Raw genomic sequence first — 69,929 nt, 5'->3', positions numbered from 1 at the left:
GCCTACCGAGTGCTGTAGGTATTGCAAAGATCTACAAGAAAGAAGCCTTGCTGAAGGTTTTGAGTTGGATTCTTGGTTATCCCAAATGTTTGCAGCTCAGGAAGCAAAAAGGCTTCTAAATTTAGGTTCATTCTTCTGGTCCTTGTCGTCGTACCAAGCACCAGCACACGGAGCTGTTCTGAGTCCCAGCTCATGGACAAGCACTGCCACCACCTTGCCAGCCACCGTGGTTCCTCACCCCTGTCCAGGGGAATCTCTAGCCGGCTAAATCCTTCGAACTAACTCAGGGAAGGCGTTCTCCACGGAGGGCTGGCACCTCAAGAGTTTCTGCAAGTAAAGGTCTATAGAGCTGCCATAGTTCACTCTTAGAGAACTCCATACAAGTGCGAACAGTGCTTTCGGCTTCCCTGGGGTTCTGAGTACATCGGTGTTGGTGGCATGACTGAAGTCGCGCTGCAGTGTGGTCAAATCAGTAATGTCCCATTGTATTCGAGAGCAGTGGTGATGTTTTTTTTTTACAGACGAGTTCTCTTGCTAGAGCACCACTACTCCTCTCCCCGGTGACCTGGAATTTTTCAGAGATTGCCGCAGTGTCACAGAGTGGCTTTTGAGCCAAAGGCACAAAGTGGGGGAAAGATGAACATTTGAATAAATGACGTGTATAGCACAAGTTCAAATGGTGAAAAGAAATGGGACTTGTCTGGCTGGGAAGCCAATCTAAGCTTGCTACCTGCATTGCCTGGAGACAACTTGGCTCGCTCCCTTTCCATTGAATACTGTTATTGCAACAATATGCTCGTGCTACTTTATGCTTAGCTGAGGCCCTTCAGGTCTCCTCCTGGGCTTGAGTCCCTAGTAGCTACCGTGCCTCAGGCCAGCACTATAGAGCAGAAATGACGTGGAGTTCAAACTGGCAAGGTATTTTCTCAAGGGCTCTGAAACTGAGTTTGAGACTCCACTGTCTTGCTCTTGCCTTATGGTTGCCTTTCCTTAGTTCCACTACGTGAAGAACACAAGTAAAATCCAGCCGAGAGCTAGCACTAATTAGCAGTTGGGCCAGGTGTTATTACACGGTACCCTTTCTGGAAAAGCCTCATTAGCCTTACAATAAAGGGAGGGGGCAAATCATACTGTAAAATTCCGCGCTCATAGCGCTAACAGGCTCAGAAAAGTTCGCGGCAAGTACTCTTTACCTCCAAAGAACGATGCGCTAACTACTGAACGCTTGTCTTGGTAATAAACGTATCTTTCGTAGGAGTGATTCATCGGAGGAGTTACAGTGCTGGCAGTTCCCGCTTTTAAGGGCTCCTTTTAACAGCTGTCTATCAACAGCAATAATAAAAGGAGCAGTCAAAGTTAAAAATCAACAAACTATTATCTGTTGGGATTATTCATGAAATATGACACTGTAAACATACCAAAAGTCCCAAATGCTAAATTTAGAAGAACGACCTAAGTGGAAGAACAAAATTGTAGAGAACTGCTTCTAAAGAAAGCGCTAAAAATCTGAAATGGTGAGGATTTTTTATTTTAAGAGGCAGTCTTTGTATTGTTCAGTTCGGAGGAAACAACACGTGACTAGGAAAGTGCTGAGCTATTTATGGGGCAGAAAATTCATCTGAGGTTTTTTTTTCCAGTTATTTCTCAGTTGACTTATATGTCTTCGTATCGCTTTTGAATTTAATAATAATAATTTTTAAAAAGTGTGAAATAACAAACGGAACGTTTATCTGTTACCTTCACAGTACTGCTCAGAGATCATGAGTTCTACCTTCACATTTACTTGCCACTTGCATGGTGTGTATTTATTTGCCTTGTTACTTCTATAGGATGCATCTTGCACAGAATCCATCATCCTTCATGGCAGTTATCAGCCCTCACCTTCTTATTTTATAATAAACACCTTTTATAAGCATCTTTAGATTTAACTTCTTTTACTCTGGAGGGGAAAAAAAAAGTAAAGCAATTGCAATATACTTAGAGCACTTGGCTGTGTATTTTTATTAACAGCAAAATTAATCTATTTATTAGGAACGGCAGCACTGACCGAGTTCATTCTGTGAGTAAAACATTTCAGGCGAAGCTGCCAAGTTCCAAAGGTATGTTACATATAGCCAAAAAATGTAACTGCCAGAACTGGCCATAGGTTACAAAACCAGACTTCGCTCTTCCAAATTTTTTTAATTTTTTTTTTTTTTAATCTTTGGGAAACGGTTTGCTTTTCTACAAGCTGTTAGTCGAAAGGGCAGGTATGATTTGGCAGACTAATGTAATGTCTTACGTGCTCCTGTCAATTTCAGGGAAGATAAAATCTACAAGGATACTTAATTAAAAAAGAATGCGACGTCTGTTTTATAAATCACTGCTGCCATCTGCCCCCCAAACACGGAGCATGGAAGCGGTCTTGTGTTCAACCAGCGTGGGAAAAAGCCTGGATCTGAATTAAACCAACTTACTGAAATAACTTTTTTTTTTTTTTTCTTAAGTACAGGCTTAAGCCTAACGCGGCACCAAACACCGGCGTTTCCTACTTGGCTCTGTGCACAGAAACCCGCGTTAAGGTCACATACGGGCGGGCGGGCAGCGCTCCCACGGGTGCCGCCAGCTCCGGGCAGCGCCGGTGCCGGAGCCTGCCGGGCCGGGCAGGGGCTGCGTGCGGGTGTCACGGCCCGTGTGCGCGAGGAGCTCTCGGCGCGTCCCCCGGCTCCGCCCGCAGCGCTGCCCCGGGCTGACCCGCGGGCACGCCGGCGTGGGGACGGATTTACGGGATCGGTGCGCCCGCGGCCGGGGTCTTGGGAACCGCCGGGCGGTCCCTCCGCCGGCGCGGCCGGAGCGCGGCTCTGCCTGGGGATGACCCGGATCCCCGCCGGTTTTGTCGCAGCCCGGCGGTGGCGGGACGCGAGTGGCGGGTGGGTGTTGGGAAGGCGCGCGGGGGGGATGCGGGACCGTGTGTCCGCGCGCGGCCACGTGCTCGCCGCCACCTGCCGTGGGCTCGGCCCTCCATTCCCCCCCCCCCACCCCCCCGCACCTCCGCGCGCGCACGTGCACGGCCCGCCGCCTGACTCTGCGGGGCGCCGCGTCCACGCGAGACCGCGCGGAGCGGCCCGGCCGCGGAGGGCGGAGGGGGAGAGCGCGTTTTCCACGCGGGGGGTGCCGCCGGCAGCGAGCGCGCCCCGGCCCCGCCGGTTCCCGGTCCCGGCCCCGTCACGCGGGGCCGTGTCCCCGAGCGGCGGCGGCCCCACGTGCGGGCGCGGGGTCCCGGGAAAGGCGTGTCGGGGGGCGGGCGCGCGGCCCCCCCCGGGCGACGGGGCCTCTGCCCGCGCGGCACCGAGTGGGCGGCGGGGCGCGCGCGGGGTCTCCAGTGGGAACCGCGCGCGTTCTCAGTGGCAGCGCCGGGGAGGGCGGGGGGTGGGGAGCCAGGGGACGGGGGAGGAGCGGGCCGCTCTCCCCCCCACCCCCACTCCCTCCCTCCCCTGCCCCTGCCCCGGGGCGGCGGGTGGCGCTGGCCGCTGCGGGTCGGGGCTCGGTGTCCTTGTGCGGAAATGACACACGGTCCCGTCACGTCACGCGAGAGCGCAGCGCGCGGACCCTCGCACACAAAGAGCGGGGGGGAAGCGCGGGCTCCAGCGGCGGCCGCTCCAGCCGCCCCCGCCGCCCCGGGGCTCCCGTGGCCCCGCGCGGAGCAGAGGTAAGTCTCGCCGCCGCCGGCGGGGACGGGCGCCGTTCCACGCACCCCACGGCGAGCGGGGAGCGCCGCCCCGGCGGGTGGGGGAGGAACGGGGGGGGTGGGGGGGGGAGGTGGCCGAGCGGGGGAGGCGCGGGGCCGGCCCCTCCTCCGGCCGCCCGGGTACCGGGGCCGCGCGGGCGGGGGTCTCTTTGTTCGCCGCTTCGAACGGCGCTGCGGCGGCGCGGGTCGCGCGCGCCCGGCCCGGGTGCCTCCATCCGCGGCGCTGGGGGAGGGGGAACAACAGGGAGCGGGGGAACGGTGGAACGGTCACGCCGCCGTCACCTCCAGCCTCACCTTAACCCCTTCCCCCACCCCCCCGCTTCCCCGGCGCGCGCCGGCCACATAGATCCGCCCGGGCAGGGTTCGGACCGGAAGCACCAACCGCCGCCTCCGCCTCGGGCTCGTGGGTCTGACCGCGGAAGCGGCCGCGGCCGCGCCGCGTGCGGGGCGCGCGGGGCGTCCCCCGCCGCAGCGCCCGCCCCCGGGCGGGGCCTCGCGCCGCCGCCGCCGCGCGCGCCGCTCCCACGTGGCGGCCGCTCCGCCGCCCCTCGGTGGGCGCGGGGGGAGCCCCGGGCGGGCGCGCGCCGCCGGGGCTTGGGGGGACCACGCGTCCGCCGGGGCCGGGGTCTCGCCTGCCCCATCAAACGCGGCGGGAGGAGCGGCGGGCGGGTGGTTGGGCTGGAATTCGCGTCGGTCCTTGCTGGGTCGCGCTCTAAGGGGCCGGATGAAGGGCAGGCCGGGGGAACGGGGCGCCCCTGTCCCGAACCTCTGCCCGCAGCTCACCCGCGGCTTCCCCTGCCCCGATCGTCGCCCGCTGCCTCTACCCTAGTTTTCCCTGCGGTGCGTCCGCGCAGCCCTTTGTAAATAGCAGGGAACAAACTCTGAACCAGCAGAATGCGAGCCGGCGGCAGGCCAGCAGCCATGTGACGGCTCCCACATAGCGTTGACGCAGTCCCAGAGTTTTTTTGGGTTGAACTGTGAGTAGGGTTTGTCGCTGCCACCTACAAACGCAGTGTATGCCTGACCTATGGGGCAGAGACATCTAAGCAGGGAAAGAGGAACCTTTTCCCTGTTTCCAACATGAATGATTTACATCTCATGAAACAAATAATTACCCGTATAAGCTGGTACAATTTCTTTTTCTCCCCTGTTAAACTTGGCATTTGACCAACTGATTTTTTATCTTTGCTAAGTATTTTCAGTTTAGGTAAGTTCAGTGGATGAAAAAACGGAAGTTGAATGCAGTTTGGAGGGGAATTTAAACTGTCTGCACAAATTCCAGATGGAACAGTATTTTAAAATAAAAGCAGAGTTAGAGGGGAGAGGAAAGCAAAATGTTTTTAACTGACCGGTGGAAAACACGTGATTGAAGAAAAGACGAAATTCATGTATTACTGCTGGAAATAAACCAGGTTATTGTTGTGCTGACCCCTGCAAGATTAAATTGCTGCTTGGTGAAAGTACAGAGGACTAATTGAGAAAACTTCAGTTTTAGGCAAATTGTGAGAAAACTGAGAAGAGTGATTTTAGGTTTTTCAAAAATTTATTTGATCTGCATATTGAACTTAATTAAAACAAAATATGAAAGGCACAATTAAGAACATGCCCTCTAAGTCCTACTGGAAAAAATGTCTTTGTTGCAGTCTGGCTTCAGTGGACACTTGAGGCTTCATGTCCTGCTCCACAGCAAAAGAGGTTTTCAAACTATGTTAAGTATAGGGATTTTTACTGTCCATAAGGGTAGTGCTTCCAACAACATCTGCTGGTTCCTTAAAATATTTCTCTTTGTAGTTTTAGAATTGACTGTTCATGTATTTGTAGTCAGAATGCTTGTCATGTTGAAATACTATTTTCTACAGTACCTAATATTACTAGTGTGAGTACTGGATATCAAGAACAAATTTTATTGAGAAATAACGCTAGCACCCTACTACTTCAAAAAGGATAGAATGGAAAGTGTTTGCTTTTAGTATTTGGTGTACTGTTTACTTGCATTTTGCTCTTTGCTCAGTTAAATGAGGCAACATTCACATGTCAGTTTCTTTAAGATGGGTGGTCAGTTTCAAATAAGTTACCTGCTTTTTGCTTGACAGGGGTTTTTTATTAATGTGGTTTCAGGTATTAGACTTCTTCCACCCTCTGCTTCTTCAAAATTTATTATAAGGCCTTGTCAAAATAATGTAAAATTCGAAGTCAAATCACTGGCCCATAGATTTGAACAAAAGGCAAACATTGCCTCTAAGAAATACATTTTCCGGCTCAGTCTTGGAGTGGTATTTTTGTCTAATTTAGTTGAATTGAATTTGAGTTGCATTGTTTTTTACAAATTGGAGGAATCAAATCTACCCTGAGGATAATTGCAATATGGAAATCATTGAACCCAGTGCTTCAGCTAGGAAATAAAAGATGCAGATTACTTGGCTCCCAAAGCAGAACGCAGAACTCACAGTTCTCTAGGTTTGCTTCTCAGCGCAGCAGGAGAGCTTTCCAAGAGACAGCCTGGAAAACAGCACACACCAGGAACAGGAGGCAGCTCCTGGGCAGCCTGAGCAGAGGGGACACGCCTCCGGTCCTTTATGACTCTGGGACTGTAGGGTTGGGTGTTGAGAATTGTTGTTTCCTCTCATAATTTCCAACTAATTCTGTAAGAATCAGTCTTCTAAAACGTCAGGAGGGACAGAGTTCCACACTGTTGCCAGGCGATGAGAGCAGCCCTCTGTTCACCTGCTGCGTGGAGTGGGGCTGCTTCCACCTGCCCACACCAGCTTTCAAGGCTCTGGACTTCCCATGGGAACCATTGGTTGCTTTCTGTGGTTTACCCAGTGCATGTTATGAAACACAGGCAGAGAGACTCAGAGACAGGGAGCAGGATCTCAGACACTTGAGTGTTCACTGAGATGAATTGATTAATTATTGTCACTTGCTGAGAATGAATATATGTGCAGTGGTTTTGATTGGCTCTGGGTAAATCGTACTCTAATTACGTAGTGTAATACCATTGCAATTTTGTGATAAAGTCCTGTTACAGGATAGTATGTGTAAGAGGAGGTGCTAATTTTGGCTGCTAAAAAGTAGTTCGGTGCACACATCTTGTAAAATTTAGCTAGTGTCATCTTAAAAGATCAGCTTTTTTTTGGGGTGTTCCTCTCATTTATTTAACTTTATTAGGATAGCTATGCTGTAAGAGGGGTGTTGTGTCTTTCACCACATGCTGAAAGCTAAGGAAACTGTGCAGTTTATGCCACATATGTTATCAAACACATATTTAATGTTACTAGCAAACATGGATGTCTTAACATTTGCCCAAAATGTAAAAGAACAGTTGACCTCTTCAGAAACAGCATTCAAGAACACTTTTCATTATTACCTGAGTTTTATATATGAAGCAGTGTACCACCGTGAGGCTTTAAAGGGAATAAACTTAATACACAATGTCTCAATCCCTATGTTTTTAATAACATTCTTGAGTCAATAATGAAGAATTCGGGACATTTCTGCCAACCTACATGAAGAAGCTAAAATACTTACTGCAATGTGCATCCAGGAAGCAACTTAGACACATTTACACGTCTACACTTGCTGTAGTGAACTCCAGAGTACAATGTTATGCAGGAGTTAAATCCTAAACAGCAAGCGTCTATAAAACTGTATCTTGTTTTAGGTTATTAATTTTCATTTATGATTACCATTAACAAGTGGGATGAATTCCGAATTGCTTTCCACATGCAGCATGTGTGCAGTTTTTTACTTGCCTCTGTGGTTTTCACACTATTTTTTTTTCATTTGTCAGAACTTAGTATGTTAGATATGGGAGTTCAGAGAGTAAAGAGTTACTTCTTTAGTTACAAACAGCAGAACCACAGCATTTTTTTTCTGGTGGAATTCTTTCATTCCATTTTTAAGCCGGGATGTGAAAGTAATCAGTCAGGCTTTCTTTAAGAATGATTGGAAAGGCAGAGAACTGCCTTCATCTTGCATTATGAGCAGGATCTTTTTTCCCTGTGTTGTGTTTTTATAATGGTCAAAATGATAAGTGGGGTTGGGAAAGCATCCTCCAAGGCAAACACATGAGTAGTTGTTAGGTGGTAAACAGAAGGAGGAGGATGCACATTATGGGAAGATTTAACCTACGCATCAGTTAGGATTCAGTTTTGTTTTGTGTATCACTGATTAGGTACACCTTTATGATACTTTTAAGTAGCAATATGCATTATACTAGATGATGTGAGACTGAAATACATTCCAAGAATGAATTGCAATTTCCTCCCTTACTCATCTGTTGTACCTCAGTGCTTTAAATCCGTAAGGCTTCAGTGCGTGTTTTGGGTAGGTGCATTTTTTGGTGAATGGATTGCATGTTTTGTGTTAAAAAAGCAGCATCAGGGTGGTTGTTACCACTAAATGCACAGAGAAACGTTTGCCTATGCATTGAGCTTCTCTGTTAACCACGCGTAATACCATTCCAATGTGAGATGTCCTTACCAAAATGATACAACAGTGCAGTTAAGTGTGACAACCTGGTACATTTTTGGAATAGAGGCAAGAACAATCGAAGTAGGGAGTGTTAAGTCCCTTCACTGAACTGCCTTGTTCATTGCCTGCTCTGATGAGAAGGGAGAGCAGGATCTGTGGGAAGGGATTTCATCCAGTAGTGACAGACAAGGTGTGCCAGGACCCCCCTGCTTTCCCTACTCCCTTGGATCTGGCTGTTGACGTAGCTGCTGCTGTAGGTGTTTGATTTGTTTTGGAATCTTTCTTGCAGAGGATTCACCAGAAAACAGGATGTAGTGCAGCATCTGTCTGTATCCCTGCAAGATAAAGCTGCCAAAGCTGGTTGCTCTGCCAGTTCACAGGCAGGCGTGGGCTCCCAACTTCGGCACAGAGTGTTCACTCTTTCCTAGAACTTGCTAGCTGCTCTCCTCTAGATAGCATTGAGTAATTACTAGGCTGAGCATGATAAGTATATTTATCTTACGTTTTGAAAAAAATACATATAAGATTGAAGTATGTTTTGTATACTCAGCATGGCAAGAAACAACTGTTGGATGTTTACTTTACTGTATGTATTTCTTACTCAATTGCTTTTTGTAGTATTTTGTCCCAAGATCTTTTAGACTTTACTCCAGTTTTGCTTATTCTCACAGTCTGGGCCAGAATGCTACCTCAAAACAGAATGACATTGCTACCTCTTTTAAAGAGGAAATAATTATTATTCTTAAGCACTGATAGACAACAAATAGTATTTTAATGAATATAAAGTGTTTTATCTTTAGTGGACTTGAAACAATCAACAAAATTGTTGTTAATCATGCACATACAGGCATGCATGCACAGACACGCTCAGGAACAGATACAGACTTTCCCCCTTTCCATAAATCCTGAATTCCTGTGGAAGCGATGATGCAATTGCTCTTTTGGTGCCTCTTTGTTGGCTTGCTAGTTCACTGTGACCCAGATTTGAGGCAAGATGGTGAAATAAATAAGGTATCACTAAATAGTTGAACCAAGCCAGTGTCTTGCTGGTATGAGGTGAAGTTTTAATTCCTCTTTTTCAGCCCCATCCTTGTGCATACTCCTGAGCTGGGCCCTTTACCTTTGTGAATTACAAGGAAAGTAACCCAGAAAAAACAAAATGTGAGTTGTTTTCTGCCAGTTTATCAAGATGGAAGGTTAAGGTGAGCACCCATGCTTGACCAAGGGAGCAGGTGGGGCTCCAAGGCAGGAAATCAAAGGGACAATTAAATCCTGTCTCTTAGCAGAAGCTGTTACTTGTTAGATGTGCTTCTTTTTCTCATAATATCAGAGTTCTTAACAAATCTCACAGAGAAGACAGGAAACTAGATAAGGAAAGAGATTGTTACTGGGGCTCCCAAAAATGAAAAGAGTTGGAGCTCATCCTTTTTTTTGTCACCAGAGCTCAGGTATGGAACACAGTCCTCCTAGGCCTCATTGGTTCTCACACTGGCTTTGACTATTCACTTTCAATTGTATTCTGGCAGTTGTCAGATAAAAAAAACCCCAAAAGTTAACACTGTATTTCAAATTCGTGAGACAGTGTTTTGACTTGTTATTTGATCTGAATTCAGGGCAGCTTTGGTCTTCCTGGTGTTGTTTCATTCATAAAGTTAACTGTTGCTTTCCTTTAATTTTCTCTTTTTTTTCCAGTGTTAAGGAATGGCTCCTCAGGTCCTCATTTATCTTCTCCGTTCAGTTTAATTTTATTCTCTGATAGGAATTCTTCTGAAGTATTCTTTCTATTTGAATAGTAGTAATAGCAGGAATTAGAAAGAAAATATAATTTCGTATATTCCCTCCTAAATATTTTGTGTTATTCCATCCAGTGCCACCTTTTAGTCTTCTTTGCTGGCTTTGAGGTTAACGTTTTTTACTGTTTTGCTCCGATGAAGCAGTCTAGGATTATCCGAAAAATCATTTTGATTTCCATTTTAGAATATTCTGTAGCGGTATTGATAGATTTGCTTACTGTCATCTCAGCCCTCAAAAAAAGACTGTGTCACACTCCTTGAGCACTGGCACATGTTGGTCTTGTACCACAGCCCTCAGAGCCAAGCCTAGTGCAGCATGGAAAAGTGCAAGGAAGATCCAGGCAGTGACTATCAATGTATGTGGGATATCTGGGCAAAATATGAACTGTTAGTACTATGGGATTTTCTTAAGGTCCAGGAGAGCTTTTTGATGGTGCTGTGAGAAGTAGACTGCTGTAGGATTTTTCATGAAGAGCTGTAGTGTTTTTGTCTAAATCTGTAAGTACTGGAATTAACCCATAAAAGGGCTTATCAGGTGGTTTAGAAGTTGGTGCAGGCCACTTAGTTTCACGCTGTTACGTCTCTAGAGAATTTGCAAAAGTTTAAGTGACATGATTGTAGTACAGTTAATCTGGCATAATTAATAAAATGCAAGTCCTGAGGTAGGGAATTATGGTTGGTAAAAGGAGTAGGTATCTGAGGGGGTTGTAGTAGCTCTACATCCGAGACTTATTTTTATACGTGATGATGAAGACAATCTTATGTTATCCCCTTGAGGATGCCCTTTACAAGGCTGTATATAGTGGCCATGTGGAAGATCAGCATATCAAAGAGTATCTTGGCTTCAAGGGTGGCCCAGTATAAGCTGATTTTATAAATCTGTGCATCTTTTGTTTAGGTGCCATCCGTTGTAAATCATACAAATTCTAATCCAGAATGGCACCTCATAGTTACCATTACAGCTGTCAAATTGCCTACAAATTTAAATTCTTATCTACACAGCATTCAAGTGTTTACAGAGTATTTAAACAGTATTTTGAGGTGTAAAAAAAAAAAATATTATTCAGCATTATTCAGGAGAGAAGTACAGACTGTTTTCCCCTCCACAACAGATTCTCTGTCTTTCTCTTCCCATCTCTGTTATTAATTTAATTATAATTCCCACTCCTGGGCTGTATGCACACTTTTGATTGACTGGTTTTATTGACTTGCACTAATAAAGCAGTACTATTCTGGGACCAGGTAAGCAAAATGCTGTGTGTAGAGGAGCAGGAGCAGAGCAGGACGCTTTGCCAGTCACCCGCTCACCAGTTGAGAGTGTCAGTTTGCAGCTGCGTGCCCTGTAAGGGTCAGTGATATCTAATGAAGCTGTTTGCTTTGTAGGTCTCCAAAGATTTAGAATATCTTTTAGGAACATGTTCCAGAAATTGGTGTTTGCCCCCGAGTAACTTGCAAAATTAGTTTTCAAGTAAACAGAAATGCAGCTGAGTTTTTCACATAAGAAGTAGCACTAAAATCATGCTAGCATAATACATATATTTGCTTTTCCCTACAAAAAACACATTATTTTGAGGCTGACAGAGAAAAAGGACTTACTGTAGGTCTGTGTGCATTATTCTGCTTGAACCAATGGAATTTATATCAAAAGAGCAAAGATTTTTTTTAAAAAAAACTTACTCCAACATGTATGTTGCTATTTATGATGAGTTTTCTTTCTGTGATGACTTTGCGTCAACCACAAGGACAATATGAAAACATTTGACTGTAAAAATAGTGATTTTGTACAGGATTAAAGCCTTATTAAAGTTAACTTCCTTGTATATACTGCCAAGACACTTTACAGAGAAGGTTAGAATTACTTTTCTCCATACCAGAAAAAGACACAGAGTTTTAAATAGTTCCCTACCTGCCATATGTTATCAACGATGTAGTTTGGATGTTGAGAGGTCCACAGATGGCAATGAAGGCTACTGAAAAGAACTAGTTATTACAAACATACAAACTGGAAAGACTGGGAGTTATCTGTGGGCTGTTAACTCAGTACTTATAATGAAAAGTAATTGCAAGAGGAGATGTAGATATTTCCTGATTCCAGAAGATGGTGATATTTATTTTTGTATTTTTGTTTTGTTCTTTAGTGAGATAGAAGATGAATTCAGCTGAAATCACTGATGATGATGAAGGTAAAATATTATACTTGGTATCATTTTTGATCAGGCAAAAATTCTTGTTGATTTAAAGCATTTGTCACCTAATAAAGAATGCAGTTGGATCAAGACAAATTGCGCTAATGTTTTTTTAGAAGTTATCTAAAATAGGGCATTATCTTTATTAGTCCTTATTATTTCTGCTCTACATACTTCCTCCCCTCTAAAAAATATTCCTCCTGTAACATACATGTTAATACTTTAGATTCTTCTTTGGAGAAGAAACTGTCATTTACTGGAAAACTGAATGATTTGACTTGGAGGTGGCCCCAATATACACTTACCATAGAAGTCATAAAAGATAATTAGGTTCTTCAAAACACATTTTTCATAAAAAGAAACAAACCACAGAACATTATAGTAAGAATGTAATGGTTTTCTGGAGAGGGTGCTTTATCTTTCTAAACCTTCTCTTTTTTTCAGTAAAAATTCCTAAAAAAAATGTGAAAGTAGAAACAGAAAATGACGATGAAGCTCTAGACTGCTCAGTAACTTCCAGATCTGCTGAGAAACACTCACTGGATGGCGCAGTGACTTGCCTACAGGATTCCAGCAAACGGAAACAGACGTCCCTTGGCTGTGATGGGTCAGGAGGCCAGCAGGATGCCTTACCCAGCGTGAAGAAGAGACGCTTTGCGCAAGAGGTGACTTCTCTATACGTGACTGTGATTTTTGGGTTCATATTTCCTAGGCTAAATTCACTGCTGCTATAAGTAGAATGCAAGTCTTTTTAACTGAATTTGCATTGGTAATGAGTTTGTTGCCAGTGTGGCTAATCATAAGTCAGTTTGCACAGGGCTGGGTATTCTCTAAATAACATGGGAGTGATCATATTTATGAAATACAGCTATTAATTTATGTGAATTACATTTTTGTTGTTCAGCAGATAATTTGATTTCAGCAGTGATTTGGAGTAACTGGGCATGACCCTCATTACAGTCTCTCTCATGTCATGCAGTCCTTCAGCTGGATCCTGAGTGGTAGAATGAAGGCTGTAATTCTTCTGTGACAAAGACTTAACGTCAGTGAAACCAGTATAAATCAGTGTATTATTTGAAGGATAAAAAGGCAGGGATGCAGAAGATTTCAGCCATATCAAGAGTGGAATGTATTACAGTATCTGGTGTGGCATCCCACTTGGGACAATCCAGATGTTTCTCTAGCCAGTGAAGGAGATGCCCAGTCTTTTCCATTATCCTGATCTTGTGTTTCACCTCTCTAGCAATGGTGGGTTTTAGTTAATCTCTGCTGAAATTGAGCAAATTTATTTTTGTCCTTACTCTGCGATGATCATCTGTTCCTAGAAAAGTCTTCTGCATGTGGGAAAATTTGTGTGATGTTGTTCACGCTCAGTCCTTCCTTTCTGAGATTAAAATTATCTTTTTTTCCGCTCTTCTTCAGGAGTCACCTTGTATTTTTGTTAGTCCATTTGAGAGTCCAGAAAGAATAGTGTCTGGTGTTGGATAGTCACATCTCTTCTGCCACCCTCTAGAGCAGTGTAATGACCTCCTGTTTTTCACACTCAGCACTTTATTAAAATAACCTAGATTCAAATTCATCCTCTTTTGAATAACTTCAGGCTCTGCAGTTATATTTAGTTTGTGACCTATCCTAGTGCACGTATCCTTTTCTGCTCTTCTGCTACCTAGCCAGTTATTCCATGTTGTATTTGTGCATTTCATGTCTCCTTTATAGCCATAGTTCTCTGTGATTCTTTTTCTTGACTATCATCTGTCTGACTTCTTAGGGCTGTTTTTTTCCCCTGAATGCCTGTGGTAGGTAGGTTTTAATCTTATTACACGGTTTCTTTCTTTTCCTTTCTCTTTTTCTTTATACAATTGTTTTCCTTACATTCAGATTCTTAAAAGATCTTTATAATGAACTGCATTTCTGAACCGTGCTAGCTTTGCACTTTCCTGTTTGCCATTAATAAATTTTAAAATTTAATTTGAAATTAATTATAACTTTGGATTTGTAATATCAGAAGTTGACTCAGTAATAACGATGAAAATTCATTCTTGGCTGACTCCAGTGAATCAGCATGTTTAGTTAAATAACCAACCAGACGTAGTCCTCTATCTTAGCATTTTTAAAGTTAATTACTTCTCTAGTGCCAGTATTTTGTTTTCATTGATGACTTTATTAACCATTTCTATTTAAACAGTGGAAAAATGGTAATTATTTTGAAGAATGTTGTGCTTGTAGCATATTTTTTACTGCATGTCACACAAGCATCTATCTATGATATAAACAGAGCTGGGCTTCTTTTGGGCTGGTAATTATATTACTAAATTACTTTTTATCTGAAGACTTCACTTTTTTTTTAAATTTTGAATGCCACTTCATGATGAGGAATTAATTTTCTGAGACTTTCTTTAAAAAAACAATATGTAGAAGATTGTAAGTTTAAAAGTTATGTGCAGAACTTTTCCATATACTCATGTGTCTGAAAGAATCTGTTTCTTGCTCATGTATTTATTTATTCTTTGCTCCTTGAATATTATGCACTGTATTCTTACAGATATTTAGACTTTTTTTATTAAGCATAACAAAGGTCATAAATGGACTCAGTCATTGAACAGAACAATAACTAAGCAACTTTCAAAACTTGGCTGAGGCTTCCAAGAGAGAATGTGAGAGACTATTTCACAATTTCTTGTATTGGTCAATGTTTTGCAAAATATTGCACTTTGCAAATGTTCGTAAAATGTTTAGAACATAAAAACTTGCTGTGCAACTGTAGTATAAAAAGCAGCACTATCTTATATGCATTGAGTCTCCAAGAACAATATCTTTGCTTCTTTTTTGACAGTACATTAGAACTGATCATCTTAAATGGGTGCAGTATTATCTGAATATCATGAGTGTTTAAAGGTCAATGTTACAGAAAACTAATTAGTTAAATTGGAGAATATACAAAAGCCATGCATTCATGGTGTGGATACTGCTGCTCCCAGATGGAAACTATAGACAAGATAATTAAAAGCAAAAGAAAAGAAAATGAGAATGCATCTGAACTGAAATATCCTTAACTATATTTAAGGCCCAAATGTTTTGTAATCTGCTAGGAGAACACTGGCTGTGTGTTTCTGAAGTGCAAATATTCTGAAATGCAAATCCATCTGGCAGCTGGGTCCAGCCACTCGGAGCTGCATTAGTGAAGGCACAAGTCCAGCTGCATTCGTAGTGGAGATCTGCTGTAGCTCTTACCATGAGCTCCAGAACACCGTGTCCAAAACTGAGACTGCAAACTTTGATGATCTTACTGTCAAAATAATGAATTAATGTTCTTTAATACACATTCTAATACTGATTTGGCTTGACTTTGTGTGTGAGGTGCACATTAATAGAAGTTACCCTCATATTGCCAAGATTTATTATATAATTAATTAGGGAAAATAAACAGCAGGAGGTCAAATGAGAAGTGACAGATACCCGGTGGCCCAGGGCAAGCTATTTAGTAACAAGGTATTTTAGTAGTAGAGAAGGAATTGAAAGAGTCATATGCTGTTTCTGAAGGAATATTTGGTGTATTCTCAGTTAACAGGAGTGTTAATGAAAGAGCAACTTAGGTGGTAGGTCTTACTGGTTGTGTAAGAAATGCTTTGTTTTGTTCTTTAGGTCTTAAAATAGTAAAAAGCTGTGTAATTCAGTTTGGGTGCCTGACTGAGGAGTAGTGTTGTGCTTATTGTCAGTGAAGATTTTCATGGCCTGCTTTCAGGTGATGTTTATGTGGCAGAGTTCTGTTACGACCTGGAACTACCTCAGTTTCTTCACTGACAAGTACAGATTGTGTATGACAACTTCAGTGCCAGCTTAGGAGCCTGCAGTTAGGTGGGGGCAATGTGGATTTCAGTCTGTTTGCAGTTCAGTTGCTGTTCTGGCTTTATTAGGAGTGGGACTGGAGTGGGGCAATCTTCTAAATGGGACCTGGAAGTCAGGTGTCCTAGGCACCATGAGAGCCAGGGATTCTGCGCACTGAAATACATCACCTTGGTATTACATTTTCATTTGATCATCTCTCCACACACCTTTGGATGTGCAAACACAAGGTTTCATATGTAGGGTAATGTGATGTGGGTGAGAGCAGAACTTGGAAACAGCTTTGGTTTGATTGAATGCTGGTTTCTAAACTTGGAGTGGAAACCAGCTTGTTCTTTCTGAGTCTCCTTTGAGTATACATTGCATTAGAAATTAAAAAATAATTAGATTCAATTTGTCTCTGCAGTAAGCAGATGACAAGTGTGAGTACGCATAGGGACCACATTGATTTCATGAACTACAGTTCTGTTTCTTAAGAAAGAAACATTAATTCAAGTTCCTCGCTGTAGAACAAAATGGGGTCTTCACTAGAATTTCAAATTTCTTGTGGCTCTCAGCTCAGACCTGAGGTCTGTGTTTCATTTGAATTAATACTTGAATGCAAATTCTGTACTTTTTGATCTAATTAATGTTCTATAGAACAAGCCAAGAAAATGGTTTCAGTATAGAAACATTTACAAGTGGGATTGTTTTCTCATGTTTGAATTCTGTGTGTTGGATTTTGATTCTGTTGTATCTGCTTAACTTTTAAGAATTATTTGCAGTATCTATGTGTTTGCACAAAAAAGCCCAAATGACCCAAGCCCTGCATATCTGCTGTGAGTTGTCAAACCAACTTTGCTTGGTTCCAATTTCAAGCAATGAGGAATAATTACAAATAATCGAGAACATTAAGTTCTTAAGAATCATGACTGTTTTTATGTAATTTATAAATTATATAAATTTATGTAGTTTAAATAATTTAGACAGTTAGAAATCCATGAATCTGAACTTCCTTGCCTTTCAGAGATAAAGAAATCTTCTGTTAGGCTTCTTTTTGAATAAGATATAGTACCAAGGTACCTTCCACTTTTTTATTATTTACAGAGAATACCTTTTAAAACTTCAGTCATTTCTAGGATTTGTTTAGTAGTTCTGCACCCTTATAAAGGTGGGTTTTTTTTAAAAAAACGTGTATATAAACCTTTCACATAATAAAAATGAATAAGCTTATTTTTTGTGGTTTATAGCCTTTGTGACATTTTCAAAAGCTAACCTAAAAAGAGTTGCTGGAATGTTAAATGCAGTTGTTGGAGGCAATGGCAAGGTCACAGGACTAGGAGTCAGAAAATCTAGATGCTATTCTTGGCTCTGTTGCTGACTTGTTGCCACCCAAATTCTCTACAGCCCAAGATCCTCATATGCAAGGTGAAGCCTAATGATACTTAATTAGGGGGAGTAATTAGTGCTCTGTGGGTAGAGAGTACTAAGAATTATTATTACATTTCTAGTCCACGGAGAAAGCCATGAGCCAAAAAAAGGAAAATAAAAAGGAAACCTAAATAATACTTTACTGCATTTTTATTTTTCCTAGTGAATTGATCAATTTTCATTATTTAACACAACAAGTCCCCTGGAGAAAATTTGACTTTCCATATTTATGTACCAATGCCTGTTTAAGGAGCACATATTTATAGCTAATATCTTTAAGGCAGTCTTATTAATACAGTATTTATTCATTTGTAGGGCTCCCTTTCAAACATGAAGAACAGAGATGCTGGCTCTCCCACTCAGGTAAACGCAGAGCAGCCAAACAAGAACAAGAATTCTAATGTAACATGGCTCTGTGAAGAAGAATCCTTCAGTGACATAATCACTCCATCTTACAAAAAGCCTCTCTATGGCATCTCACACAAAATCACAGAGAAGAAGAACCCACCAGGAGCAGAGCAATTTGCTTCTTTTGACTTGTTTGAAAAAATCAACCCCAGCAGTCCCTCGCAAATTCGGACTTTGAATGATCAGCGCAAAAGAGACCCAGCCACAGCCATTGGAGTAGCATCAGCCACAGCAGACTCAGAGTCAAATATATATTCGTTGATACAGAAAATGTTTTACACGCTGAACACCCTTAATACCAATATGACTCAGCTTCACAGTAAAGTTGACCTGTTGTCTCTGGAGGTTAGCAGAATTAAAAAGCAGGTCAGTCCAGCAGAGCATGTTGCTGACTTCAAGCCTCCCCCAGAGTACCAGCTGACTTCTACGGAACTCAAACAAATCATGGATCAAAGCACATCAGGCGGAGACCTGGCTTGCCGCTTGCTCGTGCAGCTCTTCCCGGAGCTCTTCAGTGATGATGAGTTCAGCAGGAGCTGCAGTGCATGTGGCTTTCTCAACAAGAGGAAACTTGAATCTCTTCATCTGCAGCTTATTCGTAACTATGTGGAAGTTTGTTATCCTTCTGTGAAGAATACAGCTGTATGGCAGTTGGAGTGTTTGCCTCAAGTCAATGATTTTTTCAATAGATTTTGGGCTCAAAGGGAAATGGAAAACAGTCAGCAGAGTGTGCAGTCATCTAGTTTTTATGAGACTGAGCAGGTAGAATCCTCTCATTTCATGGAGGATAAAGAACAGGAAGAAGCTTTGTCCTTGGACAGGAGTAATGTCATTGCCTCAGATTACATGCTGGATGCTCAGGATCTCAATGAATTTTTAGATGAAGCTTCTTCACCAGGAGAGTTTTCTGTTTTTTTGTTACACAGACTGTTTCCAGAACTCTTTGACCACAGAAAATTAGCTGAAAGGTACAGCTGCTTTGGAGACTCTGGAAAACAACTGCTGGATCCTCATCGGCTTCAAATAATCCGTAGGTACACTGAAATTTACTTTCCAGATGTGCAAGAAGAAGAAGCCTGGTTGCAGCAGTGTGTTCAGCGAATAAATGATGAGCTTGAAAGTACGTATATGGATGGAAGTGAATGTGACCAGATGAGAGATGACTGTTACGATTCTTCTAGTTTACCAGATGATGTATCAATCATAAAAGTGGAAGACAGTTTTGAATATGAAAAGCCTGGCAGACGGTCAAAAAAAATTTGGCTTGTACCCATAGATTTTGACAAACTTGACTTTCCCCCTCCTGATTTTGATGTGCCTGTTCCGGATTACCTGTTGAACAAAGAACAGATTAAAAGCATATATGAAAGCAGTCTTTCCATAGGCAACTTCGCATCTCGATTGCTTGTCCTCTTATTTCCTGAGCTATTTACTCATGAAAACTTACGGAAGCAATACAACTGTAGCGGATCTTTAGGCAAGAAACAGCTCGACCCCACTAGAATTAAATTAATTCGACATTATGTGCAGATACTGTACCCCAGAGCAAAGAATGACAGAGTGTGGACATTAGAGTTTGTTGGGAAGCTTGACGAGAGGTGTCGACGAAGAGACACGGAGCAAAGGCGCTCGTACCAACAGCAACGGAAAATCCACGTGCCAGGGCCTGACAGGAGGGAATTTCTCACCTATGCAATAAACCCTGAGAGATTTCGGGAAGAATTTGAAGGGCCGCCACTGCCACCAGAAAGAAGTAGCAAGGATTTTTGCAAGATACCACTCGATGAACTTGTTGTTCCTAATCCAGACTTCCCTGTGCCTTCTCTGTATTTGCTGTCTGATAAGGAGATAAGAGAGATAGTGCAGCAGAGCCTGTCGGTTGGCAACTTTGCTGCCAGGCTTCTCGTAAGACTCTTTCCTGAACTCTTTACTCCGGAGAATCTGAGACTGCAGTACAACCATTCAGGTGCTTGTAATAAGAAACAGCTTGATCCCATCAGACTCAGACTGATCCGTCATTATGTGGAGGCAGTTTATCCTGTGGAGAAGATGGAAGAAGTGTGGCATTATGAATGTATACCGAGCATCGATGAAAGGTGCCGGCGTCCTAACAGGAAAAAGTGTGATATACTGAAAAAAGCTAAGAAAGCAAAAAAAGTGACAGGCTCTTTAAACTGCTAAGACTTTGACCACTAAATTATTGTCAAGAGTATGCTTTGCTTTAGACTGAAGGGCCTGTCAGGAGCTGAGGGTTCTCAGCACATGGGACAGAGAGGCACTAAATTTGTTGCGTTTCAGTGTGTGTGTTGCATTTCTGTTGGCAGTGCAGCAGTGGGAAGTGGCCGACTACATTTGTACATGGGTAAAGACCATCAGTGACAGCTGTCAATGACTCACTAAGAGCATGATGTTCACTGGTGCAAATACATGTATTGAAACTATTGCTCCACTCCCCATTTCTGCATCTTCCTTTTCTATCACTTTCTAATAATAAAGATTTGTTCCAATGGTTTTGCTCTTCAAGAGCAGTTTTTCATTATACCATTATAAACAGTATTTTTAATTAATTTGGATTTTAAAATGTGTGGACTAAGCTTAATTTAAATTTGGAAGTGCCATTTTCATTGGAAATCATTGAAATATTAGACTGTGCTTCTACAGTAACTGCAGCTTCACACTTGTTTTGTTCTTCATGATATTGATGTACTAAAAGTTATAAGACTGTGTCAAAGAGTGGGTCAGAATAGTGTCATTTTCATTTTTGACTGTTACGTTGGCTTTGTTTCTAAAATCAAGAATTTCCTGTTGAATTGAGACATGAGCATAGACACTGTGTGAATGTTTGTTTTTTTTTTCTGTATTGACACCACAAGCTTGATCCTGCCCCTGTGAGTTCTGTTACTGTTTTGTCCAGTGTAACTGCTGGAGTGACTGAGGATTGCTCATCTTGAGTAAGGCCAGCAGAACAGACCCAAGTGTATACCCATGGAATGTCTTCCCATCACCTGCTTGCCACCCTGTTTGTAAAACAGCAAAAGCAACAGCAAGATCAAAAAGGCCTGAAACAAGAACTTTAAAAAAATCTAGATCTTACTTTCTATCAAAATCATTATTCCAAAGGTTTCCAATGTTAATATTGAATTGCATATATAATAAATATATGCCAAGATTGGTTTTGTGGTGAAATCCAGTGTTTCAGGGTCCCAGCATATGAGCTCTGGTAATGTAAGTTATTCTTTCCATTAATGCAGCAGCATCTGGATATTTTGGGTGTAGGGATATGGAGCTCCCTCACTTCACCAAATTCTTTTAGTGTAATTAGTAGCTATTTGGAGACATAACTGTGTATATGTAACTTAGGTTCATATGGTCAAGTTTGCATCACTAATATGTTAAAGTGTCACAAAGACCACCAAGAACCCAATATGAATTTCCTGTATGACTTGTCACTGGAGAGTGCTGCTTTGAAATTAGTTTTCTCTTTCTTCTTTTAAAAAATTATAATACTGATAGAAATGGTGAGAGAGAGTCAAATATTAATTCTTAATACAGTAAAGACAGTGGTTGCTTACAGAGCATCACTGGGACACCTTGGAGCAGTTGTTGATGATCTCTGTGGTCCTTTTCTGTTGTTTACTTAGATGGGTCATAGCAAATTTTAAGTCAGTTCCAGTGTAATTTTCTATTTTAGCATTTGTAAGGAAGTACAAAATATCTGATATTTTTACTTCAGATTTTTAGAATTTATTGTTCTTAGACTCATACTGATCCCTTTAAAACGAAAACAAAACGTTTTTTCCTGATGGCAAGAAATAGTAAATGTATTGTGTTAAACTGGGAGTAAATCATAGTTAGTAGCATTTGCTCATTTTGCCCATATGCTAGAAACATTCTCAGAGAATGTATGAAAAAAGTCATGAATGTACTAAATAACACATTGATACTGTTTATATCCATTTAAATGTTTCCTGTTGGTTTAAGTAATAGCAGACCATACTCAAAATGGATAAAAGAGCAAATATGGCTATAATAAATTGAAATCATTTTACCAAAGATAAAGAACTGATACCACAATGTCTGCATCTGTTCATTTTAGTGCATAAATTTATCAAATTGAATGTATCAGAAACCAAGACTCTCTTGTCATTGTATGCTACCTAGAAACTCTGTGAAATGTTTTTTACGTGCACTTTTATGTGAAATATGAAATAACAGAAGATCTTAATAGCTGATTAATTTGTGGTTGCAAATGGCTGGCCAAGAGGTAAGAAACACAATTTAATTTTCTTATCTTAATGTCATACGTTTCACCACTTAGTGATGTTAAAGCTCCCGGAAGAATTCAATATATATTGAAATTTTTTACAAGGGATAGGTGTTACTAGCTAGCAAGTTTGAGAGATACTGGCTTTTACTGTAGATATTGATAGTAGGTCAAAAAAATCAGTCAATTGATATTATCTAAAAAGTAGTGAAAAAATAAAAAACAGTTCAACAGCTTTGACCATAAAAATGATAATTTTTGAAACTGGGTATAAACATATTTTTGTTCTGTTTTTTTTTCTCTTCTTATTGCTGTGTACATTCCTTTTGTCCAACTCTTCACAACCCTTTCATGATTTGTTTGATTGTATGATTTATAACTGATATCAAGAAAATACAGACGTATAAATAGAGGCATAGTTCACTAACAAAAGTTCTTGGAGTGCAATTGAAGTACAGCCACTTCATCCAGTTGGTCAGTCTTGTAAATATATTAAAGGTATATTATTTTCATACAAAAGGCATGTTGTCTGGTGATTGTTCAGGTACAAGCAGGATTATTTTCCTATAAAGTCTCTTACTGAGGTCTGAGATAACCTTAGCTAGTCAGACAAATACATAAAGGAAAACACCCTAGGTTGCTACAGCCATTTAAAAAGATTCTTCCGTCTTTCAGACTTCTTCTGTTTAAAGGAATAAACTTATAACTTTGAAAGTGGAAGATAAGTGTGGTAAGAGGGTTGCTAGATATTGAAGTGTTGGGCACATGCAGTAGCCATGCACACTGACTTCCTATGAATAAGCATTAATTTCTACTTGCCCACTTAAGGTGGGTATCAAGTGTCTACTTCTTACAGTGTAAATATAACAGCTTTCACTAAGTGTTGAATAGCTAATTTCTAAGGTTTCTAAAAGAAAGTGTAGTACGTAACCTAATTCTTTATTTTTGCATCTTGTGCATTTTCTACAACTTAAACATTTCCTTAGAAGTTCTGTAAAAAATATAAAACAGCACATCAAAAGGGAGGTGAAGCATACATCAGTTTATTGCCTGTTAAGTGTATTCGGGTCAACAACAAATGTGTTGGCAAATCTTTACTTGAAATCAGTTTGTTCTGCTGATGCAGTACAGCCAACAGTGTTTCATGTTCTAAGAATTGTTTGTGACTTTTTAAATTATCTTCAAAATGCATACAGTTTGTTTCTAGGTACATTTTTAAAAATCTGTCATTTGTCTCTTTTCAGTTACTGTTTGATGTTTATGTTGTAGCAGTGAGAAACAGAATTGTGTGCTCAGTGCTCTACAAAGGCGCACCAGGTCTAGTTTCATGCTGGAAGGGGCTAAGATGAATTATACACCCCTAAAAAGCCCAGAAAATAATGTGCAGGTTTTATGTATAATTTCATTCAGATTTCGTTTTGCTGATTAAAACAATGTGGAACAGCTGGAAAATTCAATGCATTGAGGACAGCATAAATTGACAAGTGTTCTTGCTTACAAAAGTACACTTTAGTTGACTGCACTTAAAATTTATGGAAGAACAAATGTGGCAGGTTTTTCTGAGTAAATGAAACAAACTCCATCATTGTTGCAAACGTTTCTTATTGCTTTGGTTTGAAATTTCTGGGCTTTTTTTTCCATTATTACTGCAAGTCAGCGTCAATAGATTTACAGATTTTTTTCCTCAGAAACATTCTGACAGTATCTTTTTTAATGTGCCTGCAGTTGATAGAAATTAGTAGATAAAGTTATGGTTTAGTTTCCTCTTAATTCTTTCTTAAAACTGACTTTGCTAAGAAAGTCAGAACAAGCAAGAAATATATATTTGTCTTTATCCTTTCCTACTACGTTTTTTGTTGTAGTAAATGTTAAGACAGATACATTTCTATTGGTAATAGTGCTTTTAAATTCTCATTTTGCCCTAAAATTCATTCAGCTAAACTTCTCTAATAGTCTAATGGTCTTAATTTCTTATAATAGTGTCTTGCAGTATACATAATACCTGTCTTTGTCAGAGCTCACATAAATCCTGCTCTGAGAGGTCATCTCTCCTGCAGCGGAATGACAGCTGAAGGAGCTGCCCTGGCTTTGCCAGTTCCACTGCTGGAAGCAGATGATTCCTAAAACATCCAAACCTCCATCACATTCACATTTTCCTTGTACCTCATCTGACTGGCAGGAGATTAGCCCTTATACTGTATTATTTTTATCCACCATACTCCTTTTCATTTTTGTCATTTTCTGGATGCTGTCGTTTCTAGCTGATGACCATGAAAGCTTGTGACATGAGCAGACAGACCACTTGCTTTCTTCATTTCCTGGTCTTTTCCATCATGGGACTGTGGTCCCCACTGAGCATTTTTCTTTGATTAACAATTCAGAAGGAAGAGCTTTGATTACCATGGGAAAGGAAGAACTGTAATAGAAGAGAAATAAAGCTTCCCACTTTTCCCACTTCTCCCACTTCTCCCCTTTCTTACCCACACCCCAAGATGAAATTGAATAGAGCAATTTTTAGCTATTGTTTTTAGCTGTGTTTTCCATAATTTCTGTTTTAAAATTCAGTGAAACTGACTTCCCAGTCATAAAAGGGATGAAATCACTACATGTCCAATCACACTAAAATTGATCTTAATAGGTGGAAACAAATTACTACTGAATACTGGAGGAAGATCAGTTAATTAGTATCTATACACACAGAACACACACACACACAAATGTCAAGTAATAATTCCCAATTTCCTTCAAGAATTTTATTATAGCAAAACAACTGTTTGTCCTTGTTTCCAGAGGCATTTTGTAGTCTTGTGTGTTAGTGCTCACTTCTCTGGAATGCAAAACATTCTTTTAATCGTTACACTTTTGGGAATGTCCCAGTTTGGTTAGCTCATATGGTGGTGTGTTAGCAAGGTCTACAAATGTTTCCAGTGAGAAGAAAATTCTAAGGTAGCTGTCAGCAGTGGGAATGAGTCACTTCATAGCATTGCATCCTACATTTGAAATCTGACCCCTTGTATAAAACCAAGAGTTTGGTGTTATGTCATGTAATCTTGTCCCTTGTCTCTTGCTCCCTAGGTCTCCTGGTTCCAGGAGTTTGAACAAAAGAGGGTCTCCCTCCATTGTAGTGCTTGTCTGTGTGCAGAAGCACTGGAAACCACTGAATTGATCGTTCAGTAATGCTCAGATGTACATGGCTCACATGCATCCCTTTGTATTCCTTTCCCTTCCATGCCAAGCACTGTAATTTGGTAGGTGCTGAAGGCAGGCTGTTCTGTTCTGACATGCCATTACAGGAAAAAATCAACCAACCCCAAGAAACAAAACAACAAAAATACCAAACCAACCAGCCAACAAAACCCCAAACCCAACTCCCCACCAGAAACACTTTGGTGCTTTTTTGTTCCAAGGAAAAAAGAATTGCTTATTATGTGTGGCCAGAGGAGTCAGGAAATAGACCCTGCCTCTCTCTGTCAGTCTGTAGGCAGAAGAACTCAGAGCCTATTCAGGAGTGTCAGGCTATGCCTGCTTTAGCTGACCAGGCTCTCTTCTGCTGGACCCAAGTCCAACTCCTGTGGGAGCAATTCCCCACTATTCTTTCACAGGGCTCTCTATCCCATGCCCTGCTCCATAATGCAGGCTGGCCCACGTGCAGCAGATTCTGCAGCAGTGTAGCACTGCTCCTGCAGCAGGTGAGACATACGAAGCTACAAGGTAATGCTGCAGGCTGTGCCAGGGATAACGGGGTCCTCCACCCACAGTCTGACAGTGCCTGCCTCTTACGGGACCAGGCAAAGTCATCTGGATCAGATCATCATTCTGTGCAAAGCAGGCTGCACGTTCCAGGTCTGTGCCTTGACTCCCAAGACGAATTTGGGTTTGCCTGTGATTAATGAAGAGGTGGCTTGGACAGCGCAGTCATCTGGGCAGCCTCCTGTGAACCGGTCAGTCACTTGTCAAGCTGTCCATGCCTCCCCTTTCCACCTCTCAGCAATATCTCCATGAAGAAGCCCTTCCATATAGTTCCTCCACCACACAGAGTGGTTGATTTCCAGATCAGTTTATGTGTGCTTTACATGCCGCCTGAAACTCCAGCAAAAACTGGATGTGACATGCCTGTTCCTATGCCTCCCAGAACACATGCTCCCCTGCTTACCCGTCGTTGGGTCACAGTTTTAACTCACATGATGTTTAAAGGCTGCAGAAACAAGTGCAACCTGCTTAGCAGTGTCTGACCCCAATAAAAAGGTCTGATCAATAGAGAAGCTTATCCAGGACAGATCGAGGTAGCCAAGCAGAACCACTACTCACGTTCCTGCTGTCATAGTTTTCCTCTGAGATCACCCTGCCTTGTGACTGAAGTGTTCTATTTTGAAGCACATGGCTACAGTTCCCTTTCCAACCGTTTCAATCCCGAAGCCACAGAGGGCTTTCTCACAGATCACAGGACTCCTTAGGAAGTCTGCCTTTCTTTTCCTTTAGCTCGTACCACTGGTGGATTAACATTTAAAACTTATGAAAGCCTGTTTCTACCTTCCACTGTCAGTGAGGACCTGGTTTTGGTGGCTACCATAGAATCACAGAATGATTTGAGCTGGACAGGACCTCTAAAGATCATCTAGTTCCAACTCCCTCCCATAGGCAGGGACACCTTCCACCAAGCCAGGCTGCCTAAAAACTCCATCCAACCTGACCTTGAAGAATTCCAGGGATGGGGGATCCCCAATTTCTTTGAACAGCTTGTTTCAATGTCTCACCACCATTAAAATAAATTAAAAAAAATTCCATATATCCAATGCAAATCTATCCTCTTTCAGTTTAAAACCAGTGCCCCTTGTCCTGTCACAAAAGGCTCTAGTGAAAAGTCTCTGTCATCATTAGGAACAGGCTAGGTCTTGATTGCTTGTGCTCGTCTACTTTAGTTTCCAAAAGGCTCTTCCATATATCAAAAATTTTGCTTTTTGGCATAATACTGTATTTATATTCTGTCCAGTTCAAGAAATGACCTTTCTAAGTGCTCTTTCTTATGTTAATGGCTCTCAGGGATGCAACCTCCCTGCTCATCTTGGATACTAGGAAGGTGTTGACTATTTTATTGTTGTTGTTACTGTTTTTATCCTGCACAGAACAGACCCCTTCAGAAAGTTAATTTCTTCACATCCATACCTTAGCTATTCTCAAGCCCTAGAGCATTCCTGGCATTTTTGTGTAGGAATTTTCCTCTGGTCCTGCATGCTCTGGTATAAGCTACTACTGGTGGAAATGACAGGTGGTGTGCACATGCTGACAAGCATTTGACAGGTTGCTGACCAGCAGCTGGAGCTCACTGACGTATTATAACACACCTCTCCACTTGTTTCTCTCAGCACCCCTGGAGATTATGGCAGCCACTTAGAACAGCAAGAGTAAGTGGAATTGGGAAACAGAGGATGCATCTAATTTATTTCCATAGCAGCTGGTGCAAGCTCCAACAGAGTGGTGACAGCAATGCCCACAATGAAAGTACAGCCTGCTGTCTTCCTCTGGGTGCTGCTCTGCAGAGTCTCTTCGCTTCTGAAGAGTAAGGATCACCAAAATCCCCTTAAGAGGACACACCAGGATTGTGTCCTCTTATGAACCATTTTTTTAAAAAGGTCATTATACCTGTAAATCAAACAGGAAAAAAAAGAACCCAAGCAAAACAAAATGAAAAACCAAAACACAACCAAACTAAAACCAAAACAAATCAAAACAGAAAACAAACCAAAACCAATCCAAAAACCAAACCAACAGAAGAAAATGAAAGGAGCACACTTTTTACTATGCATGAAAAAAGAAAAAAATTTTTTTAAATCCTTCACTCAGCAGCCATCACTTTGAAGCTATGGATAGGTACACCCTGCTTAAACACAACTATCAGTAGCTGTTGGCATGAAAGAAAAAGTGTCCTGGAACATGTTTCTGCTGCCTCTTCAGAGCTAGCTTTGTCCTTCTGGGCTCCCCAGACTAGGCTGGGAGCAGACCCTGACTGGATGAACAGTAGCTACCTGCTCCTAGTGGCTACCTTTCCTGCACGCCTGTGTATAGCTGTCTAAACATATGTGAACAATAAAAAAATCTGCATGCTTCACAGTTCATCCAACAAGTTGTGTTGGAGGAAGCACATGTTTAATGTCACCAGTGCAAGTGGCTGTTCCTGAGATGCTTGTCCTAAGTGACAGTATTTTCCTGAATACAGACGTGAGCTTCTCACCCCAATATGGTCTGACCTTTACTCAGCTCCTTACAACACCTAGGTATTAAATATTCACCTAAATGCCACAATGAAATTAATACATGACAATCTGAGATTTCATCTTCCTCTACATGGTTAGTTAAACAGCTAAAATCAGCAGTACAACACAGAGCTCCTTACTGATCTGTCTTCTCTATGAGAGCAGAGTATCACTGCCATGATTTACTCATAACTTCCTAACACACCTGGTGAGAAGAGAGAGCTTTGAATAGAGAGCTTTGGCTGGAACTCAGGAAAAAAAGGAGAGTTTATGACCTCTGAAGAAGTGATAGGCAACTCAGGGGGACTACAGGTATGTTCTGAGGTTAAGCAGAGAGAAAAGTGGAAGAAACTGGAACTTAATCTGGCTTCTGCCATAAAATATATTTTAAAATGTTTCTATAAATATATTAGCTACAAAAGGTTGGCTAAGAAGAATCTGCATCATTTATTGGATGGTTGCAGGGGAAAAGACAAAGGCTGAGGTACTTAATGCCTTCTTTGCTTCAGTCTCTAATAGTAAGAACAGTTGTTCTGCAGGTACTCAGACCCTTGAGCTGGACAACAGGGAGAAGAATGTGGCTGCCATAATCCAAGGGGAAATGATCAGTGACCTGCTGTACCATTCAGACACAAGTCCATGGTGCCGAATGGCATCCAGCCAACTGTACTCGGGGAGCTGGTAGAGGAGCACACTGAGCCACTTTCTGTCATTTACCCACAGTCCTGCCTCACCATGGAGGCTCCAGGTCACTGGAGGTCAGCCAGTGCAATGCCCATTTACAGGAAGGGCTGAAAGGAGGATCTGGGAAACTACAGACCTGTCAGGCTGGGGAATGTCATGGAGCAGATAATTTTGAGTGCAGCACAACCAGGGTACTGGGCCCAGCCAACACGGCTTTGTGAAAGGAAGGTCCTGCTTGAAAAACCTGATCTCCATCTGTGATAAAACAACCTCCTTAATGAATGAGGGAAAGGCTGTGGATGTCGTCTACCTGGACTTTAGTAAAGCTTTTGACATTTTCCCCAGCGTTCTCCTTGAGAAACTGGCTGCTTATGGCTTGGACAGGTGCACTGTTCACTGGGTAAAAAACAGTGTCTGGATGGCTAGATGATGGGGAATGGGGATGGTCTCTTCTCCCACACAAGTGATTTGACAAGAGGAAACAGCCTCAAGATGCACCAGGTGAGTTTTAGATTGGACATTAGGAAAGATTTCTTCACCTAAAGGGCTATCAAGCATTGGAACAGGCTGCCCAGGGAAGTGGTGGAGGAACCATCCCTGGAGGTATTTAAATGGCATAGAGACACGATTTAGTGATGGACTTGGCAGTACTGGGTTAATTATCTGGACTCAATGATCATGTCTTTTCAACATAATCTGACTGTATGATTCTGTCACCATGAAGTTTTCCTGCTTAGAAATATGTCACTGCAATCAGTGTCCTGCTGTATTCTTGGTATAGCAGTAGCATATGTAAGCATGGAGTTGGTACTGTTAATCTTAATTAAGATTAAATAACGAAAAAGGAAGCAATTTTACATAATTGAGGGCTTTAGCCTGTACTATTTCATTAATATAGATATAAAACAAAGAAAGCTGTTCTGCTTGATGTCAGCTTTAATGTAACCTTTCTGATTAACAAAATTATACAGCAATTAAATAGTGATCAAATCAGTCTTTATTGGTTCATTATTTATAAGAAACTTCCTGGAAATATAAGTGTTGGATCTTTTAACTTACAGTACCACAAAACAAAACTAACAGCAAAAGGTGACAGGCTTTATTGCATGATTACTGATGTACGCAGCAGAGCAAGATAACAATCTGACACAAGCCCTTAAAAAAGGGTACTCTAATTTTGTTCAACCAAAATTCATAATTAACAAAAAATATGTTCTTCTGCAAAAATCTTATGCTGCCCCATGCAACCCCTTGTTACTTAAATACATCCTGTTTGGGCACTTTTAAGTTTTTCCAACGCCTCAAAATGACTTTGTATTTTTCACTTTCGGTTTTGTCAGATAATTTTTTTAAGACTACCCGCATAACTACAGCAGCTCCTGTTTCTTTATCTTCACCTATTATGAGATCCAGCGTGTCACCAAGTTTCACCTGGAAACAGAAAGAGAAGATGAGTGATTATAAAACATTCTCTGGGGAAAACAAATTCCCACAATCTTCCTTTCTTTCCACTTAATATTCTTATCTCACAGGAGATGAGGAAGGCAGCCAATACCAGACCTATTATAGATCCTCCAGCTATGAACTTCTAGGAAAGCCGTGGCAATCTGCAATTACATGTCTCATGACCTTCCCTGCCAGGAGCCTCACCCTCCGTGTTATACAACCAACACCTAACTCTGTGAAAAAGGTTTCATGTACGTCTTTTTTCCTGAAGTGTGCTTCCCACCAATCTTTTTCTGTCAACACAGATACAAAACAGCAAAATGCAAAGTTCTTCCTCATGCCTTTAAAACAGTTTAAAAAAGAACAGAGCACTGCCTGTGCTCCTCTCAAAGGTCACAGAAGCAGTAGTCTCATAAACCAGCCTTAACTCCATGGGATCAGGAACCAAAACTTCACATCATATTGCCCTTTGATGACAGTAGCCACCACTGAAGATCACCCTCACATAAAGAAAGGGTTGGGAGAATTACGTGTCTGGTGACCCTTCTGGCTCTCTCTCCTAACTGTGGTCCTATGTGCTCAATTACAGGTACAACCACCTTCCCTCAGTACCCCAGTTTCAATCCCTTTCTGTCATCAAACTTTTTCTTTAATCATATGCCTGCTCCACCAGTATCTCAGATTTAATCATTTCTACTCCATCAACCTCACACAGTGATACCATCATTTCCTTCAGCAACTTAAAATATTCTGTCCTTGCTGCCTTCTCCTGACTTTCAGCCTTAGATTTGATTCTCCAACCACACAAGTTTCCTGTCTACCTTAGGGAATAGTTTTACCCAGGGAGCCATGGTCACACCATCCCCCCCCCCCCAGGTGGAAGTGGTGGTAGCAATGCTGTGCATTCACCTTTGCAGTGATCTAGAGGGAAAAGATCATGCCTTAGCTATTTTATTGTACTATATTAAAAAAAAAATTAAAAAAGTCTTACAGTTCTACTTTTCTTCCATAGTTTTTCTCCATTCAGCCTGAGTTCATTATTGTAGAATGCATCTTCTACTTTACTGAAGAAAAACAAGGTTTTATTGCAGTTACAGCATGCAGCAAACCAAATGCAGTTGTTTCTTTGCAGAAACACACCACCACCATTCATGGGCAAGGCACATTTCTACAACTCTAATCTGTGTGTAAAGCACACCTTCACTTAAGGTCAGGACAGACTCAAACTAGAAGTAAAGAAAAGGGCATTTTGCAGATATTAAATGAAATAATAGTATATAGTTGCTCTGTGCCAGAAAAGCTGTTTTAGAGATGTGTCTCCTGAATATCCAATGAATAATGTCCCTTTTCCTGCACCAGCCAGTTTAATAATTTGTTAGTGATCAAGTTATACTAATAATCTGTTCTAAGAACATAGTGATACCAGACTTCTGCAGGTTGCATTAGCTCAAACACTGAGATACACTTACAGACTGCACATTTACCTGGTGGACCGGTGAAACTTACACTTACCATCCCCTATTTCTCCATTCATTAAATAGTGCATAATTTTAGTCCCTCAATCTCAAATCAGACCATCTTGTATTAACAGTACAGTATTTTGCATTTTCTTCATTTTAAATAAATAGTAAGTGATATAAAATGCCTTCTTAGCAGTCTTAGAAGTACTGCAGATAGGGAAAAGCAAAATTAGGCTGTTTCAAGGGAGGTAGGGTAAAATAAACAGGAACATCCATACATCCAAAGCATATATTTAGAGAGTCAAAAAAGCTACACCAAAAAACCCCACAAATACTGAGTTATTCCAGCAATAAAAGGTCATTAAAAGTCAAATTTTAGATGCATGACATCTTTCTTACTAGCAAGTTGTTTCTTCTGCACTTACTTTCTTGCCATGTCTAGACCAGCTTTCAATATAACATCATATCGAAGAGACTGCACTACTTTTTCAAGATCCTTGTAATCTTTTATTACATTGGGGTCATTTTCAAATTCATCTTCCAAACTACTGTCATCTTCATCCTCTTCTTCCTCCTCTTCTTGTACACTTTGTCTGCTCCTTTTAGAGCTTTTGCTGCTTTTGTTCCGCAGAGAAAGTACTGAGATATACTCTGGAGAGAGTCTTAGTGCACTGAGTCTGACTGGGGAAAAATTGAAACATCTTCTGTAGTTTACTGAGCTTGCTTGACAGCTACAGAATAAGCTTCTCCTCCAAGTGGGATACAGTTTATTTGAGGGAAATTTCTCCCACAGTCCAAACCAGACATTTAGTTTGCTGAAAGTGCTGATGGGGAGCCTGAAGCCAGTCATAGCATAACCTTAAATAAAACAAACATTCATATGTAAAAATGAGCAACTGCTTTGAGGGATTGGAAGGATTTCCCCACATATGGCATAACAGTTACTAGAAAAAGGTGAGTATCCAGTTTCCCATACAGCGATGCATCACCTGGAAGCAAAAGGCTTTAGGTGGCTTTATGATCTTTCTCATACACTGGCCTATATTACAAAGAGCTAAGACCTCACATGAGAAACAAATGCAGAAAAACCCAGCAGAATACTCCATTTGTAATTCCTTTTCTGGTGCTCAACATCACCTGGCCAAATACATTTGTTGCACTTTCCTCCCTACATCTGCACAAAACACACGGAAACAGCGCTATGTGTGTCATAAAAAGCACAGGGAGATCTCCATTTATCATGAGTCATTGTCAATACAAGCAAGCTGCTGAACACCGCAAGCAAGCAAATCCAGAAAAGCCAAAAGCTGCTTAACCTCAGTTTCTGCTTGGACTACAACACTCCTGCGTGGCAAAATGCTGCACAACGTCCAAATGGAAACTGGCGCCCAGTGGTAGAGCTCGGGAGTAAGAGCAGGACTCTGTGTGGCGCAACAGGCGTGACAGCAGGAGTGACACCGGCGACGGCAGGCTCACAGGAAAGCCCCCCGTGCTGCTGCTCCTCTCCCTAACCTGGGACAAGTAGGTGGAAACATCCCCAGAACACCCCAGATGTCTTTCAACGCTCTCAGAAACTGATTTACCGTCCCTACTAGCTGGGTGCTGCGCTGGCTTTCACTGTGCTCTTATATCCATGGAAACACGTGTTTCCTGATGAGATTAGCGTTTGGTTTCCCCGCACCCAAGTGACCCCTGCCGAAATATGACATGAGGCAGTATTTGTGGCTGAGAAAAAGGCCCTGATCAGTGAGGGCAAATACCGGTCAAATAAAAATAACCACACCTCCCCCGGCTTTTTTGTTGTATCTAAATATGTGAACTTAAAATATATTACATATAGTTTGAATTGTAGGACGGTAGAGCGATCGCAGAAGACACAGGCCTCTACTCAGTTCGGGGGCAAATTCCAACAGTTATTGGAACGTGCAAACAAATATTATTGCTTCTTTTCAGCACTTGACCTTCGTTTGTTCCGCGGTGGCCGGCGGGGACAGGCAGGCCAGAAGGGCCGTGAGCCCGCCCCGCACACCAAGCGCTCCCTCCCCGCCCCGCTGGAGCCCTCGGGCGGACACGGCCTGGCCCGGCACCCCCGGCCCGGCCCGGCCCTGACCCGCCGGAGGGGCGCTCGGTGGCGCCGGCACCGGGCGGCCCCGCCTTCCCTGGCGGCTGCACCGGAAGGCCGCACGGGCCCGTTCGCCGCCCGCCCGCCGCCTCCGCGGCCCGGCCCCGCCACCTCAGAGCCGCGGCGCGCCTGGCCCGGCCCGGCCGGAGGGGCGGCCGCGGGGCGCGGCGTTACCTGAGTGCCGCGGGCGCCTCGGGCCCGGGCCGCGCTGCCGTCCCTGCGCCGCCGCTCGCCCGCCGGAGGCGGAGCCGGAGCTGCCGCAGCCCCGGCTCGGCGCCCTCTGCCGGGACCAGGGCTCGGCGGACCCGCTCCGCGCCCCGGGGCGGGCCGGGCAGAGCACGGCTCCTTCTCCGCCCCGTGCCCGCCGGTCTGGGAGCCGAGGCGCCTCTCGCGGAATCACAGAATGAGCAAGGCTGGAAGGCACCACAACGGGTCATCTGGTCCAAGCTCCCTGCTCAAGCAGGGTCATCCCAGAGCACAAGGCACAGGATTGTGTCCAGGCAGTTGTTGAGTATCTCCAGTGAAGGAGACTCCACAAGCTCTCTGGGCAGTCTGTTCCAGTGCTCGGTTACCCGAGCAGTAAAGAAGTTCTTCCTCATGTTCCGGTGAAACTTCCTGTGCATCATTTTCTGCCTCTTGCCTCGTGTCCTAATGGTTGGCACCACCGAGAAAAGCCTGGCTTCATCCTCTTGGCATCATCCCTCTAGATACTTGGGCCGCCTCTCCCCTTCTGTGCCCGCCGGTTTGGGAGCAGACGCTGGAGGGAGCTGGGAGAGGCAGGAAGGCAGCAGGTATCCTGCCGCTCCCTCCTCGGCAAGCCGGGAGGTTCCACGGGAGGAGCCCTCTGTGCTTGGGCCGAGGTCTGTCCTGTCCTCTGCTGGAAGACTGGTCCAGCCCCCGATGGTCTCCCACCCCACCGAGATATGCTGGAGCCGTTTCCCATTGTAATAGTCCTGGCTTTCTAGGGAAGTCTTTCCTGTGTTTTCAGCCCTCTCATGCTCTGATCACATGTCCAAATCAGAAAAACGTGAAAATCTCACTGGGGAAATCACTCCAGCTGACGTGCAAGTTTTCCAACCACAGATTGATTTGAAGGGCTTGGCCACCATGACAATCTAATCCGAATCCCTCTGTGGCCTGCATTTCCCCTTATCTTTCCTACTTCCCTTCAAATTACATGCCCCTCTTTTACTCCTCATCTCCATTACTGGTGGTAATTCACAATTCCTTCTCTTTGGAGCTCAGAAACTAGGAGAGGCTCACCCCCTCTTCTGCCTTCTCCCAGATTTCCCTATGCTGTGCACCAATCTCTTGGTACTTCTGAATGCTCCAATTTCTCAGCATTTGGGGAATCCTCTGCATCCATACAGAACAGGCACAGAATGCAACAGATTGGTAGCACCTTGCCCTGATGTAAGTGGCTGCACAAGGTTCAGGGTAATTTTGTCAGATGGAAAAGCTCCTCAACTTTACAGTTCTGCTTTAAACTGCTAGCCACCTCACCTGACAGAACACTCATCCCTTGGAAAAATACTGGCAAATCTGAAAAGTGATATAACTGCAGAACTACTTCTGAACAGCAGCTGTGCAATTAGCATGGACATTATATGTTTTTGCTTAATTTTACACCTGTATAAACTTTGTCATAAAATGTTTGAATGGGAGGTTTTTATGTCAGGGATATTTGGTAATGGAGCAATTAATGGGCAGAGCTATTCCCCTTTCTTAGAAACCTCACTGGGAAGAAATCTCTGAACACCTTTGTGTCTTTATGTATTCTGAATGTTCCAGTGCCAAGTTCAGCGAGATTCTTCCCAATTTCAGTTGAGAATATAGCCTCTAACTCTTTTAGCACTTTCCCCCTATATATCATAAAATATGCAAACACACATACATATATATACTGAGGAGAAAAAAAAGGTCACTAAGAGTAACTTTCTTGCATTCATAGTGGCACATAGTGAGTCAGACCAGAGAAGAATGTCAAGAGCAGTGTGGATTCCCTGAGCAGAAATGCTACCTTCCCCGAGGAGGAAAAAAACCACAGCCAAAACCAAACAAAAACCACCTCAAGCCTATCTTTCTATTTACCCCATTATCTTCAAATCTTCTGGAATTTTATTTGTCTCATGTAGGATTAAAGTCATGGTCTAACATTGCTAAGCGTGAAGTTAACTTAGTAAGCAAAAACGTAAGTATTAATGCCTTTCTATGTTATTCAGTCATTATACATCTTTATTACACCTTCATATTGTACAGCAACATAAAGAGTGTGCCTGAAGTCCCCCCATCTTTTATATTTTAAAATACGATGATATAATGGCACCTTCAGGAAGCAGAAATTAATCAGATGCAGAGGAAAATGTGACTGGGTTGTCATGAACAGGCATCACAAATTGATTTATGTCATCATTTCGCAACTCCAAACAGACACATCACCTCTGCCACACTTGCTCAATTTCCTAGTACAGCTATGAGGGCAACTGTTCCAGTTGTACTAGTTGGAAGGTACATTGTGTTATTATTACATCTCAGTCATGAAAGCAGATGCGTACCAAGGTTTTTTTGGGGATTTTCCCCTCCTCCCCCAAGGATTCACTCAGCCCTGGACTGTAGGAAAAGTTCAATGTCTCTCAGGTCTTCTTGTTGTCAGATTCCCTCCGTGCCACAGAGTGGAAGGGCCATGAAAGCCCTTGGACAAGATCTGTACTGCAGTTATGTGAGTGCTTGGGAACTCCCTACCTGGGACAGTATATGCATTTTTAATTTTTTTTAAAAAAAGCAAAAATGAAGTTAAGAATTATTAATCCTGCTTTAATTATATGGAACTGTAATTATAACCAAAATGTTCCGAGGGGATGAAGACCTCTGTATTTTTTCTCTTCTCCCAGTTTACCATTAGATGGCAGCGAAAAGCTCCTCTCAAAGCTGCCACGGGCTCAGGCTTTCCTCACAAGAGGCTTTGCTCAAGCACAGTTCAGTCCTGTCTCTGGGCAGGATGTTCTTTAAGCTGCTTTCAGGCAATTTGTTTTTTGTTTGTTTGTTTTAATATGACACCTCCACAGCATACAGTCGAAATTTTCAATTTTGGTAAGAAACAGTGATCATTCATTTCTGACAGATTCATGGTAGTCTAAATTATTTTTTTTTAAATTAGTCTGATCAAGATGTGTTCTTCTTCCCATGGCTGTTCTCATAGAATTGTTTTTGTTTGTTTTTTTTTTTTTTTTTCCAGTGGAGTAATCTCCTCTCTAGGAAGGATAATTCCTCTCTTCTTTGATTTTCATTTTGTGTATTTCAATATACTCTCTATGCTGTTCACTCACAGGGAGATAAGTCTTCTAGGTTTGGTAGCTCAGAGAGAAAATTCTCAGTAGTTTTTGACCTATGTGTTTGAATCTGTAACTGGGAATTCCCTCCCCACTGCCTAAGGTCCTTGTTACCTTTGTTTTCCTGCAAGGTCAGTCAAGTGACAGCGCTGGATCTGCTGACACTCATTGCAAAGAAAGAGCCCCATGGTGCCATTTGAGTGCTGTGAGTAGCTCTGACTCACATTCTGCAATGCACATCTCACCAGATTACTTGTGTCTGCAGATTTAGCTTCATCATTGCATTTTTGAGACCACATTTTTAATTTTTTTTTTTTTTTAAGCTACAGTGCTTATTTCAAGGTGAGAAGGTGACTGGACAGTGTTCTATGCATATTTATGCTGCCTGGTCTAACAGAATGTTCCCATATGAGCATCACCTTTAAGTTTGTCCATATTCATTTGAATAATGAGCTTCCTGACTGCTAATTCACCTCTTCCAGTGTCACACCTATTGTAACTGCTTAGATGTTCTTTTTTCTTAATCCACAGCCTAGACACAATTCCTCTAGCTGGTTACTTGCATTCAATCTGTGACCAAATAATCCTATCATCTCCTTCTCTAAAGTCCCTCTCTGAAAAATAACCTTTCATACAGTAGAAGCTTCTTTTCTAGCCCTTCCAGTGCTGCCTTTTCTGTTGACATGCTGCTCTAAACTTCTCTTTCTCATTTGCCCATGTAATTTACTGTGCTATCTTTTACTATAAAACATTGTGTTTACTCTCTTTAGGATACCTTTAATGTATTCAGCTCCTATCCCAGTATACTGAGACTTCTGTTTCTCTCTACTTACCAACTCTTTGTGTTGCCATTTCATCTCTTGTGGTAACAACTGATTTATGAACTTCTGTCCAATTTTTCCTGCAGCCACATTGGCACCTTGCACAGAGAATCCCTTTCCAGAAATGAGCAGGGTTTCAAAAAGCACCTTTGCTTGCAGTTTACTTATTCCTTGAAAACCCATCTTAGACATTAGAGATGGGTAATTAGGGGAGTAGAGGAGGGTGGATGAGTTTCAGTTATTCTTTGGTATTTCTTTAAGTGATGGAAATACAACCACTTGTTAATGTAGCAGTCTCTCTTTTTCCCTATCCTTTTCACTACCGACTAATTTGTCTTTTGTCTTTCTATTGTCTTTTAAAGTAGGAGGCCACATCGAGCCATAATAAGAAAGAAGATGGAGGTGGATAGTGCAGATTGCTCTGACCAGCACTGAAGAAGTGGTGTGAGGCTGCTCCATCAGTCAGAGCATGGTGAACCACCTAAACCAGAAATACATTGCTGCCTTGCCAGTGAAAACTGGTGTGACATCAGTGGTTAAGCAAATGGGAGGAAAACAGTGAGTAACTTCCTTCAGCCAGACTGGTATTAAGTCCAACTGCACCAAGATTAAAAGCTCTGCAGTTTCACTGCTAATTCTTTGATTTCCCAGTTTGGTGACAGGTTTGCAATGAGATTTGTTTTGTTATTTCACCCTTACTTTCTTGTTTGTTATTTTTTTGGTAGGAAAAGCTATTGTGCTGTTTCCTAAGACAGGCTTTGAGACTTTCATTCTGTAATGAACCATTCAGGTCCTGCTGGTGTTGGTTGCTGTTCTAGGATTTATCTAGCTACACTAACAGTGGATGGCAAATGTAATAAAAAATAAAAACACTCAATTAAGCATTCATTATTTGAACGTTATTTATTAGCCATAAAACAACATAGTCCATGAGCAAATGTTAAGTAGTTTGAATTATTTGTTTACTTCTGTGTTTCCTCTGTATTCTCCTCAGATTAATGTCTTTAGTTACTAGAAAATAATGTTCTCTTTTCTAAACGATGGCAACTAATTCAAGATATACACATGCAAGTTTAGCATTATTAATTTCCAGTGGGGAAATTCTAATTGTTCCTCCATCTGTGTATAATTAAAGTTTCCTTAAAGCAAGCAAACTGAATGCCCCAAACAAAACCAAACCAACAATGTTTTGTGTCAGGTTTGCTTTTAAAAGCAGAAAAAAGGCTGAAAAAATACTTCAGCTTCCAGTCTGACTCAGGGACCGAGTTTTCTTGATTGGCATCTATAAACAGAAAAATTTATGTTTCAATGCACCTTTGAGATACACACACACACACACACACACACACACACACACACACACACGCACACACACAGACAGAAAGAAATAGTAACAACAAAGGTGCAAAAAGGAGGGATAGAATGTCAGAATAATATTACTTGATGTCAAGGCTGTTCTGCCCTTTCTCAATGCCCAGCTCCAGAGGTGTAAAAGATGTGTAAATCGCATAGTAGGAAGACCTGGGATGATTTATCTCCCAGGGAAGTGTGTCCTTGCAACACTAGCTGTTCAAACCCTGGGTGTTCTCATTGCTGTGTGACCACGCCTTCTCTGCACCTTGCACAATGATACCCTGTGATAAAGTTTTCACCATTTAAAAGATAGATGAAGTCTTAACACTCCTAGTGACACATGATACATGTTTCCTTTCAGCAGTTCATCTTTTCAAATCCTAGACTAGCCCCTTTTTCTATTAAGAAATGGGAAGAAGAGCTGATCTACTTTACACACCTTTTAATCCTATTTGTTTTTATTTTGGTTTATAATTTTGTGTCTTCCCATCCAACTTTAGATCTTCCTGTTTATCAGATTTCTCCATGGTTCATTCTCATTACTTTGTTATCTCTGCCTGTCCCCTACTCAAACTAGAAATTACCCAGAAAAGGTTACAAAAGAATAACCCCTCATGCAGCAGTCATGATTAGGAATAAATTCTGAACTTGGATACTCCGTAAAACAGACTGTCTGCTTTGTAACTGTGGGAGAAAAAAATCTGCCCTGTTAACTGGCAGAGAGAAGACAGTAAATAAACAATATAAACAATGACAACAACAACAAAAAAACCCAAACCACAAAAACAAGGAAACAATAGAAAAAAAACCCCAAAAAATTAAAAAATGCAAGATTTAAATTGCAAGGTACAAATGTTCAGCATTTCTCAAAAGAAGATAAGAAGATTTTTCTGTTATCAGAAAAAACCGCTTCCTATGTGAGGCTGAAAACATAGGTCTGGTAAAGTGTCAGGGATAGAAGAAATCCCAGCAGTAATAAACTAATTACAATGGTTTAAATGACTAATAAAGATTAAGAGATTTTCAGTATATATATTTTCATTTATTTGGAAAGAAGCATGGCGAAGTAGCAGTACAGTTTGAGGATAACAGACTTTTTATCCCCAGGTAAGAGAGGTAATGCAGAATATCAAATCCAGTGGAAGAAATCACAGAATAGTGCTCAAGATAATGGTAATGCAGTAATTGCAGTTACTAATAAGTCTTATCATAGAAGGAAAATTCAGGGAGATGGGAAAAGTGCAAACATTGCACTATTGCTCAAGAACTGGAGTGAGATAATCTCAAAACTGCATCAAACCACAAACAAAACAAAAACAGTCAGGAAAAAATATTCTTTCTAAGCTGCATCAATAGAGTTGTTGCATGCTGAAATCACATCTTGAGTAGAGTGAGCTACTTTGGGAAACATGATCTAATTAAGACGGATTTGAGAGAGTACAAAGGAAAGTGACAAAAAAGCATAAAAATGTTGTGAAGAAAGCTTGAAGGAACTGAATCTGTTCCTCAGACTACAGGAAAATATAGTGGCAAATGTCAGAGTGAATCATGTATACTCTTTTAGGAGTCAGTGAAGAGAAGTCAGCATCTCCAGGAAGTGATTAATCTATTTCAGATGTCTGTGTTGAAATGAGATTAATTACGTCATAGAAGCACTTGTTTCCTTTCATCATCCATCCAGGGTTTCCAGGGAGACTCACTTAGATGTAGATGGCTGCTGTCATGCAACCCTTCCTTCTCTCAGAAAAAAGTGTCAGATATGTTTTCAACCAGTAAACACTTTGTTACAAATCAATATTATCAGTGCACTTTACTATGCAATGCAATAAATTGTTGCAATGCAATGCAAACTTGCTGCGAAGAAGATTTAAGAGAAGTATTATGCAAAGATAGTCTGGCAAATAAACAAACAGTCTGTGGGCTGTGGAATACCCTTCACTGATGTTCTTTTCTGAGTGTAATGTTTAAACTTCCCTCACAGCAGAAGATGGAATCAATAACCTTTGGTAATTTTTACTTTTTCATGTATATAGACCTGTTATCTGACATTATGCCTCATGGGTGAAGGAAAGTTCTGTCTTGGTTTTGTCCTATTCCAAGAAGCATGATCCCAAACAATTCCTGACCAAACAATTCATGATTCAGGGGTTGGCTCAGGCTAGGGACAGCTACCTACCAATAGGCAGTTTAGACTCAGCCTCCATTTTCTGGAGGCTGGGAGAGTTTAATAGTGTGGACAGGGTTAGACATGTCAGTTGGCCTGAAGGCCAAAGAACAGGCTCTGCTACCATTTAATTTGTATTGATGTCACCTAAGAGTTTGTTTGACTTAGGGAGAAAGGTGTGCTTTCAAGCAGATCTGAAGCCACACCTAGTTGTGTAAGCTGACACCATCCCTTGAAGTCAGAAGATCCATGGACATTAAAGCAGCAACCCTCACACCTTTCTTCTTGAGACTATTTCCGGAACTACAATTTCCCTTCTGCTCAAACTTCCAGGCTTATGATTCCAGGTCTGGAAATCATGGTTTTGCTTACTTCCATAACTATACCTCTAACTAACCAGCCCAATACCTTTGTCTCAGGTCGACACAGAAGGGAAACAGTGCTACTGCTGGAATCCTGGCTCTGCATCATGGCATCAAGGCCCATGTCTGAAGACAAGTGTAGTTGAATCTAATCAACATTTATTACCAATAAATGGAGAGCTACACTAGCACCAATCATGCCTTCCATTAAAAGCTTTACTAATAAAAATTTAATATGAACCCTCCACTGGAAGAGAAAATGCAATCCTCACATATATATTCCAAGTTCTTATCCAAGACACATGCCAAACAGCTTTGTCCAGTTGTCTAAAATCAGTTTCAACCTGTCCCATCAATATTTCAGCCTTGTTCTGCAATGACAGTTAAGATGCAACTGTAAAGAAGGGTGCTTCAAAATACTTGGCAAATTTTGATTATGTGGCTGGAGCTGCTGCCACACAAGTTCTTTCCACTAAACAAGCAACAAGAGAGGGGCCAGCCTAACTAATGAAATGTTAGGAAATACTAGGAAATATTGACCTGTGAGTTTCTCAAGGCATAACCATATGCTAAAAATGAATATCAAGGAAACATATCACCAGATGATGTCATCTTAGATCAGCATATGTGGGCTAATTGATGAACACTGCAAAAATGGATTTCTCCAAATCTGTCTTTTGAAAAAAAATCAGGTTCTAATATATAAATATACAATTTCACAGGTGGGTATTAACTAAAATAACTCATAATATGACTCAGGTGAGTACTGAGAGATGCAGTGGCCTGAGCTTGAAATGGATGAAGACACTGAGAAAACCCACAAGGTGTACTAAGTTCTAACATATAAGTAGTAAGTTCTAGTCTGTGCACAACCAAGGAGAGTGAAGAGCTGGTTGAGGGAGCACAGGATCCAGTGATTTTCATTGGAAATTGATGCTCCTGAAGTATTTTAGGTGGATCAAGATTAGCATCTAAAAGGTAAGAGTAAATTAATGGTCAAGTGAAAATTATTTCTCATTAATTCCACTTAATGCTCTGTTTACACTTATTTTGCTAAAGCTTTTTATTTAAATGTAATATATCTGAATAAATTACTTATGTGTCTTGTAGACTTCTTGTCGCCTTTTATAGACAACTGTTGGGGTTTTCTGCCAGTCATTTTAGCTGATCTTGTTTTCCAATGCCTTATGCAAATCAGCACAAGTTTTGCTTCTGCTCACTGGACTGAGAGCTATGCCCATTGTAAAGTTCAATCAACTTAAAAGTCACTGATGGGTTATACATATGAACTTATATTTAACTGAAAAGATCCAGTTTTCATTTTCTCCCTTCTCTTTGCTAACTTTTCTTATCAAATATTATGTATTTAACTGGGAGAGGTGCTGACCTACGGATAAAAACTGAAAGAAGCAGAGCAATGGGGATTTAACAATATTTAACACTGTATCTCAACACGATGAGAACTCTGAGAATACACTGCTTGCTTTCAAAGGGTGTTTGACTGAGGGAGCGGATTGTCTTTCCTGAAAGAAAGATATCTGAAGTTCCTTTTGGCCACCAGATAGCAGTACTTCACTTCATACGGTTCTCAGCTCACAGCATTCCTTGCCCTGTCAAAAAATCCATATATTGGAATCTGGACTCTTGCTCAGATATAGCTTTTGCAGACTTCTTGATAGACTTCAGCTGTAAAAAGAAAAAAAACAAACAAACAAAAAAAATTGAATTAGGAATGCAGGTAATTCATATGTTGAGGAGGAATCAAGAATATTGCAGCTTTCCTGAATGGGGAATGTTGGTTGTATAAATCTAATGAAGTGTTAGGCATTGTAATTTCCAATGACAAAAATTTCAATGAAAATCTTGGGCTTAAAATATTTTTAACACTTCTCCCTTGCTGACAGCACATATCCTTATTTACATTAGTGTTTTAGGAATATTTCAGAAAGACATTTTTTTGGCCTCCAAACATAAACTTTACAGAGTTTTACTATTTCTGTAATTTATAATTTCTTCCACATGGTTTTAAGCCTCATCATTTTTCTTTATTTTTAAATAGATGAACAGACTTCACAATATTTTTAACAAAAAGAAAGATACCCTCATTTTCACTGAAATTTGTTAAAACACCAGAAGTGCAATACACAGAATAATAATAATAATAATAATAATAATAATAATAATAGTCAGTGATATCATGCTGTGTTGGCTCATGTCACCTTACAAGAACTGTGCATCATCCAATTTTTTTATAGTTACAGACCTCAGACAAAATGCACAGGTAGAGAGAATGGGAAAGGCCATCTGACTTCTATTCTCTCATTCTCATCTGTCCTGGTGTTGACATTTAAGTGTCTCAGCTGCTGCTTCAACTTGGAACAGGCAGTTATGATCCCTACAGGATCATGCAACAGCTGTATCACTTCCTTTTCTCCCAAACAAGATGGGAGAGATAATAATGGAAACCATCTCTGTCAGCTTTACATTGGAATATTCTTTGCTTTATTGTAGAGCCCTAACTGGATTCCCTTCATTTTTCATCTCCTCCAGGGAATTTGGTGTCACAGTCATGTGAGCCCTGACTTTATTGCTGTGATTCACGTGACTTCTCTCACAGGGAATTTCACTTTTCTGTGCTTATCTACTGAATGAAAAGGTGACCTTCCCCCTCACATTTGTGTTTCATTTAACTATGACCACCAAAGCAAACTATTGGCAAGAGAAAGTAGTGATAGAAATGTTTTCAGCTTTGTCACTTCTCTGTAATTTTAAGTCCACCACAGTTCTCTCTTTTTTTTCACTCCTTATATCTCTGTAATCATCAAAACCCATCTTCTGGCATCCAGCTTTCAGCAGACAAGCAGTGAATATTCAGAGGCATAAAATCATGAATTTGATGACTGTTCCCATAGTAACTCTATTGATGGACTATGTCTCTTATAGTTAACAACTGGACTATGACTATGATCAGAATGAGATGTTGCTTCAAAAGTGCTTCAGACTTAGTGTAACTCTCAAAAGCTCTTTCGTCCTGGTATAGAATAAGAATTGATATCTTGGGTGGTACAGCTTGCAAAATACCTTTATTTCTGGAAAAATAAAATAACTATAGCTTTGTCAGGCACTCTGAAAGAATTAATGCAAAACTTGGTTTGGAATGAAATATTCTTGTCCAACACAAGTCCCAGCACCCGGTTCTACAGTGCACCTCTCCACATTTCCCATGCTTTTGGACTGAGTTCTAGCAACACCCTTGGAAGCTCTTCAAAAGCAGTCCAGCCCCTGAAATGGCCAATGGGTTATGTAGTGCTGGACTTGCGTATCTCCTCACACTTTGTTCTGAGATAAACACAAATATATCCAAATTTTGAAACCTGTTGTTTGTCTGAGCAGACAGAAAACCTTGCTCTTCTTTTAAATAGAAATATCTGCTTTGTGGCAATAGAATCAGCACATTGGTGTATCTTTTTTGTAGTTTATAAAGTGGACACAGACCATTTTTGTTCAGTTGTCCATACATTGAGACATCTGAAAGGTTGTGCTAGGGCCTCACCAAATCAATCTTCAGTCAGGCAAGGGGGGAGATACAATATAAGTACAGCATTTACTGTGCCAGAAGGTAGAACCTCACGTACACAGAGGCTACAGCTGGAAAAACTTTGTGTTCCACTTGTCACACAAGTTTCTTTAAAGAACAATGGTAATAATAAAATATTTAGATCCAAGGAGTGCTTGAAATTGCAACTTGTGGTCTGAAGCCTGAGCACTAATGGTGAGGCAGCTCTGAACAAGATGGGATCTTAACTCTCCAGCTTTTCTTCCACTGATCCCGCCGTTTAGAAATACTTACAGCCGTTCTTACCTTTCCCTCTCCCACTCATGATTCGAGGTTTTTTTTTTTATGGAAAAAAAGCCTGGTGTTTTTATAAACATAAGCGTTTCTCTGGAGTAACTGCGGCTCAAGAGCCGCAGCCCTGTGGCAGTCCCTCCATACCAGAACACGACGCCGGCACTAGAGAGGGGCCAGCGCCTGTAAGAACCCCAGGGGGCGAGCCGAGCTGCCGGGTCTGCGGGAGAGGGGACGGCAGGACCCGAGCTCGCCCCGGTCCCGCGGGACAGCCCGGGCAGGGGGAGCGGAGCCCTCAGCGGAGCGGGACCAGGGGGCGGCAGCGACTTGCGGGGCCCCGGCGGGCACGGAGGGGCGGGAGCAGAGGTGTGGGGCGGAGGAGGGGGAAAGGCGGCGGCGGGGCGTCACAGGACCCGCGCTGCTATAAAAGAGGCGGGTGCGGCGGAGCGGTGCATCCCTCTCGCCCGCAGCCACAGAGGCAGGAACAGCACCGGCAGCACCGCGGCGGGACAGCATCAGATGGGCATGGGGACGGCGCTGGCGGCGCGGCTCGGCCTGGGGCTCCTGCTCCTCGCCCTCCTCCTTCCCACGCAGGTGAGCCCCGGAGCGGCTCGGCGCTTTCCCCTGCCGGCCCCAGGGCGAGACCCTCCCGTCCGCGGCGGCCGCCTCGGGAGCGGCGGAGGGGCGGGTTTCTCCCGAGAGGAGCTCCCGCTCGTGTGCGCCGTCCCGGAGCCCGCCGCGGCGCCCCGTGGGTGGCCGTGGGAGGCGGGCGGCTCCTCCGCCCCGGGGCCGGAGGAACGAGAACGAGCCCGGGCAGCCCCGGCTGCGGATGGGCGGAGTGGCGAGCCCGGAGCTCTGGGGTGGTGGTAGCGCTGCCGTGGATTATCCCAGTCAAATCAAAAAAGACGAAGTTGGAGTTCGCTGCCTTTTTTATTTTTTTTTTATTTTTTTTTCCCCTCCCCTTTGGGGTCCTCGAGGCAAAGCCGCCGAACAGCGTGAGCGGCAGCTGAGCGTTCATTTATTTCCCCGCTGATTAGAGGGACAATGATCCCTCCAAACCCGAGACAGCCCCGGGAGGACACGAGTTTTGTAGAGGGACCTGGGTCCATCCTCCCCTCACCGAAGATGCGGGGCTTTGGGTCCCGTCCTGGGCTCGGTTCTCGGCACGAGTGGGAGGTTTAGGGGCTGGAAGCAAAGGCACCAGTCCCTGGCTGCTGCGCTGGCCCGAGCCTTGCCCTTGGCGCAAAGGTAATGGATGCAGGAGCCACCCGCTTCTCTTTAAGCGGCCAAGCCGAGCGGGACTCCCGGGTTGTATCGGTGTGTTGTTCCTAGAAACCAACTCTTCAAAAGGGTGAATAACACAGTACCAGAAAAATAAACAGCAACGGCATTGCTGGATGGTGTTTCCTCTCCTCTCCTCTTTGTTTGCGAGGAAAGGCATTATTCCTTCTCCTTTGTGCTCAGTGGAGTCTTGCCCTTGGCAGTGCTGAGAGCCGGATCAGACCCTTCGGGTTACCGGTGTTTATCACATTCACGTTGAGAAAACCTCTAGGGTCCCATCCACTGAGACCCCTGGGGAACTCGGACCTAAGCCCATTCTCTTCCACCAAAAATAAATAATTAAATTGAGGAGCTTTTTTTGTTTAAAACCAAGAAAACTTAAAATAATTCATAACCAAGAGCGGAATGATGGTGGAGTCTTTGTATGAAGTTGAAAAAAATTCCAGGGCTGGCTGGGACTTGCCTTGTAGGTTATTAAGTCAGCAATTCACTATTGATCACTTTCAGGCTGCTTTTAACAGACACTTCAACACAGAGATTTTCATCCTGCAGTCCTTAATTGCTTCCAGCGCAGTGCTGCTTGCCAAAAATGCGAACTACCAGAAGCTTTGCACAATTTTTGTTTTTCTATTGTATGTGTTTTTAGTAGGAAATACCGAAAGAAAGTGCTTCTGCATTTTTCTGATGAATTTAACATAGACTTCACTGGTTCGGGTTTGAGGGATTGATTTCCCCCCCCCCCCCCCCCCCCCGCTAATCTATTTTCTCAGCAGCACCAGAAGCATTAGAGAATAAGGCCACCTTTTGTGGACAGAATTACTTACTAAACTAACCTCTTACAAAAAAAAAAAAAGTTTTTACTTGAATTAACTGTAAGAGCTTACTGGAATGCTCTGGTAGACTATAAGTTTGCTGCCATGGACTTGAAGCCAATCTCTCTGTATTATGTTCATTTTTAGGGATGAACTAATGTGATTCTTGCTCTTGTTTTTCATCCTTGTGTTTCGCTTGCTCTTTTTCACTGAAATAAAAATACTTTAGGTTATCTTTGAAAGCTTTCCTGTGCATATGTAGAAAATAACTCAATATTGAGGTTGCCCATAGTGCAAGTTTTTGTTCTGTCCCTATAATGCAGTTATGAGGGGAGAAGGATTTAAAAAAAAGATTTTGCTTTCTGTCAGCATTTTAAGAAAAATCATGAATATATGGTCTTTTCACTGCACTTTTTTATTTTGTATGTTCTAGAATGCCAAGAGGTTGTGATTTAATCAGTATGGTTTCATTGTTCTGACTTCTGCAGTTCAGTGCTACCACAGCAAGATAAGAGGGGCTGAAGTATTAAATCCGTTTACATAAAGCCCCAGTATTGCTTCAAAAGAAGCTGTGAACCAGCCCCAGAAACAGTATCAATAGGTTCATGACTGTTGTTTCCTTATATGTTTGTTTGTGGCTTAGTCTGCAAAGGTAGACTACAATTCATGCAGTTTGGAAGTCTTTATTATTCTAAGATTTGCTTTTACATAGCTCTATTTTTTTTTTTGTGAACTTTTTTGAAACCTGTATGTCATCTAATTTATGGAAGGATTTCCATAAAGTAATAGTTATGTAAATATATTTAGAAAATGTATTTCTTTAACAAATCCTACACGTGCAATTCAAAATGTCTTTGTCCTTAACTGCACAATGAAAGGCATGAACCTTTCTGTGTATCATTTGAGTGCTGTGGCTGAGTGGCTACACAGTGTTCATTGCTACTAATATGTATTCTGATTTTTAAAAAGAGACACTATAACCCTTTTTGTCACTTCCCTTCCTCTCCACATTCTAGATCTACTGTGGTCTCAATGGAACAAGTCCAACACCTTCAAACAATTCTTCAGCAAGTTCCACTTCTCTGTCAGCTGTCACAAATTCAGTGAACAATACCACCACTCACGGACATGGAAATTCTCTTCACTCAACCACAAGTCTTTTTTTCATTCTCTCCATTTCTCTTCTGTATTTTTGCTGTTAAGAGACTCTGGCATGGAAATGGCTACCACTCCCCACCCTGTTTCCTGAACCGCCTGAGATGGTTAGATCTCCAACCCAGCATGAGAAGAAATCAATCTGAATTCCACATCAACCAGCTTGGTTCCACTCCATACTCAAATCAGTACCAGTCTGACCCAGAGAAGCACTCAGTATTCTGACTTTCAAAGCTGACCAGTGTGAAAAGACCAGCTTCAGCAAGGAGGTAAAATTAAGAGCTCTTTCACCAAGTGAGCTGGAATCTGAAAAACAGGATGGAAGCAAAAAGAGACTGTACTGACAAAGCCAATTTAAAACTGAGAAGAAATACAGTGTCTTATAATAAGGATGGATAATAACAGTCCATGAAGAAAAAAAGGCTAGAGAGTTTATCTACCATCTAGAATAAGGACTCCAAGAGTTATTTTTTTGTTTAAGTTCAAAAACATCAACAGGCTCATAGAACCCCTAGAAAACTCAGAAAAGCGCAAAGAATTGTTTCTTGCACAGCCTGCATGGTTATAACTTATGGGTATTAGGATGTATGAAAAAGAAACATCAGTAAAAAGGGTTTCTTCTAGAATTCGTTTGTATGAAATTGTCACAAGGCTAAAATAGAATAGCAAACTTTTGTAAGAATCCTCTTATTTAATGCCTGATTCCTAACCAAATGGTTAGCCAGGCAGGGCTAGTTTTGAAATAGCTAATACCCCACCAGTTTTCATAAGAGTGGAATTATTTATGGTGGGAATTTGAATTTGACATTTTATTTAAATTGTTTGTATATTAAACCATATGTGCCAGAGAAAGGAGGTGTGGAAACGTTAGAAAAAGTACCAGGAGCTTTTCGTAAATGAAATTCAGAAAAGAACAAAACAAAAAAAGTCAATGGATGTATGTCTCCTCTTTCCTTTATTTCTCCTCCCAAGTTCTACAAGTTGTATAAGATTTTTTGCTCCTGGAACTTTCCTTAATTATGAAGGATTTATGAAATATTATAAGTAAGGTTATAGTGCTGCGCTTTTTTTTTTTTTTTTTTTTTGGCACAAGGTGAATAACTTACTGTTTTCTGGAGAGTTTTAATTGTGATAGTCTACTTTAAACCTGGGCTAATATTTGCGGTGGAGAGAAGGAATGGGGAGAGGAGAGCAAACCGCCAAAAAAAAAAAAAAGGAGAAATTAAATGAACAGGTGTTTGGAATATGAAGACTGGAGTCCTAATTTAATCACTGAATTTAAAAGTTACCTTTGTAAATATTATTTTTAAATTTTTTTTTCTGAATCAAAATTGCTACACTTGCACAGATTGTTTCTGTATCATCCAACACTTTAGAAAATAGTATCTGGTACTTGATTAAAGCAAGATTTGTTGAGGAGGCTCAACTACCTTGATGAGGATACATTGTCAGAAAAAAATTAACTATGTTGATATGATCGCATGTGAGTGTACATGATCATACCACTGTCTGTAGATATTTATCTCAGTCAAACAAGAGTGGCTCTCTAATTTTTTTTTTTAATACACATCTGTCTTTCAGTTATATTACCACCAATTCACAGTATCATATATTAGTAGCAAGCTAACAAAAATAATGTCAGTGAGTGTACATGGACATTTCCTTATGCTTATCATTTGTATCCAGTAAAATGTTAATGATTGTATTTTGTGTTTGTGTAATAATGCTTTGATTTATTAGCTACTGATTTTCAATGAAAAAAAACCTGTAAATAAAACAGTGGGCAAGCAATGCATTCTAGATGCACTTCCAAACACTTCTACAAAACTTGTACCTTGCCTGTGTTAAGTGAATGAACTGTTAAGCAAGATGGTATATGTGATTAAAAACCTCAAGGTTTAGAAATGTTGAAGTGTAATTAGTTTTATTTCTCCGGAAGGTTTCGTACCACTGGGAGTCTGGATTTCACTTTGAAACCAGGGAGGGAGATTTGATTAGCATCTCTAGTAACTGGAGTAAGTTTTCCATACTTATTGCAGCCTCTTCCCTTTCAAAGTATGACTGTTTTCATGTTAGACAAACTGTGCTTAGAGTTTTCCTTTGTCTTCTGGTGGCAATGAACAATTTTCTTTGCAATGGCTAAAGCTGTTTGTCAGCTTCTGGTTATCAAGCAACATGAATTAACTGCTTAAGGTTTCTGACTCCCACAGACTACACTAACACATTAATTATATCCCAGTAATACAAGCTGAACCATGCTTGATGAAGGACAGAGGCTGAAAGAGGGAGGAATTAATGCAAAATTTTGCTTTAAAGCAAAAATTGACCAGATGAGTATTCAGTAACAAATAGTTGCAGTTCGTGACATTCCAAAACTGTGTCTGTGTTGCTTTTTCATGTTCCTTTCTAATACCCCTTAAAAGCCTGAGGTTGTTCTGTGTGGTTATCTTCACTCCCTACATGTAGAGAAACACCTTTCCAAGTGCCTGAGCACTTAGGTATGCTGCACAGGGTTCTGCATGTGCCAGGGGGAAAGAGCCCCCTGGAGAGGCCTCCCAAGGCTGTGGAGGGAATGTGGTGTGGCAGGCATTTGCTTCTGCTCCTTTGCTTTTGCAGTGGGCTGAACAAACCCAAGGAGCAGGATAAAGTTTATCAAGGCTCACTGTTTAACTAAGTCTTGGAATGTACAGGGAGTACCAAAGCACATTGTTCCTTTGTTTAGCTTTTCTCCAAATGCTCCAGGAGAAAGCAGGAAGATCAACCACCCAATCTGGCTGTGTACCTTTTCTTTAAAAACATGAAACTAAAAATAAACTCTCTCCAAAGACAAGCAGATGAGGCTGCAACAATGGGCCTTAATTGTGTGATATGCCAGTACAATAAAAGAAGTAAAGGAATGCGTTTGAAGTTTTAGTGAAATATTAATACAAAATGGGATGCTTGGCTTAATTGGTGTTTTTTAAAATTTTTTTTTATTTTTTAATTATTTATTTCTTTTAGAAATAGAGCCAGATTGCTCTTTAATAGCATTTAAGCTCTCTCGAGTTTCAGATTTTTACAGCAGACCAGATGAGTGATTTAGAAAAATGATCTGGTAACCTTTGTTCTATTCCATTCCATCACAGGACAATGGAATCAATGATGAAGAAATCCACCCAGGGAAAGAGGACGTGATGGATGTATTTAACAGGGCGGGGGGGGGGGGGGGGGGGGACGACGACGACAATGGAGCCTACGTGCTTCACACCTATTTAATTTTTTTAAATGACACCTACACTAACTAGAGCCAGCTCTTACCTACCTGTACCTCTCACTTTCACAGATCTGTCCAGCTGAAATGCGTCTGCATGGCGTATATTGCAATGTCTCTGAAACAATACTGCTCTGTTTGATGCATGACACTGCTTTCGTTGTAAACATACGCTAGCCACGTATGTCCTGAATAAATTATGATGTTGTTATTTGAATGAAAATGCCTAAAATGAGCACTTACAGTTTATGTGCAGCTCACTATTCCTTCCTTCTCAACATCATATTCTGAATAGCCTTTAAATTTTTCCAAATTGAAGTTTTTAGCTAGTTTAGAAATCCACAGGGATTTTGAATGAACAACTTCCATTCAGCAAAAATCTCTGCAAGGTGAAGTATTTTGGGCCAGATCCAACACCACTGCTAGTGGCCTCCTTGTTTCCAGCAAGACACAGCCCTGCCCCCTGAGCCTTTCTCCGCACAAGAACAGTGCACGGGCAATGCAGTGCTGTACCTAGGGTAGTCCCCTTTTGTCCACGTGGGGATGGGACACTGTTACTGTCTCTGTAAATGAACTCAGAGCTATTTTGACAAGCCATTCCCAAATCCTAGCCCAATCCATCAAATTAGGGTTTGCCTGTACAGTGCAAACACTCTCGAGCCAGCTGGAGACAGGGGCCTGCTGTCTAATGTTATTAGTATGTTGTTTAACATGGAGTAATTCCTCCCCAGAGTGATTCTTACGCAGCCTGATGGCCTCTGGAAAGGCTCATGGGAACAGACACTTGCAGGGCTGGGCTCTTTGTCACACATCTTTCCAAGTCAGCATTTCCCTGGACTCGGGTTACACCAGGCTCTGCAGTGAGCTCACAATAACACCTTGTGTCTGAAATTGAGGATGGATGTGAATGTGCTTGTATTAGAGGCAGTTCAGAGTGATTTGCATTTTGTGTGCGTTCAGGCTTACAGAGATTTGATTTCCCATACATGACTGAAATGATTTAGGCAGCAGACTTTATCATCCAGCATCTTTGTTGTAATGGATACAATTGGGAACGTTTCTTGTTTTTGCATTAAAGATAACTTTGAAACAGGAGCTGTCAGCTCTGCCTCGTAGCAGCACAAAGCTCTTCATTCTGGAACGCACATTATGTTTGATGCACTGTGCAGGTCTACTGAGCCCCGACAGATAAAGGGGCTGGTTATTTTAAATCCATCAGTTTATCTACAGCAGCTTGAAGAGCAGCACTGGGTTTTCTGCAATACGTGCTTTGAGATGTGGTCTTTTCATCATTATGCAGTAGCCTCAGGAAAGATACTTGATCCTTACTTTGGTTATCAGCCTGCAGTTTTCCAAGTGAAACCCTCAGCATCCTGCTCATGAATGCATAATTTCTCTGGTTTAGACTTCATCAAAATGTCCAGTATGAATGACCTGGAGCTGAAGAAAAAAACCTGATAGATTCTTTACTGCCCAATCAAATTCCAAAACTAACAGAATCTCATCTGTGAAGGGTCATTCAATTCTCTCTTGAATTCAGTAATACTCCCTGCAATGTATGTGCTACAAATACATGAATAAAACATTTTCAGGCTTTTCAGAAGTGAAACGAGACTCTTTCTTTTATGCTTTCAGCTTAGCAGGAGCTATGCTTTAACAACTGATGGGTGTACAATATAAAATTTGAGCACACAGCAGAATTAAATTGTGGTAGCTCGGTTTTGCTGCATAAACTGAATGATCGCATTCCACCAAAATCTCCCTTGAATGACCTAGCGTGAAAAGTATTCTTTATGTGGCACAAATTTTTAAAGGAAGCAACGCCTCTGTAAAGCAATTGTTCTGTTTCCCGCTTTTCAACCACTCTCACTGAAAGCACAGCATGGACTTTTTTCAGATCGCTTAGTGTGCATAACCTGGACTTAAAGTCTGTGTTCATTATGCTGAAATATGTAAACTTCACATGACAGAAAGTGTATATTTTTTTTAACTGAGTTGTATAAAATGCAGATGGTTTTTGAGGTGTAAGGCTGAACCTTGAGTTCAGAGGGATATATACACCCGAGCACAATAACACATGCATATTGTGTGATTGCCTGGACTAGTAGGATTCAAAACTGAGTACATACAGCTCGTTAAAGCAATTAAAACCATAATAGCAAGAATTTTTTTAAAAAGTATTAAAATGGGTAGAAAGCATGTTGTGAGAACCTTCCTTGTTTTAGGAGTCAGGAAGAATTTCCTCTGAAAGCAGATTATCTGGTAGATGTTCAGTTATGAAGACAGTCTGAGATGTGTTAGTAGAATGAAAATAGACTTAATTGAACCACAAAACATGATATAGAATACAGATTTGATGGAGTCTGTGCTCAAACGTGGCAATTTCAGTGTTTTAATGCTTAAGTATGAAGAAGTTTTTGAACAGACAAGGAAGAAAAGTCCCTTGGCAGGGCTGTGCAAGTAATGCAAAGAAGACATAGTGTCATTATTCTGAGACACGACAATGACATTTGCTGTCACATATCTGCTATCTACATTTTCTAAAATTTGCTGGAATTTAGTGTCTTTTTGTTTCCAGCAGTATCTTCAACTTAATTTTTTAAGGCTGTTGTCACTACTCTGATTTTGTTGTCTTTCCTGTTTCAGGAAACTAACACAAAATTACATGTAACACAGAAATTTTTTTCACATTGGAGTTCCTCCATTCCAAAATTCTCAGGCTTCTGTAAGGTGTGCCCTGTTGCAAAGTGCCATCAGTAAATGGGCCAACCTGAAGCATTACCGGGATGACAGACGGGATATTTTCTTCCCTGCTAATTTGTGTTTTTTACTGAAATTAAAATATCAAAAGAACACACAGCTATTTTCAGAACACAAACACCGCAGTAATTTAGCCCTGTTCATCTGGCACTGATCTGAGGCCTCTGACACAGTTTTATTGTAAGCAAAAGCACATTGCTAGCATGGTGGAGGAACAGGATGAGAGGTAAAGCAGCCACACTTACTCCTGTGACCTGACTGAGGTGTCAGCTTTGATCCCAAAATGTGTGATTCATTCCACTAGGGTTTTGGTGGATTTTGCTAGGCAGCTGATGGGGGGTCTGTGAATTTAATTAGTATTTCAATGTGTTTACGTTTAACAGGTCTGCTCTTACTCAGCAGTACAGGCTGACATTGTTCAACCTCTGCTTAATTCTTTTTTCTTTTCTTTCAGTTTGACATGAAGTGTTCCTCAGAGCAGAGGCAGTCTCTGCCGAGAGCTTGCGAAACTCCTGGTAGGCTTTAGCCATTTGTCAGCAGGTTCTACACCATTTTCTGTAACAGCAGTAATTAAAGCCCAGGTCTTCAAAGGTAATTTGCTGCCTAAATTCTTGTTAAGATCAGTGTCCTTGTGGGCTGTAGTGTGATGGCCCTCTGTGTAAAATCGGTGTACAATGCTGAAAGCTCTCATGGACCTCATGGGATCTCTGCTTAGCTTTCTCTTCTGCTTTGTGCCCGCTTGCTTTGCTTCCTGTAATCTAGAACCTCTGATAGCTATGGCAGAAGGAGTAAAAGAGTCTGTAAATATTGTTCCACCAAGGTTGGTGTCCTTCATCCCTGCTGCAGCTGGATGGGGGGAATTCAATGAGATCGGAGCCGCCTGGTCTCCGCAGTCTGCTCGCACTCCTGCCCCAGGCTCTCACACATGGGGATCAACACCCTTCCAGAGCAGCCACGCTCCTCTGGAGCTTCAACCCAGGGACAGCTGAGGGCCCCAGACAAGCCCCAGTTTTGGGCTTGAGCCAATCATTGCGCTGAAGACCAGAAGGATGGCTTTATATCGGTCTCTGGCAAGAAAGAGGAGGGACTGAGTGAAAGGCTGATGAGCTGACAATATGGGAAACTGCATTCTTTTCCAGATGGACCCCTCAAATTTGATTTCCAGTGGCATTGAAATACTGTATTTTACTCTTACTTATCATCCGAGTATAGCTAATTATAGTTAATATATATATATATATATATGATGTATCCATGTGAATATATTTTAATATAGGTAGTATAGCAAATTATAGCTGATATATTGTAGCTAAGTGCCTTTTAAGACAGTTTCAGCCCTGAAGAGCTTGCAGTCTTGCTGGTATTTTTCCATCTGGGGAAGGGAGAAAAAAAATGGGGTTTAGTTGCTGTCCTGCACATGATAGAGTGGGGCATCAGGGAGACTGGGGAGAGGGCAGAGGTTGGGTTAGAAGGTAGTGGATTTACTGGGGAAAAGGACACTGCAAAAAATAAAGAAACTTCTGAAAAATGCTGAAGGCAAACCCTTCAAAAGAAATCTTACAAGCTCCAAAGAAGAAGAGAAGTATCCAGTTTTCGATGCTGCAATTAACAGATATCAACTGGCAAAATTCGGAGTAGAGCGATGGAAATCACAACAGCTGTAGATGGGAAAAAAGTAGAAAGAGTGGAGCATTTTTAGCTACAAAAAAAAAGAAAAGTAGGAAGCATATTGAAACCTGTAGGTAAAAGATAGTTGCTTTTCTCCCTACAGAGAGGTGGGGACAGAGCCAGTCCTTCCTGTGCACTGTGAAGATAACAAGTCACGTTTGGGTTGCTGGGGAAGGTTGAGGATGTTTCTGAAAGCAGGTTAGATAAACACCATTTTGAAATAATTCAGATCTAGCTGATCATACCTTTGGGCAAGAGGAGGGCTGGAGGGCTTCTCATAGCCCTTCTTTCCTGTCTACTTCCAAGATAATAGTGTTGATGCAAGGATGTGGGGCACCTGGAGAAGTAGTGTGGCCTCGTTATTTAGGACTGGCAGAGTTGTTTTAAGGACAAGGGTAAATAAGGAAAGACAGACAGCTTGTGTGGATGAAAGATAATTTTAATGATGCTGCTTGGTGGGGATAAGGAGTTGCTATCAAATCACTATTTCACTGCTTTTGAAGTTAGCTTGATTGCCTCTTAGTGGACAACCCCACAAACACTGAAGCCAAAGGAGTCCTGGTGTCTGACAGACACTTTCTGAGTGAGCTGAGACTTTAGAAAGGCTCACTGTCTCTCACATGGGATGAGTGTATCTTGCTTCCAACCTCTTAATTAAGGCTTTTAGAGGATGCTTTTTTCCCCCCTCAACCCTCTTTTTTCATGGGATGAGCAGGAATTTAATTCTGTTTATGGCTTTGACCACCCTATTAAAATCTATTGACATGGGTCAGTGAGTTCCAACACTTGTTGGAACACATTATGTTGTTTCTTAATGCTTTATTCCTTGAAATATGCTTCTGTATGCAGCAACACTTAAATCAAATGATGATAAGACATTTGTCAAATAGCTCAAATTTACTCTGTTTGAATTTGGAAGAGGAGTTACTGAAATTTTAATAAGTGCACAGGGAACCTGGAGCTCATAATATACTATGAAAGGTTTGTTTGTTTTGTCTAATTTACATATTTCAACCTTTCATTTTCTGTAGAAAGAGGTAGAATACGAATTGATTTTTTTAACGCAGCAAAGATTCTCTAAAGGTTACTCTAGTCTCTGTAGTCCATTCAGCGCATTCAGAATGCAAATTAGTTCCACATCAGAGTCTTTTTGTGAGGCTTTTCATTACAGGGGGACATGTAAAGCACTCGAATTTCTTTTTTAATTTCAGATAAAGGTGGATCAAAAAGTGGATAGATCTCTTTATTTGTATTTTTAAGAGTCCTTTTAATACCTTTTCCTATCAAACATGAAAAGGAAATAGTTGCATTTCTAGGCATTTGGGGACCCCTTTGAAGCACTGAGCAAAGGAATGCTTAATACTTTGAAACTATGTATTATTGAAACTATCAATTACTTTAACATTTTTCAAAGGCAAAACAGGATCCTCACCAGACCAGCTTTGGGTCTCGTTTTTCTTGTTCTGAGAGATTGTCTATCTGTATTGTAATGAGAAGATGGTCAGACTAGCTTAATGTTTAGCACTTCTTACTTTTCATCTTCAAAATCATTTGTGAACATCAAGCAGGCATAGCAACTTGAGTTTCTCTAGAAAATACTTGCATTAAATACAAGCAACAGATGATGACTTTTTGTGAAATCTTGTGGCAATCATTATATACTAGTGGTAATTAAAAAACACCTCCTAAAATTAAATAGGGCAAAATTAGTTTGTTTCGTTTAGTTTTGTTTTTCCAACTAAATTAACTCATGTTGGATTTCTAGTGATAAACAACATTGCGGAAGATTTTGTATTATTGAGGCCTATGTAATGTAATTTTGACTTAGGTTTTTGTTGAAGTCAAAGATTGCAGCACTGAACTCTGTTTGAAGCAATTGTTTGATTATTTGCAATGTGTAGGGGTTGATTAAAGCTTTTGTCACTCCTCCCATTCATCTTGTTCTTGCTTGCATTTTACTACCACTTTTAGAATGCATCAACAGAGATGGAAAGTCTGCCTAGAATACGTGCTTGATCCTGACAAGAAGGGCAGGGAAGATACCATAAAAACCTGGTATCATAAATGTTTATTGTGAGAAAACTCTGCTTGGGGGGGGTGGCTCTTATTCTCTAAAAAGCTCTGATTTATCAGGCAACATGTAAAGACTGTAATGCTAGAAAAGGTGATGGAGATAAGAAATGGGCCAGTTAATTGTTCAGTTCTGATATCTGGTACTGCTGGATGCTTATTTAATAAGTCTTGACTCATGATGTGTGCAGTGGTTAAACAAATAAAAACCTCTTCCTTGTGAAGGAAGAAATTATTTGGAAAAGTGCTGGAAGACTTCTAAGGAGCAACACCACTGCATGTATTTATATTGTTGAACATTCAACATATTTATGTAAGGAAAAATGTGATGACATAAGGAGGAATAAAAATGAGATATAAAATTCTCTGATTATATGTTATTTGGTTTATGTTTTTCTTATTTTCCTTTTATTTTCCTTTGCAAACTACCTCCTTTCATTTTTACATCCTTTTTCTTATCTATTTTTTTTTGTCTTAAATGTTGATGAATTTTTCCCCCGGTGATATTCAGTGCCATAACCTATGGCTGGTCTTGACTCTATTCAAGTTACCCATAATCCTTCTCCCACCCAGACCTAAACTGTGGTTGTACTTCTATGGCCTAGAAACTGATACCATATTTTAAAGACTTGTTCCTCTTCCTTTTTTCTCCATTCCCCAGATTTTTTCTCCTGCAGGAGAAACTCTTGTTTTTTTAAATAATTGTGTAGAATTCAACACATTTAAAGATTTTTGTGAAAATTCTATTACCTTCCCCTCTTTTAAACTCATAAATAGGTAATGCAGATGTTGAAGTATTCTGAAGATCTTGAATCATTACAAAAGCTCTGTAATTACATTTATTATTAATGATTTTTGTTAGTAAATTATTTGAGTTTACGTTGCTCCTTTCATCCTGAAGCCTTTATGGTGCTATATAGTAAAACATTCATTACAGCTTAAGACATCCCTGAGAGACAAATGAGTCCTCAGGCTTGTCTGAATGTGTGCAAGAGGAGCTGTAAGTGAAGGCTGCTCACAAGACAGGAGCTGTGGGCCAGGTCAGAAGACAAAACAATTCTGATGTGGCCTGACTTCTTTTCCTCTCCTTACTTTCCAACCATATGAATATTTCCTTTTTTTTTTTTTTTGGTGCAATTTTGAAAGAGCTTTATCTACATCTCCCTGTGTAGCATTGCCCAGGAGAGAACGAGACAGCTGGAGAACAAGAAAAGTGGGGATTGTGGGGATTTCTCTGGTCAGACCCTGACCAGATGCTCCTGGGGTTCCAGAGGCTTGTGCCCAGCATGGGGCAGTGCTCTGGGACTCCTTTTGCTTGAGGAACCACTGCCAGGAGCTAAGACATCTGTACTTGAACAGGCACCTGAATTTCCTTCTGGGTTTAAGCCCATGATATAGCTCTGCTTTGGCAGCAGTCTCTGACACCCTTGAATAGAGAAACATGCACTGTGGTGTTATGTCAAATACTTCTAGCCTGTGCCTAGAAAAGAGAGACAGAAAGGAAGGCACCAGAACTGACTGTGACAGCTATCTTGAACTTGCAATTTTTTCTCTTAATAACACAGAGGAAATAATGTTCACAAGATGTTGTTTGGTGCTTTTTACTCACCTTGGCACTGGAACACTGAATAGCTTCCAATCAATTACTATTTTGCTGGAGGTAGAGCAAAAATCAACATCTACTCTTCTGTGGAAGTCAAATGCCTGAGCTGTTTGTCATGAGTGGCTTCTGCTAATGGCATGATATTTTATCTTACAAATAACCAGAAGTTTGCATTGATTGATGGAGTATGAGGGAAGGCCAAGTTACCTATTAGATATTGCATCTCACTAATGGACAGATTAAGCTTCTGTCCATAGTATTTCCTTGGGGTGCAGAGACTTTTTCTGGCCCTTTCTTTAAGGGGGAGTGAGGAGTAGACAGGAGGAGAGTGGTGGTGAGTGATATCCTGGATGGCACCAAAAAGTCAGGCACTGGCACCTGAATCAAAGATATAAAATTCTTCATTTCATTTGATGCAGTTGGTTTTTGCACCTTCTAAACTGGAACTTCAGTTGTTGTTGTTTTTAATCCATCAGGTTAGAGTAGCTTGCCTCTGATGCTGCAGCTTAAGCAAAGGAGATACCACAACCTTTAATCTTCTTTCCTCACAGGAATCCCATTTTGCATCCCAAATGCAAAAGAAATTTCATGGTTGCTGATGGAGTCCCTCCTCTTCAGGTGGGGTATGATTATTCACCTGCTATTTCCTATGGAATGCAGGGTCCTTTGATCAGGTGAGATAGCAGCAGTTTTTCTCAGGGGCTCGGAAGTGGTGTTCTGCAGGAAATGGATAATCTTTTGCTGAACCTAGCAATTTCTTTCACCTTCCAGACTTGCCAATCCTGCAGCTCATTCTGTTGCCAGTCAAAGTGGCACTAGCAGCATTACACATGGATTATAACCCTGATGGCTCTTGCAGAAGCAGCAAGCAAAGACCTTACACTTGAAGAAGGTACCAGTTACTGTTGCTCTTTTGGGGAAGATCCCTGCCTTTTTATACCTCATTGTTCATTTTTGCTCTTCAGTTTTAATCTGAATCTCTCACATATGACAGATTATTCTATCAGAATTATCAAATGGGTATTCCTGATTTTTTGTGATATTGTGAATTGGGATTATTGATTTGCTTTGAAAACTGTGACATATCCAAGTATCCTTCTTATCTTTGGGAAGCGTGAAAAATATCAGAAACTTTCGGCACTCTCTCGGTTGCTGCCTTCTTGTATTTCACTGCTGGAAGTGAACACTTCAACCAGTGGCATCCATCCATTTCTTGGTTTTAATGAAAACTGTTTGAAGATGCTAAAAATGATGAAGCCTGACAGCTCTACTCAGATGTTTGCTGAGCATCATCCCTTTTGGTTGTGTGCAGATACATAAACGTGCTGTCTGATCTGAAGGGGGATGTAGAAATGATTCTTCTGTGCTGGCACAGCTTCAGGTGAGGGGCTGGAACACTTGCAAGCATGAGAGCCATTCCTGCAGCTTGGTCTGAGTCTGCCCAGCAGGCTCAGAGGCTCCTCTGGTCCAGTGCAGAGGTGCCTGAGCTGCACGACTGACTCCCTTCTATTGGCAATGATTTTCTCTTGTAATCTGGCTTCACTCTTCTGGGCTGAAATAATCCATTTTGTGCTTCATTCCCATCAGAGGGTCATTTGGATACAAGCAAAGCAGAAAGCTATCAGAAGATATCAGTGAGTAAGTTCAGGAGACTTACAAATGGAATTCCTTACAACAGGATTGAATTTTTTTTTTTTTTTTAATCCTGACAGTAATTTCCATATGAACTGTCTTCAGTGTAATGAGGAATTGGGAGAGTAATACGAGAGTCCACTTGGCAGAAGAAGAACATGTGATCTATTTAAAAAAAAAAAAGGTGGCATCAACCTGTATTCTGCCCTGATTTCAAATGCAAGTTACGCTCAAGAAACGTGAAAGGCCAAAAGGTAGACAGAAAATGGAAGCTCTTTGTTCCTGGGAGGGCAGATCGTGCAATGGCAACATTTTCTGGATCTTATTCACACTTTTGACTTCATTGTTCAGAAAAGTCTCTAGTTCTTGTGATTGATAAAACAGACACCTAAAGTGGTGGGAATCATCACGCAACAGAAGGACTGTGGGATATTCTTAGTCTGAAAAGTTTCCATCCAATAAGAGACTAAATTGTGTGAAGTAGATTGATGGTAAGAAAAACTGAGTCCTGACAGTAAATGTCAGGGAAGATATATTAATGTACAGTAATGGAGTAGGAAATAGCTTTTTTTTTTTTCTTCTATTGCAACTTCAGTAATTACTTGCACAAAATGTCTACTAAGTGTCTTAAAAAGATATGAACCAAGCTACCCTATTCCTTGTATAAGGCCTGAAGCAAACTAAGGACTAATTGGACACAGTGTAGAAAGAAAACACTGATACAAGGTAATAATGAACTTTACTTTACTACAGATATTTCTTTCTTCATTTGGCTTTTTTAGGAGAATTAGGCAAAACATTCTGTGATTTCTGTGATTTCTTATACAATTTTAGTGCTTTTTTTTTTTGCTTTTTTTTTTTTTTTAAGAAAAATGAGGAGAACCTGCAGAAAGTTTCCAGTCACTCTTTTCTTTGAATGACCAGCAGGGTTGGCATGATTGTCCTTACCTTAGCCCCTCCCCTGTGAAGTGTTAGAGCAGCAATGGATGAAGAGCAGTCATTTCATCCCACAGAAAGTTCTTGAGGTTTCTGAAGTCTTTCTGTGTCTTTTGTGGGAACAAAATACAAAGTAGAGCCTTTCAAATGCCTCTGTGAAAGAGAGGCACATTGACATGCCTAGCTTGAGATCAAAGCCCTCAGGTATCTGGTTGGAAAGTTTCATTTTGGTCAAAACCAAAACACTATTGAAACTTTCATGTTCTTCTGAGATGCTTCATCTTTGATGTAGTGGGATATTTGGCTAAACACCACTTTGAAAATGTCCAGAGTAGGTCTATGTTTTTGGTGCCATTGTGCTAGGATGAGAGGAACTTAAGTGGGGGGAGCTGATAGACTAGGAATTATGAAAGACTTGGAAAAGGAAAATGAACGCATAATAAGGTGTTAGTACTGCACACAGTCCAGCCTTCTCAAATTGAGACTTTTGAGCTCAAGGCCTAAGGCTCAGACTGTCTGCTTCTTGCACTGCAAGTACTCTATTCTGTACCTGAAAATTTCCTGGGCACTTGTTGAACTTGCCAGTGTCCTACTAAGGGACCTAAAGCACGTGGGATTTTTTCATGGCAGTGTGTAAAATTAGCATTGAAGTCAGGTCTTTATTACAGCTCCTCATTACAAATCTGCTTCTATATTCTTCAACCTCCAGCATCAGTGATGGTAGGATCAGGCTTTTTGTACGCTGCTGCTTTGAAAACATGCTGATGTGTCTTCATAATCGTAGCTGACGTGATATTCAGTGCAAGTGACACGTCACCCTGCTGCAAGTGCAGGGTGTGGAAAGCAGTGATCGCTTTAAAAGGTATCTGTGTGTGTGTGTAGGTTGCATTAGTTTTGTATTGTACGAATGAGTGGACTTGAGAGAGTACAGTCTTGTGGAAATGGAAGCATAAATCAAATTAATAATGGAATCATAGGGTGGTTTGTGTTGGAAGGAACCTTAAGGATTGTCTTCTACTAGATCAGGTTACTCACAGCCCCATCCAGCCTGGTCTTGAATACCTCCTGGGACAGGGAGTCTAAACTCTCTGGGCAACCTGTTCCAGTGTCTCACCACTCTCACAGTCAAGGTTTTTTTCCTAATACCTATTCCTAACCTGCCCTCTTTCAGTTTCAGGCCATTCTCTCTTGTCCTATCATACATGTCCTTATGAAAAGTCCCTCTCCAGCCTTCCTGCAATCCCTTTTTAGGTACTAGAAGACTGCTGTCTCTTCCCCAGGCTCAGCAACCCCTTCTCTATCACTCTGTTTCCACAGGAACTAAATTCTGGACAGGAGATTTTTCATATTCTGATCTAGTGCAATTACAATAACTATTCAATATTATGGAAAAGTTAAAAAAGAGGGTCAAAACTGGTAAGGTTTGGAAATTCATGGCTTCTTTCCAGGTATGATAATCCATATAGCAAAGCAGCTCTCTGTGAATCACATTTTCAGACACTGATGATGAAAGAAAATCAGAAATCTAGAAATAAAATAATTGAAGATTTTGCACCACACACACACACTGCAGCATCTGGATGTAAATATCGGTGTCTATGGTGCATTCTTCCCCACAGAGACTAAAAATATTTATTTTTCATCATATGAACAGTCAGATATAAAAGTTTCATTACTCTTGAAGGTTCATATATAGAAAACTAGGAAATTTTAAAAACTGTTTTTCAAAGGAATTACACATGGAAATGGAATTTGTGGATCCTGTGCATTCTCACATGGTCTTTCAGTTTTGTCCAGGAGTTTGTCTGAGAAAGATGGTTTGGTGCCCAAACTAGTGATATGTATTTATGGTACTCACTTAACTTGGTTCCAGCTCTACAGTGTGTTACATCTTTGACTGAGTGGTTGGTTCTGTACCCTGTTCCTCACCTGCTGAAGCAGTGCCATGTGCCTTTTCCCTCCTAGAGTGTAAGTTTCTCTGCTCTGGAGATGTCTTTTATGATGAGCATGGAGGATGTAATCATGTTTAGTGCCTCTGAGCTTCTACAGTATGCAATTATCAATGTTAATGTCTCCAAATTGAGGAAGTGATTGGATCTAGCAGACTGCTTTGTTGTTTGTTTGTTGTGTAATTATCAGCATTCATTACAAACAGGTATGTCTAATTTTTCCAGCTCTCAGCAAGCTGACTGCAATGATGGTATTAGGGGTTGGGTTAAACTGACTGGAACTGGTGAGTGAAATGACTGCCCTTCTGTTATGAATAAATGCAACAAACACAGAGCTAGCCAGATTAAAAAAAAAAAAGAATGAAAAAAACACTTGTTCAGTATTACGTGAGCTCTGGATTTGAGCTGCTCACAGATGAGTTGAAAGCATGGAGCTTTGGTGGGATTTCCCATGGTATTTTTTAACCATGTACACCCAGAGTTCTGCAGTGAGCAAACAGCAGGTGAGAGAGACACAGAACAGTAAAATTGGAAATGTGGTCTAAGAAAATATATGCGAGAGAGAAAGCATCAATAGAAACCAAGAGCAAGGAGCAAAGAATCACCTGCTGTACCAAGAGACACAGGGTCCTGGCCAGCCCAGAGGAGTACACAGGGCTGTATCAGAGAGCCTGTCCTTGGCTGAAGTGCTCCAGCTGTTATATTTTATCAGAAAAAAATGTTCTTGCCCCAACACACTGCTGTGTGTCCTCTCTGTGGTGCAGATGGGAGGCTGAAGCTACGCTGAGGTTCTTCCTCACACTGTACAATTTTATAATCAGTCAGGAACAAAACCTAGACAGGAAACATCTTGTAAAAAAGGAAATCCCTTCCTACCTAGACATATCTAGGGGTGATAATGTTTGGAAGGGAGAAATATCATTATTCATGAAAATACCTTGCCCTCCCTTCTTCTCCTGCATTTTCCGCTGCTTTAGTACAGGCGCTACAGCCTGACAAAGACACACGATGTGCTCACAAGCGCCGAACCGTGTTCTCAGGTGTGCAGGCAAATCACCTGGACCCAGAGCAGCCCATAGCCCCTGGAGAGCCGCCAGATTAGAGGCAAATCACAGCGGCTGTGTGGTGGGATGTGCTGGGAGGTGGGGGAGCAGGGAGGGAACCGAGCCCTGCGTATCCCTGGTGCCGGTGTGTGCGGGCCGGGAGGGACTGGGGGCATTGCCCGGGGGACCGAGGGCTCGCAAACAAACCCCGCTGCTCACACAATGGCTCCTTTGTTCACCGTGCTGGGGAGGAGTAACTCGGCGCGGAGGATGCCGTGGGGATGGCTGCCAGGTGCCAGGCAGGGTCACCGTGACGCCCTGCCCCACACAGCGCTGGGTGTAGGACAGAAAGAAAAAAAACCAAACCAAACCAAACCAAAAAACACACACAACATCCCCCCCCCCCCCCCCCCCCCCCCCAGCTCTTTAGAAGTTCATTCACCAAGAAAATGTGCAAAAAGAGGCACTGGCGCTGTTTGGAAAACCGAGGCGATGTTTCACTTGATGTCAATAGTAGGAGAAAGCAGAAAGTGTTTATTTTTCATTCATACACGGAGGGTGGTTTGGCTGGGGGGAGGTAAAACAGGCTCTGTGCAGGTTTATATAGGTTATCGTACCAAGAGAAATTATGAGGTATTGCAGAAGGGCAGTTTGGGAGGTGTATGGTCCTGACCTTAATAAAGGCAGATGTCACTTGTGTGCCACAACAGGTAATTCCTACATGCCCTGAATTCTGCAGTTTAGGGTACAATAAAGTTCAGATGGTGAAAGTATTATCCTGGAATGCACAGCAAGGCAATTTTTGTTGCAGTTACCCATCTGAAATGGCTTAGAGCACTTCATGTACAGTAGACACCAGTCCTGACATTTGTACCCCCCAAAGAAATAACCTCTTGTTTACACACTTCATAAGTTGGATGCAGGAAAACAATGCCACAAGTATGGATTGTTCATGCAGGTCAGGGTATGAACTGTAGGAAATAACATCAGATTTTGAAATTGCCACTGGTGATGCAGAGTAGCCATCCAAAACCACAAATGAGAATGGATTTCAAAGTTTTCTTGGCTGCAAAAAGAATAAATAAGTAGTGGGCAGTTTGAGGAAGTATTTGGTGCTGGACTTACTTTGGCCCCACTAATGTTTTGTTTGAACTGCTGCAGTCAGTTCCAAAATTGTATCCTAAACACAGGGTAGAGTGACAGAGAAGAAAGCCTCAGCTCACCCTCTATAAATATTATCAAGGTTGTATCAAGGGCGATGAGACAGTTGTTTGGCTGTTAGAAAATATGCAGAGGGGTATTTCCCCTGTGAGTTTTATCCCGCCCTTTATTTGTGTTTCTACATGCCTTTAGTGCCATGGCTGTCTCAGGGTGTTACAAATTCCTCCCCGTTCAGCCACAGCCAGTGCTTTTAAGGCTGGTGCTCTGGAGCCAATTCCTGATCTCCAGTGTGATGAAGGAAATTCGAGAAGGATTTACTGCACCACCCAGGGTTTGCCCCTGCACAAGCAAAAGGAAGACTGGGAGGCAGAGGGGCAGAGACTGTCAAACCAAGAGTTAAAGGGGAGCAACAGTTGAAAAAAACCCAACAAAACAAAGAGTAAGAATAAAACATACAGCAATACTTTTTTTTGTGCACAGTGGTTTTGTGGGTACTTCCTCCTGCTCTTATTTTTTAGTCTATTATCATATGAGCAGGTCATATAAGGTTTTCAGGTCTCTCTGGTACAGGCGCCTCTTAAAAAGTTGACTGAATATTCTACCCTGTACTTCTGTGTGTTTTGCTTCTCTGCACACACTTTGCTCTGTGAATAGTAGTTAAAATTCCAGTGGGCTGCCCTCCCGTTAAAATACCTTTAATGTTTTATTGGGATACCTCCTACTTGAAATGGTTTAATTCATAAAGGAGCTTTGCTCATTTGAGAAAAAAATAAGCTATACTGCTGATGCAGAGGCAAAACTGGGTGGCTCTCCTGTAGATTGCTCTTTATGCAAATGGTGCCTTGGGAACAGGCAGATGAACTTGTTTCAGGGCAGGATGGAGATGCAAATGCTGCATCTACTTGCCTGGCAGTGCTCTGCTGCAAGAGGAGAAACAAGCTCTCCTGCACATTGCTGACTGCTGTCTTTCTGTCTGGAAGTTCAGTGAGTCTTGTGGAAAATAATTACTCATTTAAAGTAAAGAAGGAAAGTCCAATGTGCCTGTTTCTGAGCGCTCTGCTTTCTTTAGGAAGAAAAGGTTTGGGCCACTATCTTGCTGAGGGTGAAGAGGAGAAGAGAAGTAAAACTGGCAAAGCTGATGTAAACTAAAAAACAACAGAGAGCAGATGAAATCTGAATGTAAAAACCCCCAAAAAATTGTAAACCCATGGAGGTTAGTTCTCTTGAATTACTAGAACAGGGTTTGTTATGACTGTGAAAACACATGCATAGCTGCTGGCTGAAAAGGACATTTTCTAAGCCAGTCTAAGGAAAAAGAAATCTGCACATTGAGAAAGGGAGAAGAGACTAAACCATCCAAGCTGAGAACAGAGAGAGGCAGAAATCAGCTCCAAAGATTTTGATTAAAGCTTTCTCTGAGAATCAGCTGTGCCTGGGTTTTCTCAGCCCTTATTTCAACACACTTAGTGGCTGTCTGCAAAAATCTTTCTGTAAGTGTTTCTGTTGGGGTTTTGCCTTGTTTTGGTCTAACTACCTGTTTTGGTTTGATTTCTCTTATTATAATTATTTATAATTAAGGGCAAAAAATGCTTGCTGCCTTCAAACTGCTGTGTAGAAGTAACTTTGCTGCTAATGTGCAACTGCTGACACAATGGTGGTGGGACATTTGGCTACCTGCCCTGAGGGGTCTCGTCCAGGCTCTTGCAGGATTTCAGACACAGAGCTGGGATTTTTTTTTATGGGGCAGTGGGACAAGTTTGCCATCACCATTGTCCTCCTCAAAAGGCAGTGGAACATGCTTCATGAATTGCTGAACATTTCTGAGTGAATCAAAGACCCTAGAACCCACCTGAGATCTCTGACAGAACTGGAAGCTTTTTGAGGGTGAAATAGAGATATCTCCAGCTCTGCTCCTGGCAGAACTCTCACAAAGGCCTTGGTTCAGTACCATAATTCACTCTCCAGTTGTGTCTGTTTGTGCTTCTTGGAGATGCCTGCAAGGGGTTTACTGAGCAGACTCCTGTTTTTCATGCCAGCATTTCAGTATGACAAAAGAGGGAATGGCACCTGGGGGAGGGGGGGGTGTCTGAGGATAATCCCAACACATGGGTGTGTGTAAAAAACCTTGTTGTAGCTACCAGTAACCATGGCACAGATTTTCGCTTTGCCACCCTTACACAGCATTTCCTTTGTCACTGAATTAGTTTCCAAATCAACTTGCTGTTATCCTGGTAGTCATTATGAGAGGCTTATAGAAAGACTGAGACACCACAAGTATTGCAAAGAGCTAATGAGACTTTCTTAATTTCTTCAAAGGAAATCTCTTTACAGCGCCGTTGAAATTGCTAAGCCATTTTATTCAGTCTCTCTGCAATGAGCAAGATGTTGACAACACCCCTTCAGAATGTATTATCCCAAATGATGCCTGTAAAACCAGGCCCCTGCTACCTCTCTTTTGGCATGTCTATGTAATAAGTTTCATTCCAGCTATATAACTGAAATATTATTGCTGCTTCACTTACGACTTTAGTTAACAGCCTGCTACAAAACTCAAGTAAACTTTCACACCCCATGCTCTGGTACAGACCTACTGTGACCTCCTAATTTAATGAAAATATCTGGAAAACTGTCAGCATCTGAAGGAAAAAAAATGCCATTTGCTACTG

The 69,929-nt window shown here is 41.6% G+C and overlaps 3 protein-coding genes across 5 annotated transcripts; 2 read left to right on the top strand and 1 right to left on the bottom strand.

The window, feature by feature from the left end:
- Positions 1-12,142: 12,142 nt before the first annotated feature.
- Positions 12,143-20,021, top strand: BEND3 (BEN domain containing 3). Its single transcript, XM_062488714.1, has 3 exons — positions 12,143-12,176; positions 12,624-12,844; positions 17,748-20,021. The coding sequence occupies exons 1-3, from the start codon at positions 12,143-12,145 to the stop codon at positions 20,019-20,021; spliced, it is 2,529 nt and encodes an 842-aa protein (XP_062344698.1).
- A 10,005-nt stretch (positions 20,022-30,026) lies between these two features.
- On the bottom strand, positions 30,027-34,302 carry MTRES1 (mitochondrial transcription rescue factor 1). 2 transcript variants are annotated; one of them, XM_062488712.1, is made up of 4 exons: positions 34,242-34,302; positions 32,371-33,457; positions 31,477-31,549; positions 30,027-30,470 (listed from the first exon to the last, which is right to left on the bottom strand). In XM_062488712.1, the coding sequence occupies exons 2-4, from the start codon at positions 32,793-32,795 to the stop codon at positions 30,294-30,296; spliced, it is 675 nt and encodes a 224-aa protein (XP_062344696.1). In that variant the 5' UTR covers positions 32,796-33,457; positions 34,242-34,302; the 3' UTR covers positions 30,027-30,293. The 2 variants fall into 2 exon arrangements, with proteins under 2 accessions (XP_062344696.1, XP_062344697.1); XM_062488713.1 differs by having other exon boundaries at positions 32,371-32,803; positions 34,242-34,280.
- Positions 34,303-46,416: 12,114 nt separating this feature from the next.
- Positions 46,417-49,238, top strand: CD24 (CD24 molecule). 2 transcript variants are annotated; one of them, XM_062488711.1, is made up of 2 exons: positions 46,463-46,537; positions 49,053-49,238. In XM_062488711.1, exons 1-2 carry the CDS (start codon positions 46,463-46,465, stop codon positions 49,236-49,238), a joined length of 261 nt encoding a protein of 86 aa, XP_062344695.1. The 2 variants fall into 2 exon arrangements, with proteins under 2 accessions (XP_062344694.1, XP_062344695.1); XM_062488710.1 differs by lacking the exon at positions 49,053-49,238 and having other exon boundaries at positions 46,417-47,120.
- Positions 49,239-69,929: the final 20,691 nt, after the last annotated feature.

Source organism: Cinclus cinclus, chromosome 3, assembly GCF_963662255.1.
Source record: "Cinclus cinclus chromosome 3, bCinCin1.1, whole genome shotgun sequence".
NCBI lineage: Eukaryota > Metazoa > Chordata > Aves > Passeriformes > Cinclidae > Cinclus > Cinclus cinclus.
The sequence above is the reverse complement of the archived record's forward strand: the minus strand, read 5'-3'. Positions and strand labels throughout refer to the sequence as shown.

Coding starts and splice junctions, on each gene's coding strand:
- MTRES1 (XM_062488712.1), bottom strand. CDS start 32,795: ATGACTGGCTTCAGGCTCCCCATCAGCACTTTCAGCAAACTAAATGTC. Junction 31,550..32,370: donor GGTCTAGACATGGCAAGAAA/GTAAGTGCAGAA, acceptor GTTTTTCTTCAG/TAAAGTAGAAGATGCATTCT. Junction 30,471..31,476: donor TATGGAAGAAAAGTAGAACT/GTAAGACTTTTT, acceptor TTCTGTTTCCAG/GTGAAACTTGGTGACACGCT.
- CD24 (XM_062488710.1), top strand. CDS start 46,463: ATGGGCATGGGGACGGCGCTGGCGGCGCGGCTCGGCCTGGGGCTCCTG.
- BEND3 (XM_062488714.1), top strand. CDS start 12,143: ATGAATTCAGCTGAAATCACTGATGATGATGAAG. Junction 12,177..12,623: donor AATCACTGATGATGATGAAG/GTAAAATATTAT, acceptor TCTTTTTTTCAG/TAAAAATTCCTAAAAAAAAT. Junction 12,845..17,747: donor AGAGACGCTTTGCGCAAGAG/GTGACTTCTCTA, acceptor ATTCATTTGTAG/GGCTCCCTTTCAAACATGAA.